At 40.1% G+C, this 60,948-nt stretch overlaps 1 protein-coding gene and 1 long non-coding RNA gene across 4 annotated transcripts; one reads left to right on the plus strand and one right to left on the minus strand.

The window, feature by feature from the left end:
* Positions 1 to 9,218: 9,218 nt before the first annotated feature.
* LOC122662117 lies at positions 9,219 to 20,488 on the plus strand. Its single transcript, XR_006332974.1, has 3 exons — positions 9,219 to 9,382; positions 11,508 to 11,510; positions 20,380 to 20,488. It is a non-coding gene; the product is annotated as an uncharacterized LOC122662117 (long non-coding RNA).
* A 7,776-nt stretch (positions 20,489 to 28,264) lies between these two features.
* On the minus strand, positions 28,265 to 46,395 carry LOC122663429 (mechanosensitive ion channel protein 3, chloroplastic-like). 3 transcript variants are annotated; one of them, XM_043859142.1, is made up of 9 exons: positions 46,159 to 46,392; positions 45,981 to 46,040; positions 41,242 to 41,399; positions 34,020 to 34,143; positions 33,721 to 33,818; positions 33,496 to 33,609; positions 32,976 to 33,036; positions 28,440 to 28,589; positions 28,265 to 28,337 (listed from the first exon to the last, which is right to left on the minus strand). In XM_043859142.1, exons 1-9 carry the CDS (start codon positions 46,213 to 46,215, stop codon positions 28,275 to 28,277), a joined length of 885 nt encoding a protein of 294 aa, XP_043715077.1. In that variant the 5' UTR covers positions 46,216 to 46,392; the 3' UTR covers positions 28,265 to 28,274. The 3 variants fall into 3 exon arrangements, with proteins under 3 accessions (XP_043715077.1, XP_043715076.1, XP_043715078.1); XM_043859141.1 differs by having other exon boundaries at positions 46,138 to 46,392; XM_043859143.1 differs by lacking the exon at positions 32,976 to 33,036 and having other exon boundaries at positions 46,138 to 46,395.
* Positions 46,396 to 60,948: the final 14,553 nt, after the last annotated feature.

Below are 60,948 nucleotides of genomic sequence, written 5' to 3' on the forward strand. Positions count from 1 at the left end.
ATCCTCAAACTTTGGAAGGATATTCTGATGCATCTTGGTGCTCAGATTTGGGAGACAGCAGATCCACCAGTGGTTATGTATTTACACTAGGAGGAGCAGCTGTAGCATGGAAATCCAAAAGACAGACTAGTATTGCTCTGTCATCTATGGAATCGAAACTTTATGCTCTAGCTTCTGCGGGAGATGAAGCAGAGTGGATAAAGGATCTGATTATGGATATTCCATTGAGGAGTTTTAAGTTAAACTCTATATCTATATTCTGTGATAATCAAGCAACAAAGACGATTGTGAATAACTCACTCTTTAATGGTAAGAGGAGACACATCAGGCTGAAACAGGCCATGCTGAATTATAGAATAGAACAAGGGATTATCACTTTGATTGATGTGAGCTCGAAAGAACCTTGCAGAGAGAATGGAGAGAAAGAACAGAGGAGGGTGGGGACTGGGGAGGGGTTGCAGATGAGATGAGAGTGGGGCAATGGTGATTGGAGAGTCATCGGAGAGGAGAAAAAATGGAAATTCTTCTAGTATGATAGTCATTGTGGAAGATTGATGCAATGTACGGGCTAGGTTTCCAGTTTGGGTTATGAACGGATCAATAAGTTCTTCATTTTTCTCTTTATGAAAGTTCCAGAGTCAATCCAACTCGCTATTGTAATTATGTGATGCCATGAACAGTCTTTGTAAGAGTGATCAGTGGGAGGGGTGGGGGAGCCAGGTGATTGTGAGAGTCGCACAGGGGGTGAGGGGGTTGCAGACTTGCAGGTTTCTGCTGAGAAAGAAAGAAAGAAAAAAGGAAAGAAGAAGAAAAAAACAGTCAACAAATAATACGTGAGTCCCATTAACAGAATAAAAAACTAATTAAATAAACTACAAAAAAACAAGTGGATCTCAGAATTAAAAAACTGCTTAAACAAACTATAAAAAGACAATGTGAGAGAGCAAAAAAAAGCAGAAGGAAGGAAGCCGGGAGATATTAATCAAGTCAGTGGCCAGTACCGTGTCGTCATATGTAGCTTCTTCACTTCCTGATGCCAGTGGCTACCCACAATTCCATACGGCAAGGAATGGCAAACTTTTACTGGGGGCAGCGGGCAGACGAAAAGAGGACTCATTGGATTTCTTGGGTGAGGTTGTGTCGCTCGAAGGAGCGTGGAGGGCTAGGCTTCAGAGACCCCATTCTCCAGAACAAGGCCTTACTTTCCAAGGTCGCTTGGTGCCTCTGGCATAATCCAGATTCCCTATGGGCTCATTTTATGAAAGCCATTTATTACCCGAAGACGGACTTTCTTCAGGCTGTTACAGGTAGCAAGGCTTCCTGGGCTTGGAAGAGTGCTCTGGTAGGCAGGCAAACCCTCTCTTCTGGTTTGATTTGGGAAATTGGAGATGGGTCTCAGATCAATATTTGGGAAAGCAACTGGATTCCCAGCAACCCCAATTTCAGGGTGAAAACGAAGCGTCCATCGAGATGTCCTATTACTTATGTTGCTGAGTTGATAGAAGATGACAATAGATGATGGAGAGCGGAACTGTTAGATGAGTTCTTTCACCCTGTGGACCGTCAGGAAATAAAGAAGCTGCCACTTAGTCTATTTTCTCACCCAGATAAACTGGTGTGGGGCGCATCACATAATTGTATTTATTCCACCAAGTCGGCATATCATCATTTAACCAATCTAAGAGATTCACAGGCTATGACTCAGGCAACATCGTCCAAGCGCCATAGGTGGGAAGACATTACAACTGATGTTTGGAAGAGGATTTGGAGGTGCAATACTCTCCCTAAAATCAAAACCTTTTGGTGGAGAGCTTGCGGCCAGGGCCTAGCTACTGGGGAGAATATGCATAAAAGAAATATGCAGGCGATCCTACTTGTAGGCGATCTGGAGGGGGGGGGGGGGGGCGGAATCCATCGATCATATACTATTCGAATGTCCATTCGCAAAAGCCACATGGTTCGGCAGTCTCCTCTCTCTCTCTGTACCCCACCTATCTGCACCAAGCTTGGCCAAAGTACTGCAGGGATGGGATCTTCTGCAGTTCAGTTCAAAGGATCATAAGGTGGAAACTCTCAGCTTGTTTTCATTCGTATGTTGGTACTTATGGACGACCAGAAATGACCTCCTTTTCAAACAGCTGGAGAGGAGCCCAGTCGAGGTGTTTTCTAAGGCCCAGTGGGCCTTTAATGAGTTCTGGAACTGCCAAGGTCGTAATCAGACTCCATGTCAACGGCACCAGGCCCAAAGGGAGTGGAAACCTCCGATGGATGGTGTCAAGTTAAACTGTGATGTGGCCCTAATACTAGACGAGAACAAGGGAGGTTTGGGATACATTATCAGGGGGTCACCAGGGTGAATCGACCTGCGCTGTCTCTGAACCTTCCAACATTGTGGACATGTTAACCGGGGATGCTTTGGCTATGAGATCCGGACTTCTCCAGGCTATGACTATGGGCGTCACTAAGATTCCTGTGGAATCAGATAATCAATTGTTGATCAATATTGTGTGCAAGACAACCCCAGTGCCTGCTCCGACGGCTATAACGGGGATTGTGATGGACATCCAATGCCTGGCAAACCAATTCACTGAATGTACCTTCTCTCATGTATATAGGGAATTTAATGGCTTAGCCCATACCCTATCCCGGAAGGCCCTGTCAATTGCACGTAAGACAGTATGGCCACATTCCACTCCCTGGCTTTAGAGTCTTTGTACCCATGAGGGCAGGAGTTTCACTTGCTCCCCTTTGCAATAAAGTTACTTTCAACCAAAAAAAAAAAAAAAAAATGAATAACAGAAATCCGTTCCGTATTCGTGTTTGTATCCGTTTAGCACTATCCGAATTTGTTCGAAAGTTAAACGGATGCGGATATGGATAGGCTATATCCAAAAAGCTATATTTACATGTAAGCGGATAAAATACCTGATCCGCATTCGCGTTCATATCCATTTAGTATTATCTGAATCCGTTCGAAAGCTAATCGGATGCGGATGCGGATATAGCACTATCCAAACCGAATCTGATCCATTTACATCCTGTCTTTATCTGTACCACGCATTGATTCATCACGGTATCAGGATTCCGGAGAGTAATTGCTCTCCTAGGTCCAGAGAGGATTCAGACTCACAAGAATTTCACTTTATACGAAGGGTAGTGATGCAAGAAGGATTTCAGCAAATGGACACATTTAGTGCAGGAGTTAGAGCTTCTGACAGGACGGTTTCATGTGCTAATAATCAAATTGGATACCTGGTGAAACAACTGGGGCCAGATAAACAATTCCTATTCCATTTCAGTACTCAAAGCCAAGACACCCACAGAGAGAGAGATTTACAGTGGAGCAGTTAGTGAGTGGCAGTGTAAATGGGCAATTCCAACCAATCATCCATCCATAAGCCCAACTTCTTTGTGCTAAGACTGCAAGTTGACAACTTTTATGCAATCTTTGTGTTGATTCCGTCCCCTCTTGGTCTCGTCAGAAAATCTGAACGAGGCAAAGGGACCCTCCTATATTTGTCTCAATCTTATCAATCTCAATTCTGTATGCATTTCCAACATAATCAATCAAAGAGATGTTATATATAATTTGGGAAAAGACTGGGCACACCGTCTACGTTTGTCTTATTTATCTTCTTTCCTTCGAAGGGACCTTCCTATATTTGTCTCAATCTTATCATTCTCAATTCTGTCTGCATTTCCACCATAATCAATCACAGAGATGTTATATATAATTTTGGAAAGGCCTGGGCACATCGTCTACGTTTGTCTTATTTCTCTTCTTTGCTTCGAAGGGACCCTCCCATATTTGTCTCAATCTTATCAATCTCAATTCTGTCGGCATTTTCAACATAATCAATCAAAGAGATGTTATATATAATCTGGGAAAGGTCTGGGCACATCGTCTACGTTTGTCTTATTTCTCTTCTTTCCTTCAAAGGGACCCTCCTATATTTGTCTCAATCTTATCAATCTCAATTCTGTCTGCATTTCCAACATAATCAATCAAAGAGATGTTATATATAATTTGGGAAAAGGCTGGGCACACTGTCTACGTTTGTCTTATTTCTCTTCTGTCCTTCGAAATGATCCTTGCCCCATTTGTACAATGATATCTTATCCCGTCTCTTCCCCCATTGGTGCCTCATTTGAAATGATATCTTTGCCCCTTTTGTATGATGTCCCATTCGGTCCCTTTCCTATTAGTTTATCGCACACCAGCATTGTGCCCATCCTTTTATCATATAATTCATCTAGTGTCTACACCAGCGTGGAGGCCAATGAGAGGGTAAGCAGAGATATCAACATAGATGCAATTTTTTTATTTTATTGGGGGAGGGGGGGGGGGCACGGCGTAGGAGCCACACGACCAATTAACATTCTTTTCCCCAATTTGTTTCCTACCAGCACATGCTACGGTTTTTGGATAAGAAACACTTCCCATATAAGAATGAGGGACCGCGTTTTTCTTCAACCACGGTGGAGAGAGTATCTTAAGCAATAGATTTGACCCGATTAAAGAAATAAAGTTTAGATCTTTGATAATACGGGATGGGATATGGGAGTTAAGGAGCATTTTTTTTTGGGTAAATTACATATGCCTCCCCTGTACTTTGTCCTAATTATACATTCCTCTTCTTGATTTTCCCACCTTACATACGATTCCCCTATAGTTTTCAAAAAATTACTAATTCCTCCCCTGTCGTTAGCATCCGTCTGTTAAGTGCTGACATGGCATAATTAGATTTTTTATAATGCCCAAACTAACCCTTGGTCATTGTGAGATGACCCATTTACCCTTTTGATAAAAACCAAAATAAGAAGGAAAAATTTGCCCTTTCTCCTCTCCCAACTTCATCTTCAACCTCTGAACCTTGTAATCGCCGGCAACGATACCCCTACGAGTGCACGAGTATTTATGCTCACAAGTGACCATTCTTGTCATTCGATTGTTTCGGGTTCTAAAATGATTCCTTCCCAAACCGGTTTCTTTTTCTTTCTTTTACAATTATTAGAAGCCCTTCCCCATTCTTGTATTATAGGATTCAGTTTCTAGTTTTAAGTTTCAGGGCAGCCAGCCCCCATTCTTGTATTTGTGGCTTGTTAACGCAGGAGAGAGAGAGAGAGAGAGAGAGAGAGAGAGAGAGAGAGAGAGAGAGAATGGAGTTACTTCTTCTTCTTCTGCTATCGAAACCCATTCCCACCTTCAGGCCTCAATTTCACCAACTTCTCTTCATTCCAGACGGTTCTCTGCTACAAGGTATGCTCTCTTTGTGTGTGATTTCGTACACCTTGAAAAAGCCTGGATTTATGAATTACCAGATAAAGGAAACAAAATTTCCATTGAAAAGAGTGATAAAAAAAACTACCAATTATGTTGGTGGAAGTGAATCTTTGGTGCTATTTTGGATGAGAAGGGAATCAAACAGCGAAAATGCCTGTTAGAATTCAAGAAGGAAAGACATAAAAGCACCTAAATAAGAAGAGAAAGAAAATAATCGGATCTTTCATCTTATCTCATCTATTGAGATAAAAATTCAAAAGCTGATAAACAAATAAAACAAAAGAAAATTTAAATACGGAATCTCTGCAAATCGCATTGAATTCCGTCTTCTCCTTCAATCTCTCTCTTTCTCTCTAGTCTCTCCTTCCCGAAATTGATTGCCCTCTGGTGGGAGAAACCAAAGGGCTCCTTCGCCTCTCTGTTTCTTCTTCTTTCTTATTTTTCTCGGCAATTATGGAGAAGATGATTTAGATGAAAGACATAAATATAAAACGTGGGTAGAACTAGAGGTTCACGGTGTTTTTTCTTATGTGCGCAGGAGAGGTTGCACTGTTTGGTTTCTAATGTTTTAGTCCTACTGCAAGCAACCTTCGGTGATCTTTTACCAATCGGTATCCCTTCTTTCTCCTCTAATCTCTTCTTATTTGTTTGTGGTGGAGGCGGCGGCTGCAGTGGTGGCGGTGATGGAGGCGCGCGCGGCAGTGGTGGCGGTGGTGGTGGTGCTGGCAATGGAGTAGGAAAGATATGAGTGTTTTAGGTTGAAGATGATGAGAAAGGTAGAATTGAAAATGCAGTTTTAATTTGTTATTCTGTGATTCCTACGTGATAGAACAAGAGATGCTCCAGGCGTGTTCAAGCGATAATGGAAGATTGAAATCAACACCTTCTGCTGTGCTTTTCACGCGGTAATGGAAGCTATGATGATGAACCCATCTCTTGTTCGGTCTTTGCAGTGCGTGAATTTAAAGTTTTAGGGAATAAGAGTTCGAGGAGGAGGAGGCGGCAGCGACAGTGGTGGTGGTGGCGGCGGTGGAGGAGGAAAGAAATGAGTGTTTTAAGGTTGAAGATGATGAAAAGGGTGTCATTGTAATTCAACTTGTGTTGTTTTAGAACAAGGGTAATATTGTCTTTTCAAATCATTAACTTACAGCAAACTAACACCGTCAGCCATAAGGGATCAAAATGTAAGGTGAAAAAATCAAGGGAAAAAACGTGTAATTAGGGCAAAGTACAGGGGAGGCATATGTAATTTACCCTTTTTTTTTTGCACCAATAATGATATTCACTATTATGGCAATCCAATCGAAGTGTCAAATCAATTTTGATGAAAAGATTCTCATTTCACCGAGGGCCAGGGTTAACAAAACGGAAATGCACAGATACGCACTTCCGCAAAGGCAAAAAACGTGAGCACCTAACACGATACGCAAGTAAACTACTACACGTTAGAAAATCGATAAAAAAACCTCTAAACCCAAGTTTTCGTACGGAATTGATTTGATTCGGATCATCCAAAATTGAGGTCAGCCTATACGGATTCTAATCCGAATCAACTCGAATTAAACGATCCGATCAGATTTTTCAAACTCTGCCCAGGGCTGAAAACTTTCCTCATCGAAAAGTGTCAAGTGATTAAAGCTGAAGGATAGGTTGCTTCTCAATCTTGTAACTTATCCGAATGCCCACAACATATGTCAATTTCGATAGCCATAAGGTTGCATTATAACATATAGATTATAAAAGATAGTAACGCTCGCCCATTTCATTGAAGACCCGACAATGGATAGTGGCCTAGTGTGTGCTTTTGTTTGCTTTGTGTATGTACTATTACCATTCCGAATCCACATCCTATACTTCCATCGGCTATACTTTCATCTTACTTCCACGACTTCTCAGTGTGCCACTTATCTTTAGGACCATCCAATGGCTGTACTTAAATTAATTCAGATTTTTTTGAAAATCTGATGAGACCTATCTGGACCATCATAAATCCCAAAAAACAATTCAACCCAATAGGTTCATCTCACTCAAACTAAACCCACTTTTAACCGAACCATTTTCACTCAAACTAAACCCTTCTCCACTCATCCTCATTTCTATTCGAACGAAATGCCCTAAAACTCTTTTTTGCTTTTTTCTTTCAATTTCACTTCAACGTATTCCACGGACTATGAATAGTATTACAGATGCCCTGATTAGAAAAGTCATGACTATCATGTATGTGACAGATTGACTGCTCGCTTACCACTTCGTAACTTCATGACTTTTATTTGTCTAAAGCTATTGGTTTTTGTCTTTTTTGGCAAACTAAAGCTATTGGTTTATGATCAGTAAATTCCCTACTGTTACTGTTTTTTTCTAAGAAATATTAATTCAGGCATCAAGATAATTTAGTACTCTTCATCTAGATCGTTGTCACCTTTTCTCCTTTTAGAAATGTATTCTCCCCTTCCTTTTCCTTTTGGCCATTTTAATTCTTAATTTGTTTATTGGTATTCGTTTGGAGAAGATATTTGGCAACCGATCGATCATATTCAATTGCTCGTCTCATCCAAAGAACACACTTGCAATAGATATCGATCACCTAGCATGTGTATGAGATTCAAATCCAGATGTGAGAGTGGACACATTTGCCAATATTCAATGCAGCTAAGCTTGTTCATACAAGCTGGTTGAGAGGCAGCTTTATAATCTGTTGCAGCCCAAACGTACTACTGAGGGGGTCCATCACAAATGTCTTCACGTACACCTCATCACACACTTGAAAAATAAAAATAGTAAAAAACAATGTTGTCCCTATTGTCTCGATAACCAATTGTGGACTGTCTTCACAACCAGGCAAGTGCCCTTGAATGTGGGCAAGCCCAACACTGTCATGTCATAAGGTATTGGGACCCACCCCCAACACCCTGTAGGGCCCACAATTTTAAAATGCACTGTTCAGCACCACCGGATAATATGTCCGGTCGATCAAGGGATAGTCCGATGAGTGTTGCTGTATTAAATCTTCAACTTATGGTTCACGAACCTTAAACATAATTTCCATATATGTAAACCCTCACCTCAGGGCCATCAATCATCTTACTCGACACATCACCAGTGTTGGTGGGAACAATTGTGGGTCCTACAATAAGACATAAAAATAATTAGGCCCGGGTTTTTTTATTTATTTCTTGCCAAACAAACACACCCTTGGCCTTTCCCATTGTTTATAAATGCACCCGGCATCCGTGGGAACATGGTCCTGAGAGAGAGAGAGAGAGAGAGAGAGAGAGAGAGAGAGGATAAATTTTTTCCCCAGTCTACTTGATGGACATCTCTTGCTCCACCAATTTCCTAACTCTCACTTCTCTCATCCTCCTTTCAGTTTTCCTTCATGTACTTGCCAATGCTTCGGAAATCGTTAACGATAGAGAAGCCCTGGACAATATAATAGGCGGCGATGGCAGTGGACACAAAGGCAATGAAGAATGTCCACCTCCTGCTCTGCCGGAAGAACTCGAAAGTCTGTCACGACTACCTTGTACTTCTTCTCCACCTCCACCTCCACCACCACCACCACCACCACCACCACCACCTCCACCTCCACCTCCACCTCCACCTCCTTCACCACCATCACCATCACCATCATCATCATCATCACTACCACCACCACCACCACCTCCTCCTCCACTTCCATCCTCACCATCACCATCACAATCACCATCACCCATCATCATCACCATCGCCATCCCCATCAACAGCACCACCACCCTACCACCACCTCCTCCACCTCCAGCACCTCCACCTCCACCTCCACCACCACCTCCACCACCGCCACCGCCAGCAACTCCCCCACCACTACCACCACCACCACCCCTGCAATTGGTTTTTCTCAACGAGAATCTCAAAACGGCATACAAACAAACACTCTATCTCACCTTTGCCATCAACCGGTTGACCAGTTCGATCCCTCAGTCGTTGGGTTGCTTGGGGAAGATGCAGCAACTAAATTTTGCAGGGAACCTCTTGTATCAGATGGTGCCAGAGGTGGTGTGTATGTTGCTGAGACTGACAAACCTGTCGTTGTCGGATAATTATTTTACACAAGTGGGGCCGGTGTTATGTATCTCTTGTGATTCTTATTTCTTCTCAATAACAGTAGGGATTGGTGTAACGGGTTTATTGTTGAAAGAGTCTGTGTAGCCCAAGTCAATGGGAGAGTTGTTAGTAGAGTTGGACACTTGTTACTTCATAATAGTCCTTGAGTCCTAGTCTTTGGAGCTTAATGTTAGGTAGTTGTTCTTTACCTATTCTGTAGGAGTTTAACGGCACTATTTCCTACAAGTATGGAGTTGAACGTTGTAATCATCTCTTCTATATAAGAAGAGGATTGGAATTAATAAATTATGCTTTGACGTTTTATCTACTACACGTGGTATTTGGGAGGTTGGTTTTCCCTCAAAGAAACCATATTTTGTCTTCTCCTTATCTAACACAAAAGGTAGGAACAAGAACAATGTTAAATCTCATAAGCTTTCTTACTTAGCTCAAGACAACACTCCAGCTAGTTCGGATTCTGCAGCAAGGGCTACCCGGTCTAGCAACCATATATGTAATAGGATGATATCAGAGCCAGACGTGGACAACCAAAGCCTAGATCATTTGGAGATCGAGTTAGGGAGTCTCATAGATGCACAAAATCTAAGTTGGTGTGATAGGGAGCCGCGAGCAAGTCGAAAGCTCCAACAGTTACCCTCAACGAGATGGTGGTAGGATCTCTACGGGACTTATTAACGGTTCTGGTAGTGTTGGTGCCTTCTTACCCAAGGTTGTGAAGCTCGATTTTCCTAAGTACAATGGTGATGATGACCCCACTATCTGGGTCTGTTGTGCGGATCAATTTTTTGATTACCATCGTACTCCTATGAAGGAGCAAGTTCGTTTATTATGTTCTCTGCTTAAAACTGTCTTTGATTTTTACTTCTCTCTTTTTACCATTCTTGTTACAGGCATCCAATAAGGTCCTCCACAGTAGAGTTTTTCTTTTTTTTTAATAGAAATGGAGCTGTGTTTTTTTTTTTTTTCACCAACTTATTTAGTTCTTAAATATGTTCTTTTAATTATTGGTTCTCAATTTCAGATTAATTTGTTGCTCACATCAATGGCAAGAATTAGTTGTCCATTGTGTGTTCGGTGTCAAACACGGAAGGGAAGGGAGAGGGGCAGGGGGTGGGGTAGGGGGAGGAGACCCCCATCCCTCATATTATTAACCGCATATAGGAGATGGTGCAATTACATGCAAGATCAACTTCCTGAGCAAATTCTAGCCCCACTGGCTGAAGGCATTATCAGGATTGGGGATACCCGTGATAATCCCATTGTCATCTACAATGATGGTGATATTTCGTTGGTTGTTCTCTCATCTGATGATAAAACCAATAGTCAGTTCTAGTTATGGTTCTATTGGTTTGAAGTGGTCCTTTTTTGGGCTCTACACTTGACATGAACATATTTTTATGGGGGTTCCTAGTTATGGTTTTATTTGGTTTGAAATGGTGTCTTTTTTAGTTCTACACTAGACATCAACATCTTTTTTAGTGGTTCAACATGCTTTTAGTCAATGTATTTTTTTTGGGTGTCGTTTTGGGTCCATGCATCAATGACAATTGGAAATATATATATATATATATATATTTGTTGTTGTTTGATGAATATTTACCCTTTGAAGTGGTTGTATGGTCATTTGTGCAATGTCTAATGTTTTTATATCTCATTTCCGACTATCGGCTCATTTTCATTTTATGTTTATTAGGTTGCTTCTTTGGATAAGAGTTGCAACCAATATAAGAGATTTCCTTATAATCTAATTGATTCTAGATCTTAAAAAGGCAAAATTCGATAATAGTAATTGAGTGTCGTTTCTACAAGAGAAAGAAATATCTAGTAACCTGAAGGGCTTGGCACTGATTTTGGGTAATGTTTGATTTTACTCTAAGCCAATGTTCTTAAATGCTATGTTAGTTTTGACATATAAAAACTAGGATCAGTCTTAAAATAGAACCTTTTCTTTTTTGAAGTGGGCAAGCCGGTTGGAGACCGTGGCAAGCATGCTCTTCTAAAGTTGAAGCCACCTTCAAACCTTCTTGGGGGCCTAAGAAATTGCAAGGGAATATCTTTATTAAGCTTTCCAAGCAAAGTGAAGCATATAACTCTCGCAAATCCACAAAGGAATTATACACAGAAAGTAATACCCAGAGTACCCTACAAGTGAAACCCAAACCCAAACTCAAGAACCCTCTCAAAGTATAGAGATATTTCGCTCTCGGTTTTTATAAGCAATTGCAGATATTGTTCACCACGTTTGTATCGTGCACCGGCCTCATTTTCTTCAAAATCAGGCATGGTAGATATGGGCCGAACTTCTTTGAATTCCAATTTTTCAACTAGGGAAAGAGGGTGAGTTGCATTTGTTTCCTTTTACATTAATTGCATTCAAATTGCATTGAGTGCAGGGGGTGAATGTTCACGTACGTGAACAACTCACAATCGTTCAGACGGAACATTTCCACAAAATAGATTCCATTTGAATAGTTGTGAGTTGTTCACGTACACTCACATACGTGAACATTCCCTACACTCTGCAATGTTCATATTAGCGAATTCACTAGAAGGAATCCGTGTCCTACCTGTCTTCTAGGATTTTCATCCTTACCTATTGTATTTCATTCCTATTATGTCTCTTACTTTCCTCTTATTGTAAATATCTTAATTCTTATCCCTCATTCATAGGGATACATATCTTGTAATTTTTGGTATTTAACTCCACATAGAATAATGAATAATCTATCCAATTCTCTTCAACGTGAATTCCTTCTTTACATGGTCTACAGAGCAGGTTTCATCCACCGTTAATCCTAAATTTTTTCTCTCCTTCATCACAATGGCGGAGACAACTGATATCTCTTCCATGTCTGATTCTACCATCGATTCCAATTCTCCTTATCATTTTCACCATTCTGATAATCCAGGCACTGTTCTTGTGTCGACCCCTCTCACTAGAGATAACTATCCTACTTGGAAACGTGCGATGCACATGGCTCTCTATGCAAAGAACAAAATGATGTTCGTCGACGGTTCTCTCGTCAAGCAATCATCCTCGCCTTCTGCTGTTCAACTCTGGGAATGTTGTAACTTCATGGTCCTCTCCTGGATCTTAAACGTTCTCTCCAAACCCTTGGCTGACAGTGTTATCTATGCCGAGACTGCTTCTTCTGTCTAGAAAGATCTCGAAGAATGTTTCTCTCGCACCAATGGTCCTTGGGTTTTTCACCTTAAACGTTCCATCGCCACGATACAATAAGGCACAGAGTCTCTGGTTGTTTATTTTTACTCAGCTGAAAGTCTTATGGGATGAATTGGCCTCTTATGCCCCCATCGTCACTTACTTATGTGGGGATCCTATTACCCCTCAATCGACTGCTCAGGAGGAGCGTGTTTATCAGTTTCTTATGGGTCTCTCTGACGGATACACTGCTCTCCATTCTCAGATCCTCACCATGGATCCCTTGCCCAATGTTAATCGAAGTTATCATCTCATCCTTCAAGAGGAGTACCAGCGTGCCCTCACCATCCCTACTGTGCCCGACACTGCCGCTATGGTTGTTTCTAAAGATGCTCGCGTCCTCTCCATCATCCTCTGGCCAGCCTCGAAAACGTCCATGGTGTGACCACTGTCAATGCCATGGTCAGTGGCGGAGCACTTACTACGTTCTTCATGGTTTTCCACCAGGGCAGCAATGCCCTTCTCGGCGATCTTCTAATAGCGCTCCTTCTAACCGTGAACCTAACCAGGCCCACCCTCATGCTGCCGCTACCCCGCCAGTCCAGCATCCGGCCTCGGCTTCATTAGTGCCTACTGCGTGTCTATCTAGTCTTTCTCACGACTAGTTTCTACAGCTTTTGACCCTTCTGCACGTCACTTCCTCACCATCCAGTGCTCATTTAGTAGGTACTGTGGCCAACCTTTCCATTTTAGGTATGATTTCTTCGTCTTGGATACTCGACAATGGGGCTTCTGATCATATGACTTGTGACCTTTCCGGTCTTTCTCATCCTTGCCCCTTCCAAGTTGCTTCACCTGTTCGCTTGCCGACTGGTGCGAGCCTTCCCATCACCCACCATGGGTCTAAAACCCTTAGCCCTACCGTTACTTTGCATGATGTTTTACATGTTCCTGCCTTTCAATTCAATTTAATTTCCATTAGTAAGCTCACCTCTTCCCTCAATTGCTCTATCACTTTTTTCCCTCTTTTTACGTTTTGCAGGACCTGTCCGCGAAGGGGTTGATTGGGGTGGGCACGATCCGTGATGGCTTATACTATTTCACCCTCCTTCACCACCTTCTCCTATTGCTTCTACGGTTGGGCATCCTCCACCATCTTCGCTATGGCACCTTCGTCTCGGGCATCCCTCTCTGGATCATCTTCGTCGTTTACTTCCTTGGCTTCCTATTATTCCAACTATTACAAATAATTTTGTTTCCCCATCCCCTTGCAATGTTTGGCATTTATCAAAACAGACTCGTCTCCCTTTTAATTTAAGCAATAGGCGTAGCACAGAGCCTTTTGCTGTAATTCATTGTGACATCTGGGGGGGGGGGGTTACCCTACTGCGTCCCTTTCTGGCGCTCATTATTTTTTAACCCTCGTAGATGATTATTCTCGTAGTGTTTGGGTTTATCTTATGTGACATAAATCTGACACTTATGCCATTTTCACCAATTTTTATCACATGATCCACACTCAGTTCAATTATAAAATATGTACTTTTAAGACTGATAATGGATTAGAACTTTTTGCCCATCCTATGCAGCAGTTTTATTCCCTCCATGGCATAATCCACCAGCATTCCTGTGGTTCCACTCCTCAACAAAATGGTGTGGCAGAGTGCAAGCACCGTCATCTTCTTGAGGTCGCTTGCGCTCTTCGTTTTCAGGCCCATCTTCCCCTCAAATTTTGGGGTGGCTGTGTCCTCACCGTGGCTTACTTAATTAACCTCACACCCACCCCCAACCTTGACGGGAAATCACCTCACCATTTGCCTTTTATCCAAAACCCCTCCTATGACCATCTCTGTGTGTTTGGCCGTTTATGCTATGCCTACTGCCACCCCTTGAACATTCTAAATTGGATCCCCATGCTACGTGTTGCATCTTCATTGGTTAGCCTTTTCATTAAAAGGGTTATCGCCTTTACAACCTCTCCACTCACTAGACTTTTGTTTCTCGGGATGTTACATTCCACGAGTCTATTTTTCCCTTCTCTTCCATCTCACCTAACCCTTCCACCACCGTTCTTCCACATCCTATGCCCGACGGCCCCTCCATCGCTGTCCACTGACCCTCCCTCCTACTCAACGTTATTGCCATCATTCCCATCACCTCTCCTCCCTTAGCTCCTCCTCCCCTTAGGCGTTCTGACCGAACCCATTCCAAACCTGTGCGTTTACAAGACTATGTTTGCACTTCGGTCACATCATCCCCCTGACTCCAAGTCACGTCTTCAGTGGCAGGTTGTGTTTCCTATCCTCTTCAGCATTACAAAAATTATACTACTTTATCCCCTCCCCATTATGTTTTTCTTTTTGCAATTAGTACTGATCATGAACTCTCTACTTACACTGAGGCATCTAAATACCCCCACTGGCGTAACGCGATGATGGATGAAATTAATGCCCTTGAACGGAATAACACTTGGTCTTTGCAGTCTTTTCTTGCAGGTAAGAAGCCGATTGGGTGTAAGTGGGTTTATAAGGTCAAGCGTCGGGTGGATGGTAGCATCGAACGGTTCAAAGCCCGCCTCGTCGCCAAAGGTTATACTCAGCAGAAGGGCTTGGACTATACCGACACTTTCGCTCTTGTTGCTAAATTGGTCACTGTTTTTAGTCTTCTTGTTGTCGCGGTTGTCCGTGGTTGGCATCTTCACCAGTTAGATGTTAATAATGCTTTTTGGCATGGTGAGCTACATGAGGAGATTTATATGAGACTTCCACCAAGTTATCCCAAGCAGGGGGAGAATAGGTTCTACAAGCTTCAGAAGTCATTATATGGCCTCAAACAGGCTTCCCGTAATTGGTTCGCCACTTTATCTCAAGTTCTCATCACTGCTGATTATATTCAGTCTTCGGCTGATCACTCTGTTTTTACTCACCGCACACCCTCCGGCTACACTGCGGTTCTTATTTACATTGATGATATTATTCTCGTTGGGGATAATGCCGCTTCTGCCATTCAGGGACTTGCCTGGTTTTTTGATCAGCGTTTTCAACTTAAGGATCTAGGTCGCCTCAAATACTTTCTCGGTATTGAAGTTGCCCACCACCCGACCGGGATTTTTTTGAGCCAGTGAAAAAATACATTGGAGATTCTTTCAACTTCTGGCATCTAAACTAGTTGATTTCCCCGTGAACAAAATCATCGCTTATCCCTTGACTCGGGTCCTCTTCTTGATGATCCTTCTCCTTACCGGCGTTTGGTTGGACGGTTACTTTACTTGACCATCACTCGGCCGGATATTGCATATGCCGTTACTACCCTCAGTTAGTACATGCATGCTCCATGTTGGCCTCACTGGGATACCGCTCTCCGTGTTCTTCGCTACCTCAAGTCATCTCCTGTCACTGGTTTATTTTTTTCTTCCAAGAGCATTTTGCAACTTTCGGTTTATTGTGATTCTAATTGGGATGCATGCCCTACTACATGCCGGTCCATCACTGGCTATGTCACCTTCCTTGGTGCTAGCCCTCTCTCCTGGAAGTCCAAGAAACAAAGCACGGTTTCTCGCTCCTCGGCTGAAGCAGAATATCATGCCATGGCTAATACCACTTGTGAATTGGTCTGGCTACATGGTCTCCTCAATGACCTTGGTGTTCCCTCTTTTGGCCCGATGCGTCTCTTTTGTGACAACCAGGCCGCTCTCCACATTGCAGCTAATCCGGTCTATCACGAGCGTACTAAAGATATTGAGAATGATTGTCATGTTGTGTGTGAACGTCTTCAGTCTGGTTGCTTATGCACGGCTCACGTTCTTTCTCGCATGCAGATTGCCAATATTTTCACCAAAGCATTGGGTCGTGATGCTTTCCATTTCTTACTCTCCAAGTTGGGTGTTCGGGATATCCACGCTCCAACTTGAAGGGGAGTGTTAGTGGTTTCACCAGAAGGAATCCGTGTCCTACCTGTCTTCTAGGATTTTCATCCTTACCTATTGTATTTCATTCCTATTATGTCTCTTTTTTTTTTTGTTTGGTAACGTTCCTATTATGTCGCTTACTTTCCTCTTATTGTAAATCTCTTAATTCTTATCCCTCATTCATAGGGATACATATAGCTTGTAATTTTGGGTATTTAACCTCACATAGATTAATAAATAATCTATCCAATTCTCTTCAACATGAATTCCTTTTTCCCAGTACAGCCACCGAACCAAATGTCTAGGCCATGGTGAGGATAATTTTACTATTCACTTTATAGATGACGTCATCTATCACATGCTCTTTTAAAGCTGAAGCCACCTTCAAACCTTCTTGGAGCCGGGCCTATGAAATTGAAAGGGAATATCTATAATATTCCAACTACATACATGGGTGCTTATTAATATTCTCTTCTTTTATTTGGTTTCAAATCTCAACAAAATTATCCTACATGATGGGGATAAAGGGTAATTAATGCATAAATATTTGAAAGCAAAACATAAGTTGAAGGCCGCCCATCTTGTGTATAACCATGGTTGTTACAGGTTAAGTAACAAGCATGAACTCAAAATACTTGTTACATAAGGATAACTTGACTCAGATATTCATTGTTACAAAGCAAGCTAGCATCCAAGAGAAGCCATGGCATGGATTCTCCCCTTCCTTTTCCTTTTGGCCATTCTGATTCTTAATTTGTTTATTGGTATTCGTTTGGAGAAGATATTTGGCAACCGATCGATCATATTCAATTGCTCATCTCATCCAAAGAACACACTTGCAATACATATCGATCACCTAGCATGTGTATGAGATTCAAATCCAGATTTGATAATGTGAGAGTGGACCCATTTGCCAATATTCAATGCGGCTAAGCTTGCTCGTACAAGCTAGTTGAGAGGCAGCTTTCTAGCAGCTTTCTAATCTGTTGCTGCCCAAACGTACTACTGAGGGGGTCCATCACAAGTGTCTTCACGTACACCTCATCACACACTTGAAAAATAAAAATAGTAAAAAACAATGTTGTCCCTATTGTCTCGATAACCAATTGTGAACTGTCTTCAGCACCAGGCAACTGCCCTTGAATGTGGGCAAGCCCAACACTGTCATGTCATAGGGTATTGGGACCCACCCCAACACCCTGTGGGGCCTACATTTTAAAGTGCACTGTTCAGCACCACCGGATGATATGTCCGGTCGATCAGGGGATCGTCCGGTGAGTGTTGCTGTATTAAATCTTCTGCTTATGGTTCACGAACCTTAAACATAATTTCCATAAATTCCAACCCTCACCTCAGGGCCGTCAATCATCTTAGCCGACACATCACCAATGTTGGTGAGAACAATTGTGGGTCCTACAATAAGACATAAAAATAATTAGGCCCGGGTGTTTTTAATTATTTCTTGCCAAACAAACACATCCTTCGCCTTTCCCATTGTTTATAAATGCACCCGGCATCCGTGGGAACATGCTTTTGTGAGAGAGAGAGAGAGAGGATAAATTTTTTCCCCAGTCTACATGATGGACATCTCTTACTCCACCAATTTCCTAACTCTCACTTCTCTCATCCTCCTTTCAGTTTTCCTTCATGTACTTGCCAATGCTTTGGAAACCGTTAACGGTAGAGAAACCCTGAAAAATACAATAGGTGGTGATGGTAGTGGACACAAAGGCAATGAAGAATGTCCACCTCCTGCTCTGCCGGAAGAACTCGAAAGTCTGTCACGACTACCTTGTACTGCTTCTCCTCCTCCACCTCCACCACCACCACCTCCTCCTCCTCCTCCTCCTCTTGCAACACCTCCACCACCACCTCCTCCACCACCACCACCACCACCACCACCAACTCCACCAACTCCACCACCACCACCCCTGCAATTAGTGTTTCTAAATGAGAATCTCAAAACGGCATACAAACAAACACTCCCTAACAAACTTGGAAGCACACCAACACTCTATCTCACCTTTGCCATCAACCGGTTGACCAGTCCGATCCCTCAGTCATTGGGTTGCTTGGGGAAGATGCAACAACTCCATTTTGCAGGGAACCTCTTGTATGGGACGGTGCTAGAGGTGGTGTGTATGTTGTCGAGGCTAACAAACATGTCGTTGTCGGATAATTATTTTACATAGGTGGGGCCGGTGTGTGTTATGTATCTCTTGAGATTCCTATTTCTTCTCAATAAAAGTAGGGATTGGTTAGTAGTGTAATGGGTTTATTGTTGAAAGAGTCTGTGTAGCCCAAGTCAATAGGAGAGTTGTTAGTAGAGATGGACACTAGTTACTTCATAAGAGTCCTTGAGTCCTAGTCTTTAGAGTTTAATGCTAGGTAGTTGTTCTTTACCTATTCTGTAGGAGTTTAACGACAGTATTTCCTACAAGTATGGAGTTGAACGTTGTAATCATCTCTTCTATTTAAGAAGAGGATTGGAATTAATAAATTATGCTTTGACGTTTTATCTAGCCTGTGGTATTTGGGAGGTTGGTTTTCCCTCGAAGAAACCATATCTTGTCTTCTCCTTATGTAATACAATAGGTAGGAATTAATAAGAACAATGTTAAATTTCATGAGCTTTCTTACTTAGCTCAAGGCCGTTTGGATTCTACAGCAAGGGCTACCCGGTCTAGCAACCGTGTATGTAATAGAGTGGTATCAGAGCCAGGCATGGATAACCAATGCCTAAATCGTTTGGAGACTGAGCTGGGAAATCTCGTAGCTACGCAAGACAAGAAATTTAAGAAGATGATGGAATCGATGCATCAAATGTTCGCTGCCATCAACACCAAGATTGATGGTGTGATAGGGATCTGCGAGCAAATCGAAAGCTCCACTAATCACCCTCAACGAGATGGTGGTAGGATCTCTACGAGACTTATTAACGGTTCTGGTACTGCTGGCTCTTTCTTACCCAAGGTTTTGAAGCGCGATTTTCCTAAGTACAATGGTGAAGAAGACCCCACTAGCTAGGTCTATCCTGCAGATCAATTTTTTTATTACCATAGTACTTCTGTGGAGGAGCGAGTTTCGTTGGCATCATAGAACCTTGAAGGTGATGCTCAACTGTGGTACCAACTCTTGAAGGAGGAACGGGAGAATGAAACCATCCCATGGAACGATTTCAAGGAGGGACTATTTGTAAGGTATGGTCCATCTCGTTACCGAGATTTCTTTGGTGAACTAATTAAGAAAGCTTCGACAAACTGGGATGGTGAGGAAATACCAAAACCAGTTTTCCAAATTATTGTTACGAGCAGGGAAACTTATACAAGAGCCACAAGTGGGGTGTTTTACTAGTGGCTTGAGGGAGAATTTGAAGGTGGACATCCAGGTGTGAAAGCCCAACAAATTATCTGCAGTAATTGGTCTTGCTAGGTAATATGAAACATGCAACCAAGCAAGCAGAAATAATATTCAAAATCACATGAAGGGGACTTCCAATAGCCGCCCAGACTCGAGTCATTCGACATTACCGATAAAGAAGCTCTCACCTACCGAGTTGAACGAAGAGTCCTTGAGTCCTAGTCTTTGGAGTTTAATAATAGGTAGTTGTTCTTTACCTGTAGGAGTTTAACGGCACTATTTCCTAAAGGTATGGAGTTGAACATTGTAATCATCTCTTCTATTTAAGAAGAGGATCGGAATTAATAAATTATGCTTTGACGTTTTATCCACCTCGTGGTATTTGGGAGGTTGGTTTTCCCTTGAAGAAACCATATATTGTCTTCTCCTTATCTAACACAATAGGTAGGAACAAGAATAAGGTTACATCTCGTGAGCTTTCTTACTTAGCTCAAGATAGCATTCCAGCTAGTTTGGATTCTACAGCAAGGGCTACCTGGTTTAGCAACCGTGTACGTAATAGAGTGTAAGAAGTTGATCATGAAGAAGGTGCATGCTTGATTTAGGAAGAATTGCATTCTGGATCTACCGGAGCAGAGATCTATGACTGGGTGTGCGAGTTTCTTCTCCAAGCCCAAGTTCTGGACGAGAGGTCGAGATGGATGAGGTGCATATTGACTAAGGAACTATGTATTAATTAAGAAAAAAAATGTATTTACTAATCTCGTGTATTTGATGAGGAAATTTTCAGAAAAATTTTTCAAATTTAGAAGGTAAATAGTACACTAGTCCCAGTAGCAATCCTCTCCCCATTAAGGGGGTGTTGTGGAAGAAAAGCATTTAATGTGATTTATCACAAGAAAACTCAGGAACAATGAAAATGTCTTCGGCCTGAGGACAAGGGTCAACCGGTTAAGCCATCTTTAGTTTATGGGATAGGTACATAAGCTAGCCAGCGGCACCAGTAGGAGTGCAGGATGGGGCATCATACATGAGGGGCGGGGGAGTCATTTCAAGGGGGTCAACGATTAACTCTCAATAAGTCTTGGATTAACATCTTGGGAAAGCAAAAACAATCCGGCTCCTGGAAAATTTTTCTTGCACCAGAATCGAAAACCACTGTAGAAAATAAACATCATGAGTGGTGTGACTACCACCATCATTAATTGTTCAAATTAGGGCTGCAATAGGGTCAGGTTGAGCCATGCTTTATAGAACTCTAACACAACCCTAAGTCCCCTTAGCTGGGCCCAGGCCTGACCCGACCCTAACTCAGAGTCAGAAAAATCCAACCTTGACCCGCCCTCAGGGTCGGGCCGGGCGGATCCTGATTGGCCTTGATCATGGGGAAGGGAAAAGCAATGCATGGGCCGGGAAGAACATTATCAATTTTACATAAAATAACACTATAATAAAAAGTATTATATCACTTATTGTCTTCTCATATAATATATTATATAAAAAAATGTGGGTCACATTTAAAGTTTATAATGTATATATTATATCAATATATATTTTATAGTATAACTTAAATCAGGGTCGGGTCGGGCCAAGCCAAGCTTAGCCCGAGGCCTCAATCCTAACCCGACCTGACCCACCCTCAGGACCAAATATCTTTGCCCAGGCCCTGTTCGGGCTCAGGGTGGGCCAGGGTGGGTTCGGGCCGACAGAGCCAAACTTGCACCCTTAGTTCAGATGAAGTCAAGCACTGGAGTTCCGGTCATTGGAACAGGCGGAGCTTCATTGGAATTCCGAGAATGGCTCGAGACTACATTAACAGTATAAACTTCAGCAGCGATGATGATGCAAGGTAGTAGAATTGGGTTTATGGGCTTGCAGGATAAGTGTGTCAAGTGCTCGGAGGAGAGAGAGAGATGAAAGAGTAGTGTATGGTTTTATGTGTAATTATGAAAAAAAAAAAAAAACCTTTAAGACAAAAAAGGAATAAAAAAAGTGGTTACAACTGTCACTTGTAACCATCTCGGTTATAAACACCTTTACTGCGCTGCGGCACAGAGAACAACACCCCTTTTTTTAAAGATCATGGAAATAGTTTTCTGTCTAGGAGTGTGGCCTATGCCAGCACTTCCATGTTTCTATCTCTCTCATCCTCAAAATCAAGGTGTAGAAGTGTCTTTTCATATGGGAAAAAGAGAGAAAAACTCATGAAAATGCTGACGTAGGCCACACTCTGGGACAGAGTTCTTTTTCCCTAATGTCATATACCCACATGAGGATTGATCATAGATCTAATGAGTTAGATGAAATAAGTTTATTTTTCCGCATTATATACAATCACCTATTTCATTATATGGTTCCTCTGATTGAGTTTGGAGATGTCGCCACCTTTATGACATAAATAAAAATAATGAAGTTGAAGGGGCATTCTTAGGCACATGAAATCTTTTGGGTGAGTCAATAAATCTAAATGACATATATATCAAGCACCATAAAAACATTAATGATGTAAATGAAAAAAAAAGGGGTCATGGTGTAGGTATGGATTTTGGAGCAGTCTTCTTCGCCTAATTTATAAATCTTTAACCTTGTGAATTTATAACTTGTTTTGTTGTCAGAAGGTGGAGAAAATCCTTCATCAAACGATTTTATTTTGGGATCTTTATCCTTTCAGGTTTCCTGTCCGGTACAGTTTGTATGGTTCCTCTCATAGGAGGCAAAAATGACCACCTTATCCCTTGCTTGAATATATTATCCTGGTGGGTCCACCCTGGCCCCCTCTTTTTAGAGGCACTAGGAAACTGTACCGGGCAGGGAACTTGAGAGGATAATTTTCCGACTGAAACCACCAGACCTTAAACAATCTTACAAGGGACCCCTGGCAAGATAATGAGTTCCACATGTGTGAATTTGTAACTCTTATGCATAAGATAAGACGGTTGATGGAGAGGTAGTTGTTGGGTGGCTGTGAATATAAGAAAGAGGAAGAAGATTAGAAGTGGCTGTAACCCACCCACACCCCCCTCTTATTAGTGGTTTGTTTTAATAAATTCTAGGGGTTAGCCTGGATCCCAGGTAATATTCGGATTTAAAAAAAAAAAGGAAGGATATATAGGCATGGTTCAATGAGGAAAAAAATCCCCCCATCCAAATTATGGGATTGGTGTTCTTCATGGATAGCAATTGTATCATGGACCAAGAAGTCACCATCTTTTTTCCGGAAAATGACATCCAAGATTTTAGAATGCAAGTCATTCCCAAAAATTTTTTAGGGTATTTCAATAGAAAATGTCTTGATTTAGAACTTGAACAAAATGAACCAAGTTAAAGGATTAAAGACTTGCCAATCATACACCAAATATGAGCAAATAATGGTGTCACCTACAACTCATAAGGATGGAGAAGAGAGGGTTTAATTATATTCGTATGGATCGATCGATCTGATCGATAGAGGACTTCCATGGTTTTTGGCGAGTGCTCTCTCCAAGTTCTGATATTGCCATGAGCTCGGAAGAACCCTACAGAGAGAATGGGGAGAAAGAATAGAGGAGGTTGGGGACTGGGGGATTTAATAGTGCTTGTATCCCATCATTCACTCCAATTGAAACTTGGGTCTGCTCACTATTGGGTTTAATTATATTCGTATGGATCGATCGATCTGATCGATAGAGGACTTCCATGGTTTTTGGCGAGTGTTCTCTCCAAGTTCTGATATTGCCATGAGCTCGGAAGAACCCTGCAGAGAGAATGGAGAGAAAGAACAGAGGAAGGTGGGGACTGGGGAGGGTTTGCAGATGAGATGAGAGTGGGGCAATGGTGATTGGAGAGTCATCGGAGAGGAGAAAAAATGGAAATTCTTCTAGTATGATAGTCGTTGTGGAAGATTGATGCAATGTACCGGCTAGGTTTGCAGTTTGGGTTATGAACGGATCAATAAGTTCTTCATTTTTCTCTTTATGAAAGTTCCAGAGTCAGTCCAACTCGCAATTGTAATTATGTGATGCCGTGAGCAGTCTCTGTAAGAGTGATTAGTAGGAGGGGTGGGGGAGCCAGGTGATTGTGAGAGTTGCACAGGGGGCGAGGAGGTTGCAGACTTGCAGGTTTCTGCGGAGAAAGAAAGAAAGAAAAAAGGAAAGAAGAAAATAAAATAGTCAACAAATAATACGTGAGTCCCATTAACAGAATAAAAAACTAATTAAATAAACAACAAAAAAACAAGTGGGTCCCAGAATTAAAAAACTGATTAAACAAATTACAAAAGACAATGTGAGAGAGAAAAGAAAAAAGCAGAAGGAAGGAAGAGCAAGTATCCCTAGGGATGTAAATGAATAGTCGAAATCCGTTTCGTATTCGAGTTTGTATCTGTTTAGCACTATCCGAATCCGTTCGAAAGTTAAACGGATGCGGATATGGATAGGCTATATCCGAAAAGCTATATTTACATGTAAACGGATAAAATACATGATCCGTATCCGTGTTCATATCCATTTAGTACTATCCGAATCCGTTCAAAAGCTAATCGGATGCGGATGCAGATATAGCACTATCCAAGTCGAATCTAGAAAGAATCAGAGAATTATGTTGTAGTATTAGAACAATAAATATCCCAATCCATAAATAGTTCAAAAAGAAAATGGTTAAGGTTATGATTTTACATTATTTCAAAAGATTTATGAAAATCTTAAAATATTAAATCTTTTTCTTTCAACCCATGGTTTCCATTTTTTTTTTTAATTTTAATTTAGCAAATTTCTCTTCTTGGCTGAAATATCACTGTCCATTTTAAGAATACAATCTTCAATGGGTACAGAATTTTGGAGATCTTTTAAATGTTTTAGTCTCATGTCAATTCAATCGTCATTTCTGTCTCCCAATTCTACAAATCACTTGCTACAAACTACAAAGCTATCTATCATTGCTCTTTTGTACCAAAAAAAGCTATCATTGCTCCTTCATTGTGTATTTATTAGTATTTATTTCTACTAAATTGTCTCTCATTTTTTTATACCATAATGTTGTATGATATGCATAAATACCTATTGAAAAGAGCCAAATAGTTGATACTGTTTTGTACATTGAGAAAGTCTCATTACTTTATAACACCAAAAGAATTTGTTCTCAGTCACTTAACAAATACTTACACGTGCATATTTACTAGTATATATATATATATGTGTGTGTGTGGGGGGGGGACATTTAAATATAAATGCTGTGGTGGTCCCAAAGTGCCCCCATTGCACCAATTTTTTGTAGTGACTTTCAACTATTATGATTGAAAGATCAGATCCCAAGTGTAAGAATAAAGTAGTTTTTTTTTTAGTAAGAATGAGAATAAAGTAGTTGGTTTTCAAGAAAGGAGAAAGTTTTCATACACGACTGTGTGGAGTTTCAAGGCATTAATTAATGGGTGGGGGTTTATGACTTTTCCAACTCTTTGTAAAAGGAGACACGATGGTACATGCTTAAAAAAATGACTTGGTTTGCATCAACTGGCATGTGCCATATGCATGCAAGTATCTAAAACTCAGGTTAAGTATGGCATACTTGGAAAAGAGCCAAACAGATATCTATGGCATTGGATTGCCATGAACTACAGTAACCATTTTACTAGAAAAATGCTGTCCAAATATATTAAATAGTTTGGTGGATGTTAATAGAAACGGTGACTTTTCACAGGAAAACCTGGGTGACAATCAGCTCACTCTCAACAGTGAAATCCAAAACAGATTACTGGAGCCAACCACATGCACTCTTTTAATGCTCTGTGCAAAAATCCAAACTTACTATGTCCACTCTATTCTACAAAAATTATTGTTTTAGAAGGGACAAAGAATTTGTCCTATGCTTTTCCTATTCTTCTGTAAGTATTTTTTATTTCTCTCTCTATATTTTCATCAAGTGATATCAACTAATGAGTACAACTGTATAAATTTATGACTATAAGAGTCTTGATGGGTTTTGAACTATCATCTCCTGAAAACAAACCAAATGCTCTTCCTTTTTTAGCTAAAGACTCACCTAATTCTATCCATCTCACGCCAAGGTGACCCACCCCCTATTAATATAACTTATAAAACTGGAAATTGTCCTTGGACTGAACTTAACAGACCAAAAGGAAATTAATGAGGTTTCTATTTGGTAAATAGTTTTGCTTAGGTTGAAGTGACCTCTCTCAATAAATGAAGATATTTCCTATCTTTTCATGGTCTTTAGCAATTAAAGTTGTCTAGCCATAAGACTTGAGAAATCAAGTCAAGTCAGGCCTCGTAGCATTACGGCAAAGCAAGTCACATCGCAAGTCAAGTTAAACTCCTAGCAGTACATAAGACTCAAAGCAAGTCAAGTCAAGCTCCTAGAAATCCCAAATCTATTTATTAAAAATGAAATTGTAATGATTCAAAGAAGAAAATAAAGTAAAATCCATTTTTTTTTGTTTTTTTTGATGAAAACTTATTTTCACAAATCACACACCAATCCCAAAATGTTAATCGAAGCAAAATCCAATTTGCTTAGGTTGATGTAAACTCTTTCAATCTAACTGTCATGATTTAATTTGAAAGATTCACCCCCAAGCCCTGACCCGATTGGGTATCCAAACTCTCCCAAGTCGGATTGAGCACCTCTCCTTGGACAGCATCACCCAATGAGTACCCAATGAGTCATCCAAAGGCTGGGTTGTGAAATACACATTTTGATGGTTGGCGTATATCGGGATGTGTGCAACACAACCCAGCCATTGGATGTCTCATTGGGTACTCATTAGGCGATACCCTCTAGAGAGAGGAGTCGAATCCGGCTTGAGAGGATGGATACCTGATCGGGTCAGGGCTTGGGGTTATACCTCTCAAATTAAAAAATAACCATTGGATTGAAATTGTCCACGTGTCAGGATTTTAGGGATGCACTAAAGCTGCACTTGTGGATCGTGCACTTGAGACGATAAAAATCCGTCTTTTAGACATTAAAAAAAAAAAGAAAATTATCTCCTCCAGTTCTCCTAGTGTCTATAATAAGGTGGGGTGGACCCCATTCGGGTAGAGTGTTCAAGTAGGGGTAGAGTGGTCATTGCGCCCTCCCCCTTCTTTATTACAAGCATGGGGAACTGGACCGGTCAGGGAACTAGAGGAGACAAAGATCCTTAAAAAGAAAGAAGACTTTGGGTGGACTAGACCAAGTCGCAAGCCTCTAGTCTCCACAGCAATAATAACCACCAACAAGAATTATAAAATCTTATCAGTTCCATTGGTGGCACTTATCCCATTCAAGGCTGCAGCTTCAAACCTTCAACCCTAAATGATCATGGCTCTTATCTCTTCAGGGGATTGCAAATATCTCCTATTTCCAAACCTTTATTTCATTCTCTTTCAGTCCTCATTCTATTTCTTGCTTTTATTATTAGTCCTCTCCTCCTCCTGCAACATCATTGAGCTTCAACTTTCCCAGTTTCAATGAATCAGTTTTTAACAACATCATCGTACCCCGGGGAAGTACAACACTATCTGATTCAATTATCGATCTCACACGGAATCGACGGGATCTACCTGCTACTAATAGTACCGGTGGAGTGTTGTATAATGCATTAGTTCAGCTCTGGGACAAGAAGACCGGAAACTTAACCAACTTCACCTCCCATTTCTCTTTCACCTTGGGAAATGCCACAACAGGCTGCAGAGCTGCTTGCTTTGGAGATGGGCTTACTTTCTTCCTTTCTCCCAATAGTTCTGTAATAAAAAAATTATAATGAAGGTGCTGGTCTTGGTCTATTAAACATCACAATCCTTGGGAGGCTTGGGTTAGTTATGATTCAAGTTCCCAAAACTTGAGTGTTGTATTGACTTGTGCTAATAAATCTCTTCCTTGTGAGATCTGTAGCCTTAGCGGTAATATTGATCTGAGGGAATATCTTCCAGAAAAGATCAATATTGGATTTTCTTCATCCACAGGATCTTTCGCGGAGCTACATCAGCTCAACTCCTGGGACTTCAGTTCCAGTTTGGAGATCGATAATTCAAATTATATTATGGAAATACCATCAATAGAAAGAAAGGGAAAAAGAGAAATGGGGATGATTGCCGCCATGATTATTACTGGTATGTACACGGTTCCCTTCTTCTTACCTATCGTGCAAGAGATAGTAGAAGAGTGAGGTGTACAAGAGACAGAGAGAGAGAGAGAGTGTGGGAGATAGTTTAGGAGTTGGGTTCTATCGAGGAAACCCTGCCTCTTCTACACAAGTAGATTAGTAATAACCTTCCTCCGTTTTTCATTAACAATAGGACTTTTAAAGGAATACATGTATAACTACTCCCACCCCTACTAATAAGAGACCTAACACATCCCACTACTTAAGCAACACAAGTTCCCATCACTTACATAACTACTCCCTATAACTATGATACTCCCACGATAATGATAATAATAATAATAATAATAACTAACTAACTAACTAACTAACTTATCCATCATTCAGAACAAATGGTCGTGTTGCATGGATCATCACGCTTGCAGAGAAAGTTTGTGAATATCTGAACAAATTGAACAATAATATTCAATATTTTAACAAAATACAAGATAGTGAACCAAAATGAAGGCTGTAAGAAAGATACAAAGGAAGAACCAAACTGTACCTCGCGACCAGCAAGGGTCAGCAATACTGTTCCAAGACCCCCAGCAGTCAGCCACTTCTGAGTAGAGAAACCCAACAACTCCATGAACAATGAAACAGCAGCAACCCATACTGCAGTGTATACAGCTTTACCAGCAAATTGGAAACCCATCTGCCAGAAACAAGAACCCTTATTTGTAGAGTGATAACCATATAAAAGTGTTCTTGAGATAAGAATAAGATAGACATTTTTCTCAAATACTAAATAAAAGAATGAAAGAGAAAAGTGTAAGTATTAACTGAGTATGAGCTGAAAGCACTAAAAACAAACTACCCACTTCAGACACTCAAACTAAGTGGAGCAATAGACTTCTGATTTCAGGCATATATAGCCTTCAGAATCTTGGTGAAAGAAGATCTTAATCCAAAATGAAACATAACAAGCCAACTTTAATAAGTGGAAACGAATCTCTATCATCAGCTGACTTATTAAAGAACAGCGATGTGTGATTTGCAACCTAGATGCAGCAAGGATGACAAACCCCACAACCATATACTATATGATCCCATCAATTCATCAAACCAGTAATTCTTGTACTAATCCTGGATAGTAAATCCTTGGCAAAAGGTTCTCTAGATGAGCAGTGAGCAACCCAAAAGAGCGATCTCCACATGGGTGAATAGTCCCTTCATATGGAGCTGTGGGGGAATGATTTGCTTATCCACAATAGCTTGGATTGCCTACACGTCAAATTCCATGGTGGATCTCAATCATATGGTCCATCACCTAGTGGATTTTTTTATCCCCTTAAATTTTCAACCAACAAACCAATTGAGGCCCAATGAATAACTAGTGAACATTTGGATTTGCCATCTGTCCAATCTTGAAGTCAAATGCAATCATATAGACCAGTGAATACTCAACCTTTTCCCCTAGTATCGCCAGCCATCCAAGCCTTGACCAAAATTGACCAGTTCATTGTGCCACATAACATCATGTTTTTGGGCAAAAACTAGGACAGAGTTGAAGGTTACATGGGCAACCTTTCCATACAAACTCAGCAACAATGACTGCCATGTGGCAAATAAAAGCACCCAATGGGTTCCTACTTACAGGTTCCTCCCAGTGCACACAACAATGTATATTAACACCCCCCGCACGTGCAGGCCCACCCACACACGGCTCTGCATGTGAGACCACCATGTGGCACCAAGGGTACAGAGCGCAAGGGCACAGCAGCACACTCCCCCACACTTACCATGGATTAAGCATCCAACCTCCTGGCTCTTATACCATGTTACAACCACTTATCCCAAAAGCTCAAGCTGTTAGGAAGAGCACACAACAATGTATCAACATAGAGAAACCGCACCCTCAATCATTTTACATTTCATTCTTTTCTTTTCTTTTTTCATTTTTTTTTTTTTTTTTTCGCTGGAGGAAAATATTTTTGCCATTCTTGGTACTGTCACATTGCAAGTTTATATCCAAATTGTGTATGGAACTATAGTGATATCATCTAGTAATTAGCAGTCTAGGCAACATCTTACTCCCGTCAATTTTCTTTAGGCCTTATTTCTGTTGGGTCAAAACTCACTTGTTTGGCTTGATTTTAGTGTTACTAGAGGCGTTTGAGTCACCTATCCTCAAACCAAAGCTCTCATCAACCCAATATGATTTGGAGAAGTTATGACCACACTAGAAAAGTACAAATCTGTGACTGAATTTTATCTCCTTTGCAGTTTCAGCATAAGCAATCATGTGCTTTATTTTATACATACAATAAAGCATTGCTGGCACATGCTGATTCAGTGCTCAGTCCCAATCTCTTGAGGGTGTGATGCTTTCAAGGCCCTCTAGTCATGACCCGTGGGGATCTATTGGTCCGATTACTGTGAAGCTTATCTACTCATTTTCTTCTTAATTTATCTTTTGTTTGGTGAATATAACCCACATCCTAAAAGTTACCCCTCATTCATAACCATCCTAATAACACTATAGACCTTCATCAATACCTTCATATGATTGACTATACACTCCCATCAACAAGCCTTCAAAACATGATTTTAACAATCAATACCACCGATTGGCCTGGCCTGGAGAACACAACTATATCATATTTTTTAAGTGGTATATTTTTTTTCACTAATGTTTCCAGTTTTTCACACTCCTCATGCTTACATCGTCCTTAACCCTAACTTTCTCAACCCTACCCCCTAATACTCAATATAAGAATCCAAATCCTCAATATCAAAATCCCAAAACCATACACTTACTGTAACTAAATCCTTTCCTTTCATACATCCTGCATCAGTTTGGTATCAAAACCCTGGTTCTCACACATCACCAGGATTCAGTGTTTGTTTTAACAGGATGGTCTACTGGATATTTGGACCATTTGAACCATCAAACGTTTCTTTTGTTTTTGATAGATCAGTCCTACACCGGGTTCACTTGGAGCTCTATTAATGGATAATCTGGTTCAATTATCAGATCATTCACAACATTAGAACTGGGAGATCATTCCATCCAGAATTAAAACTAAAATTTTATCCAGCAATTGGACATTCTGATTGTATGTTACCAAAGAAACATGGCCCACTTGCCAATATTACAACTCTTAAACTATAATACCATTCATTCCTTTGTCTCTTCAATTATTTTTCACAGCATTCATAAATGGATGGACAAACAAATGCCTACTAACTTATAGGCAAGGTTTAAAATCTCATTTCGGTAGGCCATTTCAGCCTGACCGAAATACCAAAATTTCGCCGAAATTGTGTCCTTTTTCACGCAATAATTCGTTTGGCCGTTTCGGTGGGTTTTAGGCCAAATTAAGGCCTGATACTTCACGGAACCCCTATATTAAGCTATATAAACATATTTAAATGTTCATATTGCAAAAATAATCACCCAAAGTGGTGTTTTGGATTTGCACCCTTGATTGGTAGTATACGGTCGAATCCTAATGTATCCTAACACATTTTTTAAGTACTAGAAGATATAATAAGCAATTTAAACAAGTAAATCATACAAAGTACAAACATAGTCAATGTGCCATAGAATTAAGTACATAATTTGAATGTCAATACACTTTCCTAATACAAGTGTCTACTAATAATAGTTGTTGTGCCATCTAGGATCGATCCCACTCATGGTCCGATGGAGCCGACGTGCATTGTCCTCTGACTATAGTACAAATGAATGTCACATCATAGTTTGGGAGAATAAACGAGAATAGTCCTCCACAGTGTCCATGTAAATTGAATCATCGACATACTGAAGGTAACCTCTCCTAGGATATGGGTCACCAAACTATGAAGAATTACCCATTGATCCACTGTGATATGACGCCGCTGGCAACATGTACGGCTGGTGGGTTGGTTAGGAGATGTTATCCACAAAAGACGAATCAGTACGTCCCTGTGACTGGGAGTCACACTCAAAACTGGGATGGATAAAGAAGATATATGCTCCCCACCCCAGTGAACTGCCAATATGAATGTGAATGTGATGCACTGTACTCCGATGGTGCTGGAGATGGACTGCTCTCTCTGCCATAAGATGGGGCACACCAATGCCCACTTGATCTGTTATCTCCAATACTCAATCCACCAACAAAGCTAGATAAGTCATCAATGTCCATAAAATCAGACTGCCTACCTGGACGGAACTAGCCACAAGGCCCTCTCATGTAACCCTTACGTGTGGGCCCAAATGCACCGTGGTCTGTATCCTATGTGGCATGATCAAACTGTGTTGATTATATGTTTTTCAAAAATATTTTTTGGAGAAAATGGTTTTACCTGAAATAGTGGAGGAGGCTTCAATGATATGCTTCCCAAGTGATTTCGACGTTGATGCAGCGAAAATTCGAAGAAATCACAAATCATCAAAAACAAGTGAAAAAAGTCAAAATGGGAGCAAAAACCAGAGCCTGGAGAGCTATCGGTCGAAATTTCAACCGAGAGTCACAAGACTCTTTACCTTTTATAACTGTAGTTTGTACCATCTGGCCGAAATTTCAATTGAAACTTTGCATTTTTTTTAATCTGACCTGGCATCTCATCTTGGACCAACCGAAATATCCTAAATATGCAAAATTTCAGCGAGATTTCGCCAAGATTTTGAACTATGCTTATAGGCCAGAATGATCAACCCTCCAGTTCATTTCAAAAACATTTCCAGAACATCCAGATCAACAGCTCAGTGATGGTATAAAGGGTAGGCTGCACTGCACTGTAAGGATCTACCTAAGGTGTGTCATCTAAGTAATAGATGCTTTTACTGATCTACTTTAAAATTTTTAAAATAAAAAAAAAAAAAAAGGAACAAGTGAAAATAGAAAAGATAGAAACAGACTGCAGAAGTGATTTTACAACAAATTCTCAAAGTTAAAAACTATTCCCCTCCTTGGAAATCTTGAAAGACACTAAAAGTCTACAACTTGATAAGCTGTCACCGCTTCCAAGTTGTAGGACCATATGCATACATGTGACAAACCAATATAAGCATGCCAGCAAGTAAAACAATGTTAGAGAAACATAAACGTACATTTCTTGTGTCTTTAAATTCATTTGTCTCCATAGAGAATTTTTGTGCTTGCTGAATCAAGCTGCATAAAAGAAAAGGGTTGTGTTCAGTTATCATGGCTGCTACCTCTTAACATACAGAACTGCTCAGATAATCATAAAATCATCCTGAACCAAGGATCCGAACAAGGAGAGTGTAGAATAATATGACAAAAGCCATTGAAATAATATAAGGATGAAATTTGACTATTCATGTTTTTATGGTAAAGTTTCATTACAAAGATCAATGAAAAGCAGTGATGTTAAAGGAAAGTAAGAAAACATAGATGGGCTCAAAAAATATGCACTTGCTAAATACAACAGAACCTTAAAGTAATAACAAACAGCAATGCCAGTTTTTCAACTGCAAGAAATCCTCAAATAAACACCAGTGGAATTATTATGAAGGTTAATTATTCCACGTGGATCAACCAATTGAATTAGAGGGATATCTTCATTCGACCATTTTTCAAAAGCATAATTGTTAAAGCTACCATACCCACCTTGATAGACAATAGGCAAAGGCCAGCACAGTTGATAGTGATCTTACAAAATTCAAGAGACGTTGCTTAACAGCCTGGCTAGCTTCTGAAGGGAGAACTACGGGATCCAATCCTCTACAAAAACACCAATACAATTAGGTAACAGGTAGAGCAACCACCATGAAGGTAATGGCTGGAAAAGATACTCTTCATTCTTGCAATTCAGAAATGCAACGTCAAAGACACCTGCAGACTAGTGTTGCTCCGGTCCACAGCAGCAAAGGTTGAAGGTAAGAGGTCATAAAATAATGTGTCCTACTCTTACTCCAACTACTATCACTCTTCTGCAGGAAACCAACCAGAAAGAGAGTGCATGAGAGAGGGGGAGAGAGAGAGAGATCACAAAGGGATTAGAAAGCAAAATGCATGATCTTATAAAATTTTATTGTTGGAATTTCTCTCTTTCCTCTCGATTTCTCTATTGAGAACTGCTTTCTCCAACTAAAAGTTTCTACACTGATTGTGAGAATCAAAGGTGCACTTACATGAAAAAACAATTTCCTGCTTTGACGCATGAGTGGCCCAAGCCCCCATATAGTGAAAGCAATGATACCAAATGCTGGAACCAGTTGAAGCACAAGAGGACTTTTATGTAAAGCATTACATGACCTGCATGATACAATGAACAAATTGTTCTGACTTATACACTTTAAATAGAAGAATGAGTCCACTATATAAGATACAGGAAACAGGGTTGAATAGCTGCCAACCATCCATAAAGAAATTTGAAATCCCAATACACAGTAATCACACCACAAACCCAGAAAAGTAAACTAAGTTTCCATGTTACTTTACATCATTTAAAATATACTATGAAATTTGATTAACAAAATACCCATAGACAATACTGGAAAAGCAGCAGGGACTTTCATGGGACGACGATTTGTAGCTTGAGGGAAAGAAAAAGTGTAAAATATTGATGATGAAAGTTTATGGAAGTTTGTAGTAGATTGTATAACTAGGACAGAATTACCAATCTAGTGAATTTCTTGATTATTGTAGGAAATAACTGAATAGTACAATAATATTATGTTTATAACACAGAGTAACTTCCGTACAACTTATCATAGTTTTCATGGCATCTAAGTGACCCAACAAGTTGGAGGGGCCCTGGACATCAAGGCGACACCAACAAGGTGCCTAGGCAATGCCTTGACAACTATGCAACTTATAAAATCTAAATAAAAAAAAAGTGTCACTTCCATATGTTGAGTCTAGATCCCCATTGGTTCAGAGCATCCAACGCATAACCCTTCAAGCAGACCAAAAGCCAGCAGAATATCAACTCAACTCAATTAAACCTTATCCCAACTAAATGGGATTGGCTACATGGATCTTCTTTCTCCAATCAGCTCTATTCAAAGACAAACTTGCTACTAGTCCTAACCTTTTCATGTCTTCCTCACCGCTTCTCCTGTGATCATTTTAACCCATGGCTCTTCTAGCTCCTCCAATCTAAATCATATCACTGCTCCTTATTTTATCTTTTCTAGTTTTACCACTGAACCATCCCATCATCCTCATTTAATAAACCTTTCAAAGTGGGCAAAATAATAGCCAAATAAACTTCTTTCTAACTAGGCTGATACATTAACATGTGAAGATTATAAGGTTATACATAGGGAGAGCTTAACCATGCAACATAAATTAATAGGTCATAGATATGTATTTTAAAACACTGAATCGTCGGAATTGTGAGATTACTTTCTCTAGGATAAGGTGGAGGAACTTAAAAGGAGAAAACATGAAGACATTTATTGATAAATTAGTAACATGGGGAAGCTGGAATTTAGATTAAGAAACTAATACAAAAGCCAGCAGAATATAAAAATGTGAAAACATAAATACCTATATAGTTCCAGGAACATAGTAGGAGTCCAACAAAGGCGTGTCACTTTATTAGATAATTGTAATCACTCACTATTATCAATTTTAATCTTGGAGATCCCAGATGGATCCCATCAACTGGACTTGGGGTTCTCTTGCATACATTTGTCGCATTGTGTTGTAAAGACCCAGCAATGGCGGGAGCCTTGTGCACTGGGTATGCCCTTTTTTTTGTTGTAAAGACACCAAATCCTATCTTGAGGGAGGAGGGGGGGACTCAAATACTTCATAAATTATTGTCCCATGTGTTCTCCAATTTATGTTTATTTTCTTCCTCAAGAAAAAAAAAACTTTAAATTTTATATCACAAATTAATAATTTTATAATAAAATAATATTTTTATTCGTTTTAAAGTTAAATTAAATATTCAATAAATTTTATATAGAATACAGTATTTAAATATATAATAAAGGTTTGATTGAAATTATATATATATATATATATATGGAGAAAAGTTCTCTGTGGGGGAAGTGTACCACCCACACCCAAACACAGAGGGGGGCGAAATGACTGCCCCGCCCGGCATGATGCCAACGTGCACGCTCTCATTGGCCCCTGGGAGCGCACAGGGGCCACGCTCCCCCACAGAGAATGCCAACCCTATATATATATAAGGAGTATCTGAACGACACCTCTACAAGCGTATTTAGAACTTGGCACCTTCTTTCAATGGCCCGTTTGTCTTATTCCCAAAAGTTGTTTAAGATAGGGGTATAAAAGGGTTTTCAAAAATTAATTTGAATGTGACATTAATATATTATTAAGTCATTATCAAAAAGAGTCACTGGCATACAAATTTTTCGAGCATACATTGAAATAACACTATTACCCTCATTGGAAAGAAAAAATGTGTCACATACTAAAAGGACCAAAAAAAAGTAACATTACAAATTATTTGACATAATAAGGGGTGTCAATAAGAAAAACCCATATATATATATATATATATATATATACACAACAACAACAACGACATCATCCAAGCCTAATCCTAACTTAATGGAGTCAGCTACATGGATCCAATAAGAGATACAACTACATGGGTGTCGGTAGATGAAATTAAAGAAGTTAACAAAAAAGAGGGGGAGGGATATACCACATCGACACAAACTCTAGGGCATCGAACCTTCTTAGCTATATACCGCTTCTTAACTGCCCAACATTCTGCTCTAGGTCTCGAAGAGGTGTGAATACAAAAAAGCACCACAACAACAAAGTCCAGCTAAATGGGGCCAACCGCGTGGATCTTTGATCAATCAGCTCTATTTGAGGTCATACTAGGAGTAAGGCCTAAGCTAAGCATGTCTTTCTTCACCCTTCTCCTAAGGTTATCTTAGGCCTGCCCCTGGTTCTTTTGGTTCCCTCAATCGGTATCATGTTGCTCTTCTGAACTGAGGCCTTTGAAGGCCTCCGTTGAATATGGCCATACCACCTCAATCGACTCTCTCTAAATTTATCATATATCGGAGCTACTCCCAACCCAGCTCTAATATGATCATTTCTTACTTTATCCTTCCTAGTTTTCCCATTCATCCATCTCAACATCCTCATCTTTGCAACTCCAAGTTTATTTATATGGCACTTCTTCACAGCCCAGCATTCCGACCCGTACATCATGGCTGGTCTAGTGACAGTCCTATCAAATTTTCCTTTTAGCTTTAAAGGGATACGCCAGTCACACAGTACTCCGGTCGTGCCTCTCCACTTCATCCACCCTATTTTAATCCTTTGGGCAACATCGTCATCTATGTCGCCTTTCTTGTTCACGCTTGATCCCAGATTTCTAAAATGATCACTTTGCGGGATCTCCTCCTCCTCAATATTCACCACTTCATTATCCGACTCAAAGTTGCTAAAGATACACATCATGTATTAGGTCTTAGTTCTACTTATCTTCAGACCTTTTGATTCCAAGGTTGATCTCCATGGTTCCACTTTGGTGTTAATCCCTGCTTTTGTCTCATCTACCAAAACAATATCATCTACAAAGATCATACACCATGGGACCTCCCCTTGTATGCTTCTGGTTAGGTCATCCATGATAAGCGCAAACAAATAAGGGCTTAAGGCTGACCCTTGGTGTAGCCAATTGAGATTAGGAATTCACTACCTTGGCCCCCTTCTATTCTAACGCTAGTCACCACATCAGCATACATATCTTTAATTATGTTTATGTAAGTACACAACACCCTTCTCTTTTCTAAAATATTTCAGATTGGCTCTCTAGGAACACTGTCATAGGCTTTCCAAATCTATAAAGACCATATGAAGATCATTCTTGCCCTCTCTATAGCTTTCCATGAGTCTCCTTAATAAGAAAATTGCCTCCATTGATGATCTTCCTGGCATAAATCCGAATTGGTTTTCCGATATAGTAATCTCCTTTCTCAAGTGAACTGCAATAACCCTCTCCCATAACTTCATTGTATTGTAGTTATTGCAATTCTGAATATCTCCTTTGTTTTTGTAAACTGGGACCACAAAGCTTCTCCTCCATTCATCTGGCATTCTCCTAGTGGCCATAATCTTGTTAAACAACTTGGTAAACCAGGATAGACCACAAAGTCCTACGTTCTTCCACACCTCAATTGGGATCTTGTCTGGACCTAGAACTTTGCCTACTTTCATCCTTCTTAAAGCTTCTTTTACTTCAGTATATATACACATTTATAAGTAAAGCAACAGCAGGTCAAAAGAAATTTCTTTCTGCATTCAATAACCCCGCTTAGATGAGAGATTGAATCCATAGATTATGAAAATAAAGCATTACTTGGCTTGAAAAAAAAAAATTATGCAAAATAAATAAATATTTTCATAATAAAATATGATGGAAAATTTAAGGTTGGAAGAGGGAAACTAGTCAACAAGAATTTATAAATCTGTCGCTTAAAATTGAGAAATCAGAGATCAATGTGAGCTGAAACATTTGTAAATGACATGTAACAAACAAGCTTAGGACAATCAGAAAGGAGCTGAACCATTTGTAAATGACATGTAACAGACAAGCTTAGGACAATCAGAAAGCGCCTCCTTTTATGGAAAAGCTGAATAAGAGACAAGGTAGACTATCTAGTAAGTTACAAAGACACGTCTACACCTAATATAGATACATGATTGAACAAAGATTAAATGATGCAGCTTTTCTCAGCCAAATGGCCATTGGTATTTCTAGTTGCAAATAATAGGAGTCATTTGGGAATGCCAAAACACGGCCACTAGGACCTTGTCCAGGTCATTCCACTAGGCTTGTAGTTTAGGAAACGCAAGGGATCTACACATTAGAGCATGATTTTCTGCTTTTACAACTCTAAGCAATAAGAGAAACCATAAAAGAATTTTGGATTCTAAAAATCACTTATCCCAAATTGAAACATAGTCTTTGTCTATACTCCATGAAGATGAGGTAAAGTTAAATTTTGCTAGGCATCTGTTAGGATGTCCAGTGATGAGCACATTTATGTGTGAAATCTTAGGGCATAAAGCATACATTTTACCACACTGGACAGAGTTGCTCGGTGCTTTCTTGTGCTTTTCAGGTCTTTGGGCTATTTATTGCTATTCTGGACTATCGGGGGCTACATCTCCAAATTTACACGTAAAGCTGCCCAATGTTTTTGCATGGCTGTGTTTAGAGCTAAATTTTGAGCAAAATGGGCGTGACGGAATTCAATTTCGCATCCTTTTAGGCCTCCATGCAAGCAATTATCGTTTACGCGCCGTAAAAGAATAATGGGCCAGAAATGAGCCGAAACGCAAGCCCGGACCAGTCTGAAGCAACCAAGGACAAAGGAGGAATTTCATATTCAAATTAGAAGTTTGACTAGAAAGTGGGCTGGCTGCAAGCAAGGATCAGCCAAGATGGGATTTGCACAAGAAAGAAAGGAGAAATAATAGGAGAGATAAGAGAGGAGAAAATAAGAAAAAAATTAATTAAAAAAAAACTCTCCCACTCACGTTTCTCTTTCCCTCTTTCCTAACTTCTTCTTCTCTCTCTCCCCTATTTTATCTCCCTTTCCACATCCAATTTCCAATCTCACTTTTCCTTTTTATTTATATTTTATTTTTTTTCTTATCCCATCTCAAGCCAACGGTTCCCATCTCTCCTCCCTCCCACGTTATCTCACTCTCTCTCTCTCATCCCTTTTTCCTATTTTCTCTCTCCCTATCCATGATTTTTCTCTCTTATATTTTTCTTTTTTTTATGCCACCTCACCTCCTTCCTAAAATCCTTCCTTTCCCTCTCATAAGCCCACGGCTCCCATCTCCTACTCCCTCTATCTCTCTCCCATATCTTAAATTTTTTTTTTAATTTATTCTTTTCTATTTTATCTCCTCCTCATTTCTCTCTCTCCTAAAATCTCTCCCACTTTTTTATTTTCCTTGGACTCAAGCACTTTGTAAAGGGAAAAGAAGGATAAGAGAATATTTTATGAGGAGATTCTCTCCACCTTCCACGGTTTTAGAAGGAGGGACTCCTCCCAAAACGTGGAAACCCCCCCCCCCCCCTCTTCTCTCCTCTTCCCCCTATAAATACCCCGTTGTTTGGGTTGTAATTTGTTCAATTTTAGTGCAATTTTTAGTTCAATTTATTAATGAAATTTCTTCTAGTTTGATTTCATGCTTTCAATTCCATGGTTGTAATGCTTTTGATTCATGCTTTAATTTTATGTCTTCAATATGGTTGTAATAATTCTAGTTTAGTTTCAAGCTTTCTAGTCTAGGCTTCTAAATTCTAGTGAGAAGATTTAGAAGACTTGGAAGAGGAAGCCATGGTAGGATTATTCAAGTGTTCAAGCTTCTTCAACTACATTCATGTAAGAATTAATTAGTTCATGCAATTCAACTTAGGTAGAAGGGAGTATCAATTTCTTATTTTTATTTTTATGTTCTTCATTCTCCATTATTTTTATTTTCATTCTCATTCTCTATCTTTCTAATTCAATCATGCTTTTAGGACTTTATTTTTTAGTTACTATTATTATTATGCAATATGCATTATGGTAGGATCTTAATTTAATTAATTTTGTTTTAATTTCAGATTTGGTAGCGCCATTTCAAGTGTGAGAAGCAAGCAATTTCAGTCAAATTCAAGCACCTTTGGGTTTACCTCTCTAATCTTTTATCTCTACTTTTTCTTTGTGTTTTTTTTATGTGGTTGTGGTTTGTGGCTGCAATTTATTCCTTCCAATCCACGTTAGTTTGATAGGTTAGATGCTTATGTGTTAAGACGCCAATCAATTCATGCCAATTCATTTCCCTAGATGCGTAATTTTGGTAGATGCTTGTGAGTTAGGGCGCGTTAATTTTCGTTAGTTTAATTAGTTTAATTTAACACTTTAATTTGGTTCACTTTGCATTACTTTAAAGTGAGGAAAATATGGTGGCGTATATCTCCTTGAGTTCGACCCGTAGCTACGATTGATCCGTACACTTGCGGTTATTATTTCTTGCAAACATCCAGGTTCTAGCCAGACTTTTTGGTATGCTTAGAGATATTACGGGTCTGAATATTTTCATTTTCTTGGTCCACGTGAAAAGAATATCCAAACAGAAAGGACCAGAAAGAACTCTTTCTCAGAAGCAAGGGTGTTAAGTTGTTTGAAATAAAAACTAAAAATTTATTAAAAAGTGAATGCATATTGTGTTAGAAATTGTGGCAAGAAACCTAAAAGGCATACTACCCTGTTGTAATGAATGCTTGAAGAAGTCTCCATCAAATTTGAAGTATAAGCCCAAGATAAAGGGGTGAACATTGAATACCATGCCTGACAACCATTTATGGCCTCTTGACATGTGCCTATTCTTGAAAGAAAGAAATACCTTGTCAATGCCAGGGCCGCATTTTTCAGAATAGGAATCTCATTTGCTTGACCTGGTAGCAGAAAAGATCGGCACATGAAAATATTATATCTGGAATGGACAGAACATATTGGCCTGTTTACACTGTCTGAGAGAAACAAACTCCAAGCATCCTGTCGCTGGAAAAATGTAGCAAGGGGAAAAAAATATTAAGATTTCGCAAATTGGGAAAGAAAAAGAGAGAAATTTATAAGCACCTCAGCGAGATTCTCCCAAAAGGAAAGAAAACTGTATAAATAAACTGTATTTACATCACAAAAGGTAATCTGAAAGAAAGGAACCATCAACAGTGTTCTGATGATGAAAGTTTTAGGACAACAAATGCCATTCCCACCAAAACCGAGTAGCCAAGCAATATTAAAAAGAGAGAAGAAGAATAATCAAACATCAGAAAACCAATAAGATGAGCTGAATAAAAACAAATGATAACCACAAGGAGAGAAAAGGTCACTCCAAAATGAGGAACCAGTTGAAATCCTTCTTAAATTAACTCCATTAACTGACAAATTACTCAGACACCAATCATCAGACATAGGGTCAGATGTTCTGTTCTTTCCCAGAAGCCTCTAGGGATTACTAACATGTGTCTGAATGTGAAGATCTATACAATCCTAAGTCACAAGTGAACAAACATCAAAGAAGAATTCAGTTGATCAAATGCAAGTCATTCCATGAATAATGAGCAAAGTGGTATGGAAGCTTGAGGAACACAATGGAAGCTTCAATGAGTCCCAAATCATCAATGGTTGAAAACTTCAAGACTTGGAAGCATCATGAAGAATTCAAATTCCATTAACATATGTAAAGGAGGCGACTTGGCATCCAGACGTTTTCCTGGATGCTAGGCGGCACCTTGCCATATTGCAGTCACTTGGCCACCTGGATACCTGGGTGGGGGGCGTCTTTGTGTCTATATAATTATTTTTGTTTATTTTTTAATATTTAAGTTGATGCTACTTTTAACACTAGTATTTGTTTGTGTATATGATACCATGCAAGTGAAAAGCACGGAATCAATACACTTTAAAAAAAAAACAAAAAGGCAGGAATGAAGACCTTAAAAGATCAAATTCATTACCAAACTCTCATTCCTTGTTAATTCAGAAAGGGGCACACGGTCACAGCAAGCCCTACAGGCTACCACCCTAACGATGGTACCTGGCACTTCTGGAGACACTTCCAACGGAACCATAGATTCCGGAAGATCCATTGATTCTGGCAGCACCTTTATTCTGGTAGTTTTTTTTACTCTTCTTTTGTTCCTCTTCCGGTTTCTTTTCATCTTCTTCTTTCTACCGCCACTAATTTTTTTTTCTCTCTTTTTTCTTCTTCTTTCCTTTTTTTCCCGTCCTTTCTTCTCTGTTTAAGTGTTAATCGATTCCCTATTTTTTATATATATTCTTCTTCTTATTCCTCTTTTTTCCTGCTTAATTTCTTCTTCTTTTGTTTCAATTTTTTTTCTTTCTCTGCTACCGCCTGCTGCTTCTTTTTTTCATTTCTTTTTTTTTCCCTCTCTTTTACCACCTGTGTATTCTCTGTGCAGTTTTAAAAAGTGTCAAACTTTTGATGATCCACGCACTGGTGGTATATCTGGAGCTGCGGATGACAAAATTGTGCCTTTTACACTAGATCATCAGATGGTATCTCTTACTCGTTAAGCTCATCATAACTACTTTTAGTACATCATGTCTTGCCTAGTGCCAATTGCCAAAATTATTGCTGTTTAATATCATCTTTTTCTTCAAAAAGAATTCTGTTAGTTTCAGTATGCTGTCACTGGGAAAGATGGTTTCAAGTGATGTAATTTTTGGTCACATGACTATGACTGTGTAATGGTAAATAGAAGTTTACTACAATGTCGGAATATATAGTGTGCAACTTTAGTTGAATTAGGGATAGGTAGTTAATCAATATAACATGTTCATTGACTTGGTTGAATCATACAGGAGTGAGGCATTGAAAAGTTTGTTGCCCTCAAGATTTGAATAGGGTGGATGATGTGGAAAAGTATTTTCAATTGTTGTGTGTTTGATACCTAATAATGACAGTAAATAGAAATTTTGATAAGATTGCTGTAACCCAGCCATGCTTTATATACAAACCACTCCATTCACTTTAGCCTTTTAAGAATCTAGAGAGGATTCTGAGCTGGTTTTACTATGATTATTGATGGAGCTTTTATGTTGATTTTTTATGACTTAAGGTATATGTTGTAGCATACTAAATAATGTTAGAAAAGAGAGGGGGAAATAAAAAAAAAAGTACACTTGGGCCCCTTGGTCGCCTAGGCGGGCGCCTTGTCGCCTAAGCACTTAGGTGCCCCTCCACCGCCTTGGGTCGCCTTGTCACCTTGACAACTATAATAGGAGGTTGTATCTAGTGACTTAACTTGATCCAGGCACAGGTACTCTGTGTCACAGACTTCCCAGCCAGATAAGAGTGTAAAACTACACTCTCAGGTCTTCCGTTTTGAGGATGTCCATGAGTTACCACAGACGTCTGCAGAACAGCACAGATGTCCGAAGTGACACATGGAGGTCCGAGCCGAGAGGAGTTTTTAACACACCTCAGTCCCCATGTCTGAGAGACATCCACGAGAAACCATGAATGAACGACCAACTTGACGGACGAGTGGACGACCAAGAACTCCTCAGAATTTGGTCAAACTAAGTGTTGTCATCAACATATTCCAAGTTCCCTATCCTAGGGTATAGAAGAGGCAATTGCAATGAGATCGATCCACTGCTACTGCTACTAGGCTGTTGAACTACCATCGGTATGTATGAGTGTGGTTGAGTAGGGACAGGGAATATGTTCATAAAACCTGACCCAGTGCTTTAATTGTCCAACTCATGTGTTGACTGCGGCTGCCCAAACTGACCATAGCCACTATATTCGGAACCGGTGCTCTCCTGGCCATAATCATAGTCATACTGAGGCCGATATACATGCCATAACTGACGCTCACTAGTAGTATTTATACTCATGCTTCTGAAACTTTCAAGCATGGTCTTCATACTCATGTCATCATCCTGAGCTTGTGACAGTTTGCAACAGGGGTGTCTCTAGTACAAGTTTCGCACCTGCACCGAAATCGAGTTCTTGAACCTTGGTTGAAACCACCGTAAAAAATGACCAAAAACCACCACAGCACACACACACACACACACACATACACACACTTCTCTGCAGAGACAGAGTCGAGTTCTGTTGAGCTCTCGACTGTCTCGGATGAGATCTAGATGACTTAAAGGGTGGTTTGGGTCGAAATCTCAGTTGAACCGAAATCTTGAACGGCGATCTCGACTTGACCGAGATTTCGACCGAGTTAGGGTATTTTTTGGTTTCGACCTCCATCTCGTCTCGACAAATCAAAAAAGCGTGTTTTTACCGACGGCGAGTTCTTGTACCATGACCAACATAACTCACGAACATATGTGAAAAAGAGCCTTTAATGTGACCATTGGAGTTCAACGACCCTATGTATGACCATTGGAGCCCGATGGGCGTCCAAGGTAAAGTGACGGAGTTCATGATAAGCTTAAAAGCCAAATCGTGGTCATTTGTTGAGAACTCTTATTTGGCTATATAAATGGACCTAGTAGGACCTTTTACAAAGACATACAAGAAACAAAGACCGTTACTTCTGAGCTTTAACTAGAGATATATTGTCATCCTTTGAGCTTTTAAGGGTTTTTGAAAGAGTCTTGTTCTTTAACTTGTACATCAAACCTTCTCAGAGGTATTATCTGTAACTCTCTATATTTAGAGTTTGTTGTCCTTGTGCGTAAGGTGTGTCCAACACATGTAGAATCATTAAGGTGATTGGAGAAAATTGGCAGTAAGCCATTTGGAAAATTACTTGCAAGGTTTGGTTGCTACCGGGTAAAGCAATTGTGATAGTGGATAAGCCTTGGAGTATGAGTATCTCCTTAGGAGTGAACGTAGGTAAGGTTGCCGAACCATTATAAATCCTTGAGTCTCACTTGCTCTTTCTCTTCCCTTACATTGTGCTTTAGTGGGGTGAGTTCAATCATTTGAATTAGCTTCCGCATTTGCAAATCCTTTACAAAAAAGATTGTAACTCTTCTTAGAATTTTAAATTTCCAATTTACCCCTCTCTTGGGTTGCCTACTGATCCCACGCTACATTGAGCTAACTTTGCAAATAGGCCAGTACAAATCCATATCCATGCTCAAAAGGGATGCACAAACACCAGGCCAACAGCATTCTCTTTGCAACTTTAAGACAATGGTTTTAAATATCCAAAAGAATTTAAAACCGGGGGGGGGGGGGGGGGAGTGTACTATTTACCATGAAATTGTAATATTCTGATATTTTTGAGAGATACTGGCATCTAGGAATACTAGCAGATACCCAAAATAGCACCATATAAATTAAAACAAATGTTGACGTCCCTAAACTAGACAAAATAAAAGTTAATTTCAGCAATTCAAATCAGAAACCAATCCATGATTCAAGCATAAAATGGTATATTTTCATTGTTTAATGCCTTCAACTTAGCAAAGTTCATAAAATTATTTTTTGCTCAGTTCAGAAAACCAAAAATAGAACAATGAAACTTGATCAAAGAAGCAACTACATTAGAAAGTAAAACAGAACCTATATGGTTAAAGTGGGGTAAGAAAAAAGAGAGAAACATAGTCAACAAGAGATTTGCAACTCAGAGAGAACCATACCAAAGAATGTGATGAAAGAGACACACTCAATAAATGAAACCGGCCTTTGCCCACCAGACCCTGGGAAAGAAATCACAAATGTAATCAGCAAAGCAGAAATATGAAAGAAAGAACTGCTACACAACACAATACTATTCAACAGATGGAAATCATGTACCTTGAATTGGTTACCACGTACATGGTTCTTGCCAAATCCCAAGTCATGGGAAAATTGCAAAGAACCACAAAAGGCCATTAAATTGGATATATTAGAAGATACCACTAGCAGCTAAAGCTCATAATGCTCTCCACAGTCCAAATTGACTCTTAAATAAGTAGTGGATGAGAATTTGAAAGGCCGGACAAGTTTTAGTGTACTAGAAGGCCCTCCATTATCTGAAACGTATCAAAATAAAATGAAATGTTAACCTCAGAACAAAAGATAATCAAAATTAGCCAAAACATGACACACATGTCTTAAGCTGTCTTAAATACAATGATTTCAATTTTCCCTTCTTTTTTTTTTTTTTTTTTTTTTTGGGTGAAAAGATGTTGACCTTTTCTTTTGTAAACAAAATATATTAGAAAAAAGGACAGAAATTGGGAACGGGAGGGTGGAAACTAAGAGACAAAGACAAAAGCACCTACACAACACAGCTACTAACACAAAATTTCAAGCATCATCTCAGGGCAACTCACTTCACAGAAGGATCATTTCCCTATTCCTCATCCCCCCCCCCCCCCCCATCCCCCGTTGACACCCAATATTTGATCTATTGGCCATGCTAGGAACCAAAAAGATCAAGAGTTCATCAGAGAGGTAATCCTTGGATGTGTTAAATAATGCAGGACCGTGTACAAGGTCCTCACCACCTACCAGAAGCCCGATAATCACATTTACCATTCTCCACCCACCACTAGCATATCCCATTGTTCAAAATTTAACATGTAGTTGGTGCTTGTGCTTTTGTCATATATGTACCAGCTAATTCCTTCAAAATTTCAGATTCCTGTGAAGAAAAAGCTTAGAGTTTGATTTGATGGTCCAAAGTTTCATCATCATGACTGTCTATGAGTAAAGATATTATCAGATCCTAAATCCATAAGAGCACCTCCTGACCAAAAGGGAAAAAGATAGGACAAAAAAAATAAAGTAACCATAGAGGTCACTGTATTTCGGATTAATAAAACTTGTTCCCGAGTTTAAGTGATATTTTGTTGTGAACACTTGAAAATGAATTTAATTGCTATTACACTTTAAATAGGTCGAATTCTAACAGCTAAGTTGTTGATGTAAAGAATTTTTAATTCTTCAGGTCACCATGATTAATAAAAATGAATAGTAACAATTCTTCATAGCAAGAAAGAAAAAGAGCTTATGTTTCAGGCTGACATGGTTTCCCAATAAAAGTCCCACTTGTACATACATTTTAAGTGAAAAGATAACACGAAAGAATGAACTACCCCTACTGGATTCAAGAGTTATAAAACTAAAATTACAGAAGAAGAGTGTGTATGTGTATAAATTGACGAATCCTCGAAGAATCGAAACACATCATGTAAGCTGAAACTGTAGATTCCAGAAAAGCTAACTTTATCAATTGACTGAATCATTTACATCAGTTCAAATGAGGAACTAAAAACAAATCTACACAGAATCAAGCTGGGAAAAATTATAGGGAAAAACGAAAAATAAATTTAAAGACCGAATAAACTCACACTACCATGAATGCCATAAAATATTTTACAGAAATCAAACAGAAAAACTCAAAGTGACAAATTAACCAAAACACCACACATGAACGAACAAATTACAGTTGTTTAATTACCTGTTAGAAGGATTTAAAGACGAAAAGAAGGAAAAATTCCAAATTTTTTTCTGAACTTTTCTTGGGAAGGCGATGGCGACGAGGGGAGAAAGCCGGAAAGAAGAAAAAGCGAGAGTGAGGAAGAGGCGAATCGATGTGAATATATAACAGCGAAACTAATAAAATATGGAAGTTTAACCCAAAGCAGTTGGAGCTGTCGATGAAGCTTCGCTGGTGGTGTGGGGCCGGGTTCGGAAGAGGAGAAAAGCCGAAGAAGAATGAGCTTAATTAAACATTCCCCTTTGATTACCCTTTGAGGAATTTGGAGAGAGTTTTGTCTCCGGATGACTCGTGGTTAATGTGGCACAAAAATTTTACAATTTTTTGGTCAACCACGTCTCATCTTGACGTTGATCGATGTTCGCTGGACTGGGTCCTTCGCTCCCATGGTTCGTAATTTTGTATCGGATCGGTCAAAATCATTTGTATCGGATCGGTATTGGCCTGATCGATCCTGTGTAGTATCAGTGAATCGGTCAACTCAATTGGATTGCCAATCTTGGGATCATATTGATCGGTATCCGTCATTATGATTAAAATTAAGGATGTTAATTTAGAATCGAAATTAACTATTTAAAATTGAATTGAACCAAACCGAGATGGGTTCGTTCTTTTTTTTCAATTGTGAAATATTTCATTGGTTCAAATCATGAAATCGTCAAATCGAACCGAATTACCCATTTTCAAATCAAATACATTATATTTTTTCAAATATTTTAATTAACATGTATGCTAAATTTTATTCCATTTTAATGTTGAAAAAAGTTTAGTTAAATATGACTCTAACAAACAAGGGGTTCTTTTGATGTAAAGATGTAAAAAATTTGCCCACATACACAAAAGAGGACCCAAATTCGGGGTCAAAACCAAATATGAAACCAAAAAAGGAACCAATTTTTTAAGGGAGAAAGAACGCTAACCGATGTTGTGTGCAGGTGTGTGCTGTGCGGCACATAGCCCAACGCAAAAAATTTGATGTTGCCCCTAGAAAGGCAGAAAGTACCAAGGACGCCGGTCTTGTTGTTGGTGAAGTCTGATCTCGGTCCACAAAGTATTGTGGTGATTCTTTGGCGAGCCGTTTCGCCTTCGAAACACACTAGATGGCCAAAAAGTGCTTACGTCAGCGACGTTAGTGTTGACACCTATAGTGCTCGTCAAGATCTACGATTTGATATGTATTTTCACCTTATTTAAGTTCAGGTCCAAACGAGACTGGGTGGGTATCTAGGGGCAGTTTTGTACTTTCTGAGTTAAGATTTTCTTATATATTGTTGTTATCTCTTTGAGAGATGGGAGAGTGAGGATTTCTATTTGTTTCATAAAAACAGTGGATTCGTTCTATCGTTCAATCGTGGATGTAGCTTTTCTTATTGGGATTAAACAACGTAAATCTTGTCTTTTGTGTGTGTGATTTCTTTTTTCTTTTGCATTTCTTCTGCAAAATTGTCATTATGGTGCATTGCTCTTTTGAACAGATATCTTCGCTATGCTATGTCTGGATGCAAGTACATGCTCAGGCACAGCACCGGATAGCGTTATTTTCCCCAATTTTTAATATTTCCAAACCAATATTGTTCTATACAGGAATCGATCCAACAAAATTCGATTTTTCATCATTTTTTCTATCGATATAAACCGATTTGACCTATCCGGATCGATATTGCCTCTTCTAACGTGCACGCTATGCACACAATCCCGCGGTGCTAATCTACGTTGCGTGTGGAGTGGTCAAAACTTGTTTGATCCAACGGTGTTTGTCTGATCTGAGGACTTTGTATTTATTTCTGAGCCTGTCGAATATGTAAATTGGATGGTGGAGACTGGAGAGATATCTTCAGCTTTGTTGTTTTTTTTCGAGTTTCAAACAAAATTCAAATCTTCAGATCTAACGGGGTTTCAAGCATTTCGAACTTTACCTGGGCCCTGTGGAGTGTAAGCTCAGCTCTCGAAATGGTCACAAGGGCCTTTTTTTTATTTTTTTATTTATGGTAAAAGCAAAGGTCACTAGGGTTTGATTTGTCTATCTTCTCTTTCGGTCATAAAGCACTCTTTTCTCTTTCCCTCATCTCTCCTGTTTACTGTAGCTATAATTAAAGTTCCGTTCTTTACCAAAAAACCAAAAAAGTTCCATGGGTCATGAGGAACACCAACCGGTCGCATTCTAGCTGTGGCTCTAAAGTCTACAAATATAATCGCCTAACTGTCTTATAAATAATTGGGGATACGCACCGATTTTGTTACTCACCAATATCAATATTGTGCTGATATCGTATCGGTAATACAGTACGACGGATAAGGGGTAAAATGGTTAGAAAACTCATTTTTTAAAAGAGATTCAGGAATAATTTTGTCTGATACAGCCAATCTAGACCGATTCCATATCGATATCGTATCAGTTTTACAGGTTAATCATATCCCTTCCAATACCGTGCACTAAAACCATGAGCAAGATAATCATTTGTAAGGCAATTAAACGGTTATTGTGTCGACGTTTGAGCCATGTCTTGAGCATGATCGTTAGCATTGTTAAACCCGAAGAAAAAAATATTTACTGATGTTCTCTGTGCCAAGACACATGAACTGAATATTCTTACCATTCAGACGGAAAGGTTAGAAAGTGGTTATTTTGCCACCCCATGTGTCTGGCGTAGCCAGCGCCCCGGCATGGAGAACATTAGCCTTATTCCTCAAAAGGAAGAGTAATTGAGATTTGAGAATATGAGATCACAAGCTACCACATCAGTGTCTGCTTTGATGTTTTTAACTTTTAACGGTGGAGACAGGAAGCCGACACGGACTTATCACTATTTTACTTTCAAAATCAATCTTCTCATCGCTGAATGTTAGATCCAGCCAATGATAAATTGGTGAACCAGGTGTTTGGGATGTCTGACCTTCCACTAGTACAAAATATAAAATATACACAAAAATTTGCTATCCAACCAAAACGAAAAGTAAAAGATGCGTCAGCCTGTGGCTAAAAGTGTTAAGCGGTTAGGTTTCGATGTAAACGGTTTGATTTGATTTACTTAAAAATTTTAATAAATATTTAGAAAAAAGAACTCTGTCTGAGAGTATGGTTTATGTCAATACTCTCATGAGTCTATTTCTCTCATTTTCATATTAAAAGATATCTTTGCTCTTTTATTTTAAGGTGATAGATAGACATATGGGAGTGCTGGCGTAGGCCACACTCCCGAACAAAAAACTGTTTCCCTAAATGTTTTAATGGTTTCATATTTATTAGGTTTTAACTTTTATTTTAAACAGTTTTTTGAAAAGTTTTTTAGTAAAATAGATGTAAACTTAACGTTGAATTGAATTGATTATTGTTATATGTTTTATTTTAATAATTGTAAAATTACAGTTGCTTATAGATTTTATTTTTTATTCAAAATGTTTGAATGCCTCTTAATTTCTTGATTAGGATTTGTTTATTCTTACCATAATTGTTTTTTTTTTTTTTGGGTGATTAAATACCATAATTGTTTATCTAACTATGAAGTAACTTAATTTACTATTTATATATTGATCGGTATAAACAATTTATCGTCGATTTAGTTTAAACCACTTAACTAAATAGTCTTAATTTTGAAATTAAAACCAGACCATTTATTAAATGGATTCATGGTTTTGATGTACAGTTCAGTTTGATTTCAGTAAACGGCTTCTATTTGGTTTTGACACCCTTACCTGTGGGTCAATATAGGATCAGTCAAGATCGGGGATTGGGGACCATCCATACCATTCTAGATTGGGTGATTCTGTCAATCCCTAAAAACAAGGTAATGTGAAAAAAATATCTTGCCCACTAGTAATGTGACCATAAAATGAGACTCTTGTCTCATCAACAAACTCTCATCACCTATTAACGAATTTGAAAATATTCTCCCCCTTGGTCATCTAACGGTACTGAATACTTGTTAAATCCGTGCCCAAAACCCGGTTTGAAACGCGATTTGACCACCGGTCTGGTTTAAACCTTTTGTGTAGAACCAAGAGTGGAGTACGCTCGTGAATCGTGGGTCATAACACTCAAGCCATCACACGAGATTGTCGACCGCATAAACAGGGGAAGTCCTCGAGGAAAGATCCACCGTCGAGAGAAAGGGGGAAAATCGTCCACTAAAGCATATTCTTGGAATTCCCTTATGATAGGGATCCGCGGGCCCGCACCGAATCGCCCTTATCCACTTAGCGATGATTGGGAGTAAGTCACTATCCGAATAATTCATGCCTATGCATGACCATTAATAAGCATAAGAACTAGAATGGGCTTGGGCTTAGGAGCTTAGTCTCTTTCTAATTGTAACTAGAACTTAGGACATGGGCCATGGGCCATGGGCCATGGGCCCAAGTGGATCCAATGGCCCAATGACTTAAACTAGACCTTGGGCTTATACCTAACCAAATAAGCTCCTAAACAAATGGACCTAAGGACTTGAGACTAACCAAACAAGACCTAATGCCTAGATGGGTTATTAAAGACCCAAAACTACTATTCACCTCACATTTCAATCCTAAATCGTGGAGAGGAGAGGAGAAAAAGAAAGAAGAAGAAAGAGAAGAAGAAAGAAGAAGAAGAAAGAAGAAGAAAGAAGAAGAGGAAGAAGGAAGGAGAAGGGAGAAGTATGGTGGAGCACAAGCTATCATCATCAACCCTTGGTGAGTCTCTCTCTCTCTCTCTCTCTCTCTCTCTCTCTCTCTCTCCATCTCTCTTTCCCTAATTCTATTACCTAGGGTTTGAATTGGTTGAGCACACCTTGAGTGCTCCATCTACTCAATTAGAAGAGCCATTAATGGCAAATCCTTGATGTTTAACTATGAAGCACCTAACCCTACCTTAAGCCCATTCACCCTTCTCCATTTATGAACCCTAAGTTGGGGATTTACCTCCATTTATGGGTTTTACCAACCCTCATGGAAGACCGTAGATGTGTGGGTTTGAGGGGTGTTAAATAACATTGATTAAAGACCCTTTCAAAACCCCAATACCCAAACCCATGAGTTTTCTTTCCATATGTATTTTAATGGAAGAAAACCTAATCGATCATGGGGTTTACAAACCCATGTTGGGTGTATGCTATGGCACCTTGGTTGGAGTTGTTCTCATGGCCAAAGAGACCCCTAAAAACCCCTAAGAATACCCCATTTTAGCCCAAGACTTTGGGGCTGCAAAACCATTCTCGGAATGGTATGAACAAAAGATCGGCACATGGACAGCACATGCAAGTGCCTCCCCCGAGAAAGTAGATCTCGGTGGGAAGTCCGAGAGGGACAGGCACATGGACAGGCACATGCAAGTGCATCCCGAGAAAGATCCGGTGGGAGGTCCGAGATGGACGAGGCACATGCAAGTGCCCGTCCCTCGAGAACCTAGATCTCGCGGTGGGAAAGTCCGAGAGGGACAGCACATGGACAGCACATGGACAGTGCACATGATATAGCCTTCTGTATGTGCCGGTCCCCTATTTTAGCCTTGTTTGATAACTTATGGGGCCCAACTCTTCTAGCCCTAAGGCACTAATCTCTCCCCACGTTGTACACTCTCTTTAGGTTGACCTGACCGGCTCGGGGCGTATTAGTACGTGGGACGTGTACTTGGCATCGAACGCCGATTTGAAGAGCTCCGCATCGACGATTGACTGAGAATCAAGGTGAGTGAGTTAAGCAAACGTCTTAATTTATGGAATGTTTGTGTGTCGTGTCTTGCGAATGTCATTCATGCATGTGTGCTATAATATATAATTATTAGTAAGATATAGGACGATATAAATGTTTAGATGTTGATAGGACTTTACATTCTTGTCTTGCGATATTATTTATTTTATCGCACTATGGTGCGAATGGTGTTGGATTTAGTTATGGGACTCGGTGCCGGTTGGTGCTGGACCTGGGGATTCCATAATATGGACTCACTCATGGCATGTAGATCTAGGGCTTCGGAAGCGGGATCCAAGTGCCGGTGGGTCTGGGCTTGAGATTACCGTACTTGAAATTGCATTAGAATTGTCCATTGCATTAGGTGGAAACGGATGGTGACCGACCGACTACCTTGGTATTCACATCTCGTACTTGTATACGCTTATGGGCTAGAGGGGCGAGAGGATAGCCGCACGATCGTATTTCGGTATCTATGGACTCGGCCCGGCTTATGCACATGCGCCTCACTCATACAATAGGTGAATGTGGCTAGGATAAATGTTTACCAGACTATGACCCTTACCGACAGGGGTTAGGTGTCGGTCAAATCTGGGGTTCCGACCGTTATTCGGGTATACCCACCGGGAAGTTCGGGCGCCAACCGTATTTTGGGCCGAACGCCAGACGGGATTTGACTTGGGGTTTGCGATATCTCTTGGTGGAGACCCAGACAAGAGCTTCAGCGCGATCTGGGTTTGTCATCGCGGTATACCATCCGCTTATGGTACCGATGTCGGGATGCTACCTAAGGTGTTGCTATAGTACTATACCCGACTTAGTTGTGTGTTAGGTGGATAACAATAAAACTATACATCATCATTCATTCATGTAGCATGATTGTAAATTGTGTGTGATGTACGGTCTACCTTGGTGGTATGGGACACCTTGGTATCCGTCCATCATGTATGGTTTGCGATCAACCCCATTCATTATTATTATTGTGTATGTTTGTGTGGCTTAGCCACTCATTGGGCTCGATTGGAGCTCACTCCTCGAGGAAACATATTTTTAGTTGATGCGGTACATTCGAGCAGAGTGGCACAGAGCACGAGACTCCCGAGGCTGGTTACGTTGATTGGTGGGCTCGGAGATCGTGGAGCATGGACCGAGTGTTGCTGCGATGTGTGTTCCTTAGCGGGACAGTGACTTATGGCGGTGGCCATCTTTTGATGCACTTGATTATTCATTTTGAATTATAGGTGTATTCTTTTGATTCCTTTCATGATAGATGTATTATTTATATAGTAGGTAATACATAGGTCCTGATTAGAACGAATTGTACTTGAAGGGGTAAACTTGAATAGATGATATTTTATATGCTATCACCTAGCTTCGCTAACTCCGATGTTATTAATATTAATCCTTTCTTTTTTTACCTATTATCCGTCGTTGTGAATGAGTAAGTCTTGGGATCGCATCGTGATTCCGGTGGTTGGAGAGCGTAGTTGTATGCTCGGTTGCATTTCCGTGGTTCAGGGAGGGGGTGTGAGACTTGGTATCGAGCGTGATGCTCTACCTCATGGACTAACTCGGTGTTCACACGACCCGATTTACTCTAAATTAGGGTTAAATATTAAAAGCCTTAACCATAAACAAGAATCGTACAACAACGGAGAATATATAAATTTTCTTGATAGAACAATGCTTTGATAATACAAATAAAGGTAGGAGACTTCTATAGAACATAAACCAGTTTAGAAATGAAGAAAAGATGAGAAACTACATACTAAACCCTAGGAGTTACAAAAAAAAAAAAAGAAAAAGGATATATACTAAGGTTTATGAGGGTAAAGTCATGGACAATGATGTAAAATATAATGATAATCAGGATTAGCCTAACCATAAAGAGCTATTGTATATATTAGGAAAATTTATACATTATAGGATTGTCATGTTGCATAAGCCCAACGACTTCAAGATACACCAATACCAATAAAAAATTGGGGCCCTTGGTCTATAAAAATAAATAAATAAATAAATAAAAAATAAAAAATAAAAAGAAGAAAAAATTGTGGTTAGGAACATTACGAATAACATTTTGAATAGTGAATCATACCATAAGCGGTATAGGAACGGAAGAAGCTTACACATTGAGATGGATTAGCAAATAGCTAATTTATACAAAAGAAAAGCTCACCGAGCCTTTTCACAAACACCTCAAACTCATCACCTGGGCATTCGTGCTACGATCGCAACAAGCGGGGCATATGTCCAAGACTTGCTCGTACAAGAAGCCCGTGTATGTGCCAAACCCGCAGCCATCGGTCCCATGCAACCCGGGAGTGTATTCAACATGCCTGCAGATGAGGCAGAAGTCATCATCGTGCGAGGATGTACCTTATGTCTATACCTATCACCTGGCACGCATTATTGATTTTAGAGTTTACGACTCAATTTAGTCACCCACGGTCGTTAGTTGTAATTCCAACTTGCGTAAGCTAGTCAGTCGGTGAGAGACTTTCCGCAGACTTGTTACGTAAGCTAATGATTAGGGGAAATTATCTTTCATTTTTCTCGTGGCCTTAGTGACGGCCCGGGCTTTCTTTGGGAACCACCTAGAAATTTTGAGTATTGGTCCTAAGTACCCTTAGGTAAGCCTATGGCCCCACATGTCTCTCGAGAGCCATTTTTAGGACTTGGTGGTAAATCTCCGGGAATGCCGGGATTGGCTTGGTGTATGGGCCGATACGTTCAGGGACCTTGTCAAGAGGGAAACCCAAGATTTGTGTCTAGATTTCGAAGGGACGGTGAAAAAATATATATATATATATATAGGCACGTAGTTGAATCTCGATATGTCTATACACCCACGAACCGATGGATATCTAGAAAGGATAATTTAGGACGGATGCTAGGACGTATGGATTATATCATGTAGTTGGAAGAGAATGATAGATCTAGCAATTTAAGTTGATGAACAGTATTATATCGGGTGTTAGTGTAGCCAAGTGCAGTCAAGAACTAAAAGGAACTGGAACTGAAGGATTCGACAAAACTTTGCTCAACAATAGATATGAGTGGAGTAATGGGTCCTCGAATGTCCCCTCCGTTATTGGGAGTGAATAGTAGGGATTCCATCAATATTCCAATTCATTCTAAAGCCGAGTTAGGTAGTGGAGGATCGGAAGTGAAAGTCCTCATAGGAACAGCCAGGTAAGCAAAGTAGTACACCTTGTGTCATTCAACCCAAAATTTTTGGAGTACGAATCTTGGACGAAGTATATGGAAATAGTTGCATCTCTCTATTTCTAGAAGTATAAGCTCGAGTTTGATTTTCATTGGGTCCTTATATACACTGGACTTTATATTAACTAAATCGGAATTGATTTATACCATTGTGTAAGGTGGATACTATTAGAGGACAAATCAATACAACTTAGTTTAAGCTAAATAACTAAGCATCCTGGAGCGTGAGTTGAGCACGCTTTAACCCCTCTATCCGGCACTATCCAATACCATTTAAGCAAAGCCAATCGGTGGCGATGCACTTAGTAGGAAATCACAAACCCTTCCTTGCCGCTTTAATATCAATGAGCAACTTATAGAGGAAGCCAAAAGAATGGGGTTGGAAGTGTTAATTGATGATGCTACTATGTTATTTTTCGCCCTGACAAGACAACCCTCATTGGCAGAGAAGATTAAGGAAGTCCAACCTACCGATGCAGAGTAATCTCATTGATTAAAGGGGCATCTTGTTAATGAGAAGGCGAAGTGCGGTCGAAGTATCCTCACCTATGCAGATACCTAGGTACGTCCTCAATTTCGAGGATGAAATTCTTATAAGGTGGGGAGGATGTTAAATCCGTGCCCAAAACCCGGTTTGAAACGCGATTTGACCACCGGTCTGGTTTAAACCTTTGTGTAGAACCAAGAGTGGGAGTACGCTCGTGAATCGTGGGTCATAACACTCAAGCCATCACACGAGATTGTCGACCGCGAAAGGGGAAGTCCTCGAGGAAAGATCCACCGTCGAGAAAGGGGGAAAATCGTCCACGAAAGCATATTCTTGGAATTCCCTTATGATAGGGATCCGCGGCCCGCACCGAATCGCCCTTATCCACTTAGCGATGATTGGGAGTAAGTCACTATCCGAATAATTCATGCCTATGCATGACCATTAATAAGCATAAGAACTAGAATGGGCTTGGGCTTAGGAGCTTAGTCTCTTTCTAATTGTAACTAGAACTTAGGACATGGGCCATGGGCCATGGGCCCAAGTGGATCCAATGGCCCAATGACTTAAACTAGACCTTGGGCTTATACCTAACCAAATAAGCTCCTAAACAAATGGACCTAAGGACTTGAGACTAACCAAACAAGACCTAATGCCTAGATGGGTTATTAAAGACCCAAAACTACTATTCACCTCACATTTCAATCCTAAATCGTGGAGAGGAGAGGAGAAAAAGAAAGAAGAAGAAAGAGAAGAAGAAAGAAGAAGAAGAAAGAAGAAGAAAGAAGAAGAGGAAGAAGGAAGGAGAAGGGAGAAGTATGGTGGAGCACAAGCTATCATCATCAACCCTTGGTGAGTCTCTCTCTCTCTCTCTCTCTCTCTCTCTCTCTCTCTCTCTCCATCTCTCTTTCCCTAATTCTATTACCTAGGGTTTGAATTGGTTGAGCACACCTTGAGTGCTCCATCTACTCAATTAGAAGAGCCATTAATGGCAAATCCTTGATGTTTAACTATGAAGCACCTAACCCTACCTTAAGCCCATTCACCCTTCTCCATTTATGAACCCTAAGTTGGGGATTTACCTCCATTTATGGGTTTTACCAACCCTCATGGAAGACCGTAGATGTGTGGGTTTGAGGGGTGTTAAATAACATTGATTAAAGACCCTTTCAAAACCCCAATACCCAAACCCATGAGTTTTCTTTCCATATGTATTTTAATGGAAGAAAACCTAATCGATCATGGGGTTTACAAACCCATGTTGGGTGTATGCTATGGCACCTTGGTTGGTGTTGTTCTCATGGCCAAAGAGACCCCTAAAAAACCCCTAAGAATACCCCATTTTAGCCCAAGACTTTGGGGCTGCAAAACCATTCTCGGAATGGTATGAACAAGCAAGACGGCACATGGACAGCACATGCAAGTGCCTGTCCCCGAGAAAGTAGATCTCGGTGGGAAGTCCGAGAGGGACAGCACATGGACAGCACATGCAAGTGCCAGTCCCGAGAAAGATCTCCGGTGGGAGGTCCGAGATGGACAGGCACATGCAAGTGCCCGTCCCCGAGAACCTAGATCTGCGGTGGGAAAGTCCGAGAGGGACAGCACATGGACAGCACATGGACAGCACATGATATAGCCTCTTGTATGTGCCGGTCCCCTATTTTAGCCTTGTTTGATAACTTATGGGGCCCAACTCTTCTAGCCCTAAGGCACTAATCTCTCCCCACGTTGTACACTCTCTTTAGGTTGACGACCCGGCCGGGGCGTATTAGTACGTGGGGCAGTGTACTTGGCATCGAACGCCGATTTGAAGAGCTCCGATCGACGATTGACTCGAGAATCAAGGTGAGTGAGTTAAGCAAACGTCTTAATTTATGGAATGTTTGTGTGTCGTGTCTTGCGAATGTCATTCATGCATGTGTGCTATAATATATAATTATTAGTAAGATATAGGACGATATAAATGTTTAGATGTTGATAGGACTTTACATTCTTGTCTTGCGATATTATTTATTTTCTTGCACTATGGTGCGAATGGTGTTGGATTTAGTTATGGGACTCGGTGCCGGTTGGTGCTGGACTGGGGATTCCATAATATGGACTCACTCATGGCATGTAGATCTAGGGCTTGAGCGGGATCCAAGTGCCGGTGGGGCTTCGGGCTTGAGATTACCGTACTTGAAATTGCATTAGAATTGTCCATTGCATTAGGTGGAAACGGGATGGTGACCGACCGACTACCTTCGGTATTCACATCTCGTACTTGTATACGCTATGGGCTAGAGGGGCGAGAGGATAGCCGGCCGATCGTATTTCGGTATCTATGGACTCGGCCTGCGGCTTATGCACATGCGTACCTCACTCATACAATAGGTGAATCTTGGCTAGGATAAATGTTTACCCTAAGACTATGACCCTTACCGATGGGGGTTAGGTGTCGGTCAAATCCGTGGGTTCCGACCGTTATTCGGGTATACCCACCCGGGAAGTTCGGGCGCCAACCGTATTTTGGGCCGAACGCGGGACGGGATTTGACTTGGGGGTTTGCGTATATCTCTTGGTGGAGACTGCACAAGAGCTTCAGCGCGACTCGGGTTTGTCATCGCCGGTATACCATCCGTTTATGGTACCGATGTGGGGATGCTACCTAAGGTGTTGCTATAGTACTATACCTGACTTAGTTGTGTGTTAGGTGGATAACAATAAAACTATACATCATCATTCATTCATGTAGCATGATTGTAAATTGTGTGTGATGTACGGTCTACCTTGGTGGTATGGGACACCTTGGTATCCGTCCATCATGTATGGTTTGCAATCAACCCCATTCATTATTATTATTGTGTATGTTTGTGTGGCTTAGCCACTCATTGGGCTCGATTGGAGCTCACTCCTCGAGGAAACATATTTTTAGTTGATGCGGTACATTCGAGCAGAGTGGCACAGAGTACGAGACTCCCGAGGCTGGTTACGTTGATTGGTGGGCTCCGGAGATCGTGGAGCATGGACCGAGTGTTTCTTTGCGATGTGTGTTCCTTAGCGGGACAAGTGACTTATGGCGGTGGCCATCTTTTGATGCACTTGATTATTCATTTTGAATTATAGGTGTATTCTTTTGATTCCTTTCATGATAGATGTATTATTTATATAGTAGGTAATACATAGGTCCTGATTAGAACGAATTGTACTTGAAGGGGTAAACTTGAATGAGATGATATTTTATATGCTATCACCTAGCTTCGCTAACTCGATGTTATTAATATTAATCCTTTCTTTTTTTACCTATTATCTGTCGTTGTGAATGAGTAAGTCTTGGGTACTGCATCAGTGATTCTGGTGGTTGGAGAGCGTAGTTGTATGCTCCGGTTGCATTTCCCGTGGTTCAGGGAGGGGGGTGTGACAATACTGATGGCCATGGACAAAGGATTCTCCCTTAATAGTAGGAGTGGGGAAACTCGATCCCAATAATTTTCTTTTGAGTAAGTATTGCTTGGTGTAACCGTTGTTGGTTACACCGAACTTGGCATCAAGTTCTCGAACATTCGTACAAGTACAATAGGGTATTTTGCATAGCAAAAAAAAATCCATTGAGTTCTAGTCGACACTGATAAACTTTTTTACATTGGTAAACTTTTTTACACGTAAGACAGAGATAAAAATATGTTGGTAAGATTCACGACAAACCCCAATCCTTAATATGCTCTATTTGACGTCCAATCATCAAATTTTGACTTTGGTAAAGATG

This window comes from Telopea speciosissima, chromosome 5, assembly GCF_018873765.1.
Source record: "Telopea speciosissima isolate NSW1024214 ecotype Mountain lineage chromosome 5, Tspe_v1, whole genome shotgun sequence".
Classification (NCBI taxonomy): domain Eukaryota; kingdom Viridiplantae; phylum Streptophyta; class Magnoliopsida; order Proteales; family Proteaceae; genus Telopea; species Telopea speciosissima.

Excerpts from the sequence above, each read along its gene's own strand:
- LOC122663429 (XM_043859141.1), bottom strand. The coding sequence starts at position 46,215 with ATGGCCTTTTGTGGTTCTTTGCAATTTTCCCATGACTTGGGATTTGGC. Across the intron at positions 41,400-45,980 it reads CTCTTTCATCACATTCTTTG|CGACAGGATGCTTGGAGTTT; the intron begins GTATGGTTCTCT and ends ACATTTTTCCAG. Across the intron at positions 33,819-34,019 it reads GCAGGAAATTGTTTTTTCAT|AAGAGTGATAGTAGTTGGAG; the intron begins GTAAGTGCACCT and ends GGTTTCCTGCAG.